This window comes from Ziziphus jujuba, chromosome 8, assembly GCF_031755915.1.
Source record: "Ziziphus jujuba cultivar Dongzao chromosome 8, ASM3175591v1".
Lineage (NCBI taxonomy): Eukaryota > Viridiplantae > Streptophyta > Magnoliopsida > Rosales > Rhamnaceae > Ziziphus > Ziziphus jujuba.
Genome location: NC_083386.1, coordinates 29,255,218 through 29,309,621, shown reverse-complemented (window position 1 = coordinate 29,309,621; position 54,404 = coordinate 29,255,218). Strand labels below are relative to the sequence as shown.

Below are 54,404 nucleotides of genomic sequence, written 5' to 3'. Positions count from 1 at the left end.
AAACGCTCCGATCCCGGCGCGTCGGTGGTCCGATGGCCGTGATTTTTGGTGGGTAGGCCGGACTTGAGGAGAGGATGCTGGGTGTATGGCGCGTGTACTGTTTATCGGCCGGAATAGTGCCGATTCGCGGTGGCCGGCGGTGGAGGGGAAAAATCGCCGCCAAACTTCGGACGTCCGATCCGGGCGCGTCCGGCGGCCGTTCGCCGTGAAATTTGGAGGTTTTGCCGGAAATGAGGTGGGCAATCTGGCTGGCCGGCGCGTGTACAGTAACTAGGCCGGAAAAACATGAAAATGGCCGGCGGCCGGCGGGTCCTCTCTCTCTCTTTCTCTCTCCTCTCTCTCTTTCTCTCTCTTCTCTCTCTTTCTCTCTCTTCCCCGAGAGTTTTTCAAAATTAAAACCCTGCGTGACACTGTTCATGCCACGTGGACCAATCAGAAACTGACACGTGGCGTTTCACTGTTCACCGACCCCAAAAAATATTAAAATAATACGGTATCCGGTAAACTTCAAACGTCCATAACTTTTTAACCGGATGTCCGTTTTGAGCGTGCCGCTAGTCTGTGAACTCGTATCGACGAGCACTTCACAACCATGCATGAGTCAAAGCTCAATTCCCCATAAACAAAAAGTCAACTCCGGCACCCCTTGGACAGTTTGGACCGCAACTTGTTTCGTCCATAACTTTCAAACCGTAGCTCCGTTTTCGACGTGCTACCAGTCTACGAACTCGTGGCATCGTGCACTTCGCCACGGTGCCCTAGTCATCTCGAAATTCCCACCGAGTCAAAAAGTCAACTTTTGACCCCTTCGGTCAACGGTCAACGGTCAACGTGCACGGATTCTGGTGCGATTCGGGACGGGGTGTTACAGATGGGGGATACACAAAGAGAAGAAAAGAGAAGAGAAGAGAAAGAGGAGAGAAGAGATCGGCCGAGAATGGAGAAGTTTGAAGAGATGGCTGGCCGAGAAGAGAGAAGAGGGGAAAGAGAGGGCCGGCCGGAGGGGGGGAAGAGATGGGGGTTTCACAGAGAGAATAGACGAGAAGAGAAGAGAAGAGAGAGGCCGAAATTGGGAAATTGGGTTTTTTTTTTTTTTTTTGGTTGTTATTGGCTTAAAAAAAAAATTGAATGAGAGGGTGAGAGCCGAAATTGAAGAAATAAAACATGAATGAATGTGCCGAAATGATTGATTGTTTGATTTTTTTTTTTTTCAAAATATCAATCAAGTATGATACCGAAAGTATAAGAAAAAAATTTGAAATGAAAAAAATAATAAGTTTACTGTGAATTCACATGCTCTGAGCCTCTGAACCTCTGACTGAAAAAGTAAAAGTGACAGAAAAAAAAATCATCAAACAATTGCAGAAACAAATAATACAATGAGAGAATTGCGGAAAGAAATAATAAAATAAAGTTATTATAGGCAAGTTGGTGCTGTCATTTTTATTTTTTTTTTAAAGTACATTCACGAGACAGTTATAATTTTGAAGAGATAAGGAAATGAATATAGTATAAAAATGCATGTATAGCACCTCAGCCATATTTTGATGTTTTGAATCCGTCTGTTTCACTTTCAGCATAAATCATAGAGAGAGTAAACATAAAGCTTCATAAAAATGAAATTGAGTGCACGCGAAGTTTTCACTGAAGTAATTAGTTTTTAATCTTCTTTTCTTTTTTTATTCTACATTTATATTCATAAAAGGAAGAACTTTTGGAAGATCTACGTTAGAAAAAAAATCTCAATTCACAATTTCTAGATCCTCAAAAATAAGCATTTCAATAATAAATATTGTTAAAATTGTGTTTATTATTTAACAATTTATAATTATTATTGTTATTATTCTTATTAATATTCTTATTATTTATATTATTATTAATATTGTTATTATTATTATAATTAATATTATTATTATTGTTATTTTTTTCTAATTTATTATTGTTATTATATTTATTATCGTTATTAGTATTAATTTTGTTATTATTATTATTAATATTGTTATTATGGTTATTATTCTTCTTCTTATTATTGTTATTATTATTATTATCATGGTGTCATTATTTATATTATTTTTAATATTGTTATTATTGTTATTATTATCATGATTGTTATTAATATTGTTATTATTGTTGATGTTATTATTTTTATTAATGTAGTCATTATTATTTCTATTATTAATATTATTATTAATGTTGTTATTATTGTTGTTTATTATTATTATTATTAATATTATTATTATTGTTATTTTTCTTCTAATTATTATTCTTATTATATTTATTATCGTTATTAGTATTAATGTTGTTATTATTGTTATTAATATTGTTATTATGGTTATTATTATTCTTCTTACTATTGTTATTATTATTATTATCATGTTGTCATTATTTATATTATTATTAATATTGTTATTATTATCATGATTATTATTAATGTTGTTATTATTGTTGATGTTATTATTTTTATTAATGTGGTTATTATTATTTCTATTATTAATATTATTATTAATGTCGTTATTATTGTTGTTTATTATTATTATTAATAATATTATTATTGTTATTTTTCTTCTAATTATTATTATTATTATATTTATTATCGTTATTAGTATTAATGTTGTTATTATTGTTATTATTATCCTTCTTCTTATTATTGTTATTATTATTATTTTTATCAAGTTGTTATTATTTATATTATTATTAATATTGTTTTTATTATCATGATTGTTATTAATGTTGTTATTATTGTTGATGTTATTATTTTTATTAATGTAGTTATTATTATTTCTATTATTAATATTATTATTAATGTTGTTATTATTGTTGTTTATTATTATTATTATTATTATTATTATTATTGTAATTCTTCTTCTAATTATTATTGTTATTATACTTGTTATCGTTATTATTATTATTGTTTATTAATATTGTTATTATTGTTATTCTTATTATTATTGAAATTATTATTCCTTTTATTATTTTTTTACTTGTTATTATTATTATTATTATTATTGTTGTTGTTCTTAATATTATTATTAACTTAATAATTATGTATGATTATTAAAAGGAAAAATGGAAAGTAGTAGCGGAAAAGCAGATCCAGCTTGGTCACATTGTATTCCAATTGAAGGTAACAAGAATGGTACAATTTGCAAATATTGTAACCATAAAATGCAAAGTGGTGGAATAACAAGATTAAAGTATCATTTAGCACATTCTGATCCAAAAAGTAATGTCAAAAAGTGCCTCAATGTACCTCCAGAAGTGAAAAAAAAGATTTATCATTATTTGAGGAAGAAAGAACATGCAAAATAGAAGAAAAAAGACAATGGAGAAAAACATTCGTAATGAATTACGGGGTAAGTTAGCTCCATCTCGGAGTAATTATGATGATGGTGACGATGATGATGATGATAATGATGATATATGCATATATCCAGCAGATATGCATCTTGATGAAAGAGACTCATATAAAGCTGCAGTCCGTGCATCTAAACAAGATAGATGGGAAGAAGAACAAGGAAGGAACTTTGTTAACCCTAGAGGTTAAGGATCAGGATCTTCTCGAGAGGGTGGTAGTCAACCATGTGCTCAATTTCGTCGTGCAACAAGTGTGAGGGAGCCCATTCGTAGACAACAATCTCAACAATTTTCTCCAGTTACACTTGCACCTTCGTTGTATAAGTCATCCGGTGCAAAACAAAAAAATATAAAAGATGTGTTGACAAAAGGTGGTATGAAAAACACATTGGGAAGACTAGTAGCAAAGTTTTTTATTTATGATAATGTCCCACCTGCAAAGGCAAAATTGCACCATTTCAAAAACATGATCCTTGGTGCTCAACAATCAGGTATGGGAGTTCAAATTCCATCTCCATATGAAATTAAGGAAAAATATCTAGACATGGAATATAAATAGATGCAACAGCATATTGAAAAGTTTAAAGAAAGCTGGAAGACATATGGTTGTACAATTATGTGCGATGGATGGACAGGACCAACTAAGCTGTCCATATTGAATTTTATGGTCTATTGCAAAGGGTCATCAGTGTTTCTTAAGTCAGTTAATGCCTCAGATAAAATAAAAAACTATAAGTATATATACAAACTTTTGGAGAATGTTATCAATGAAGTGGGCAAGAATAATGTTGTGCATGTAGTCACGGATAATAGTTCTACATTCGTAAAGGCTGGTAAGAAATTGATGACACAGTACAACTTGTATTGGACACTATGTGCTGCGCATTGTATTGATCTTATATTTGAGGATATTGGAAAGCATGAAAGTATTGCAAGGATCATTCAGCGTGCAAGAATGATAACCAATTATATTTATAATCATAATTGGTTACTTTCTTTAATGCGAGATATATGCAAAGGAGACATCGTTTGACCAGGAGCAACAAGGTTTGCAACAAACTATATTGCTTTAAATAGTCTCCTTAAAAAGAAAGCTTCTCTAAAACAAGTCTTTACAAGCGATGCATGGGCTGAGCATCAATTGAGTCGAACAAAAGCAGGTAAAGAAGTGGAGAAATTTATCCTTGATAATCATTTTTGGGATTCTGTTACTCACGTTGTTAATTTGTATGGGCCATTATATAATACTTTGCGAATTGTTGATGTTGAGTTCATACATACGATGCCAATATTGTATGATTGTTTTCAAAAAATGAGATATGCATCAATAACCAAAGAGGAATTCAGTGGGTGATGGGCATCATAAATGCTTAATGGGACAATACACTTTCTCATCCTCTCCATATGGTTGGTAATTTTATGTCAATTACTTATTATTAATTAATATTTTGTCTTATAATTTATATATTAGATTTAATTTTTATTATTATTTTGTAGCATACTTTATGAATCCACGGTTCCAGTATAAAGAAGGAATTGGCACTGATTCAGATCTTGTACAAGCTGTTCATGATGTCTTTGCAGCATTATATCCAAATTTGGATCGTAAATCTCAATTTGGAAATGAAGTAAGATTTTGTTTATTATTATTTTTAACTAACATACTAATAACATTTTTTATAATTTTTATCATTTTTACATATAGATAATATGCTTTAGAGATGCGTGAAATGGGTTTGGTGATCGTGCAGCAATTGCCGTCCGGGCAGAAATGATATCTGGTATGTGCATTTCAATTACTTGTTATAAAAAAATGTGCTTAATATCAAAAATTTTATTAATAATTAAAATTTTTTTAAAATTTAATATATTTTGATTTATAATGTTGAAATATACAGCTGAATGGTGGACAATGCATGGTAATAGCACCCCAACACTCAGAAAATTGGCAATGCATATTTTGTCACAAACTGTATCATCATCCGCATGCGAGCGTAATTGGAACACCTTCGCTTTAATACACACAAAACAACGAAATAGATTCGCATATGAAAAACTTCATAAATTGGTTTTTTGCTACTATAATATGAAATTGTGGATACGTGATATGAAACTAACAAATCAACCGCAATTAGATTCTGATTATTTGGATCTTTTTGAAATCGGAGCTGATCCTGGTGAAGATGAAGATAATCCTATTATCCAATGGGTTAAAAATTCACACTTAGATGATGATGAAGGCAATCCAGATCCTCGAGTCGCAATGCATGTTTCACAATTAGGGATAAATGTTGAGAATGTTATTGCTGAAGAAGTTATGAGCAGTGATAGTGGAGGAAATTATTTGTTTGAAGTAGTGACAAGGCCTTCAACTAGACAATTTAGTCCTCGTGTAGAAACATTTGGTAGTGGTTATTCTCAACGAAATGAATATGAGGATGAAGATGATGATGATGTTGTTGATCTTGATGATGATGATGATGATGACGACGACGACGACAATGACGGTGGTGGTGGTGGTGGTGGTGGCAATAGAGGAGGAGGATATAATATAGGTGGAGGTGGGAGTGGAACATACTATCGAGAACCAAGCCAACAACCATTAAGCCCATTTACTGGTGAAGATCAATATACACATGCAACACAGGATTTCGATCATGGAGCTCGAACAGCAGGCACTGGTTCAAGAAGGCATTATGGCAATTCGATGATGAATCAATATGATGAAGATTATCTTTCTAACTCTTTGGATGCAATGAGTTTAAATACACAAGTTAATTCTCAATCTGGAAATTCTGATATTCTAATTGTGTATCCAATTGGTCAAATGAGCTCACATAATCCTCACAGAGATTACGATGTTGATATCTTCAATCATCCCATGTCTCAAAATGAATGTTACACTCCTCATTGGATAAATCCACACTATCCTCCACTTGGACAATTGGTTGGGATTGATAGAGAAAGATATACTTGGCACATCTACAATTACATGGAAAATTTCTCTAATATGATGAGTTGAAATGCCTATTGTTATACACATGAAATATCAAGATATGATCATCAATTTGAAGAACCAAGGAATTCTTTTTGGTATTAATAATGTATTAGGGATTATATTTGAGAATTTCTTGTATCTTACTATTATCTGTTAAATTTTCTATATTTTGGTATGAATTAACTTTATATTTTATTCACTTATAAATAATTTGTTATATTTATAGAATATTTTATGATTATTGTATTCTAATTATTGTATTGTTATATAATTTTATTATATTAATTATCTCATATATAAAAAATTATATTCTAAATTAAAAATTTACAGTTTCCGTAACTTTACCAATATTTTCATCGATATCGACATTTCTATCGATATTTCCGTAAAATCATAGCCTCGACATTTCTATCGACATCGATATTTTCTTCACTGGATAATCATTACCATCGAAACTTCAAAACTCTATTTTCTAAAAACTAAGGAGAAAAAAAATAAATAAATAAAACCACAAAAACAAAAACTGCATTTATTTTTTTAATACAAAACATACTTCAAATTGAATTGAAACAGAGCGATCAATTTGAAACTAATTGTGGCTCTGCTATCAAAAAGTGACCACAAAAATGGTATTACGCCAGGTCAGCCTAGTGGCTTAAAGTCAGTCTTCCAAAATAATTCCCTCCAAAAAAAATTAATATATATATATATATATATATATTCATCTGATAAGAAGAATCCCTTCAGACTTCACTTTCAGCACCCGATTCCTCTGCATCACACTATGAAAGACTACCATTATAGTTGCTGCAGCAATCTTCATCATCGAGCCACCGCTTGCTGTTTCTTCAAAACCCTTTGGTTGTCCCAGTAGCCATTGTTTTTCAAAGCATGACAATGTGATTGCTCTTTCCAATACTGGCATGGAGCAGCTGAATCGCAGACATAGCAGTAGCACTGCAATCAACCCAAAAAAAAAATATATATATATATATATATATCTATATATATAATTCAAACTTTATATACATCTAAAAAATGGTGTAAATTTTGTGATAATTGATTAACATAAATTTTGGGAAGTCAAAATCTTAGTGTACCAGCTCACAGCAGCTTTCATGGGGTGTTGTTTCAAAGGGAAATTTCTGACAAAGATGCCTTGGATGTGGGTAATCTCTACAAGCCACCACCACCTGAATAAACATCAATTTCAAAATCTAAACTAAGAAAGCTTTCCAAGATTGACATCAGGAGAAATTTAACCAAACCCTTTTCTAAAGTTTGAAACTTTGAAATGCAGATTAATTTAAAAATTGAATTCACTGCCACCCAGTAACTCAATAAAACATTACAATAAAAGGAAATCAACAATATTTTGAACCAAGGCATAAAATAGAATAAAATAAAATTTTAAACTTTATACCTAAATATTAATAAATTTGTTTTGAGTTTTCTCCCAAACAAACAAATTTTCTTAGGGTTTACCACGAATCTTAAAAAACAGTTACACACATTTTTCACAGCACAGAAAAAATTTAAAAAAAAAAAAAAAAAAAAAAGAGAGAGCATTTTGGTATTTGGGTAAAGTAAGGTACGGACCTGTCCTTTTACAGCAACAATGGCGAGGTCAGCATCAACATCAACACCATCGTGAGTGGGGCTTGAGACAGAGACCTTGGAAATATCAGGCGGCTCGAAGGGATCGAAATCTAAGATGAAACAATCCTCGGTTTCCTCGAAACGTTTCAAATCGTCGTTTCTCTTGAGACAGAGTATGTGTCTGATCGGACTCCCTTCTTCTTCTTCTTCCTCCGACGAACAACTTTTCCTAATCACACTTCTCTCCTTCTCGGTCGACGACGACCTCGATATCTCAATCGTCCCCGACTCGTTGTTTTTCGCCATTGCGCTCTCTCTTTTTCTGCTGTCTTTTCCCGATCTGTTACCCCCAGTAATTTGAATCGCTTCTCGTTTCCTTTTACCCGGATTTCCATAACATGTTTTTTGGTCATGTTTTCTCTTTTCAATCCCCCAAAAAAATAAAATAATAATAAATGCAATCAAATCATTTATCCTTTTCTACTTTATTTTATTTTACATATATATTTTTACAGTTTTTATTTAAATTTTTTAAATACATTTTTTTAAAAAAAACCAAAAAAATTCTAATACATTCTAAACTCCAAAAATTCAAATTTCTAGTACGGGCCATTCATTTTTTCTTTTCTAGTGAATGATAGTGCGTGCGGGCCCCTCATATGAATTAAGAGAGGTACAAAAAGCACTAGCAAAATAGAGAGGTACAAAAAGCACTGGCTTTGATAGAAAATACACCAATAGAAAATCCTTCTCAATAATAAATAAATAAAGTTAGAGAAAAATAAAATTATATTGAATTGTACTGCCTCTAGATTGTTATTTAATTGTTCGTTCTCATCAAAACCTATTCCTAATAAAATTATAAAACTAATCCTATCTAATTAATAAAAATCCTATTAATCATTACAATAATAATAATTCTATTAAAAAAAATTATATTTCTACAATTTCACCTTAAAGAATTTGCTACTTTTTCCCATTTTTATTTTTATTCGCTAATGGTGTTGTGTTTGGTTGGTGCTGGTGTTTTAATGGACCTCGGAACATAAGGCTGGCGACATAGCCCATCCTGAAACCATTCACGCATGGATCTAATAAGTACATTAGGCCCATCATTGAGGTTAGAAGTTTTCTTTGAGCCCGGCCTCATATTGATTCATTCCGTTGGGGCTTCTATTGGGTTTGTTCTGAGATCCATTATGCAACACCATAGCAAGTTTATTTGTGGCCCATCTCAATTTTTTTTTTTTTTTTTTGAGAATTTATGTATATAAGAATTTATTTTTATTTATTTGGTTAAAATTAAATTACGAAAAAAAAAAATGACAGTTAATGGTTGGATTAGAGGAGGTTTGGGGTTTGATAATAGGGAACCACGTCCATGTCATGATAATTATTGAGATATTACCCACTTCAACCATTGGAACATAAATTGAGATTTAATCAGTTCTAAATTTAAAATTAATTACTTCATTCATGATTAGCCTATAGAATGATTACTTCATTGAAAAAGGCTCTTTCGATGATGTTATCTTTGATTGTTACTTCCTATTCTGCTTTAAATAATTTCTTTTTTTTTATTATTATTATTTTATAGAGTTGAAAGATCATCATACTTCTAGCTTAAAACATAAGTTTGTGGCCTTTCACTGTCAATGTGGAGAGAAAAAAAAATATATAAAAGAAACAAAAATAATAACACTTGGAATAATGTTGCAAGGCTCATAATTTAATGAAAAGGGAATGTAAATTACAATAATAGCGTCACTATTCCAACGTGAAAAAAATAATCCGTACCTTTTTTTTTTCAATAAAACAATCCTTACCATTGAAAATTGGAAAACTATATATATAATATAAATTGATAATTCTGATTCTACAATAAATTGCAAAATTTCAATCTGTCTGGTCGGACCAAGTTTAGGGGGTGGTTGATGCAGAAAGTGTAGAGCCTTGGGCTTAAAATAATACCAATACCAAACTTGCGGACAATTCCTAATTGCAAAATTTTCTATTACTAAATACTGCAATTGAAAGATTAACACTATCTTATAATTTTAATGCAGATTTTATATTTGTTTGGTAGCACGTCTTGCTTTTTACCTAAACAATAAAATAAAAAACCGCCTTTGCTGGTTGTGCAAACCAATAGGTATCTATAGGACGTTTATTTTTCCTTGGTAATAATTTATGTAGGACATTGAATTATATAATTTTGTATAATAAAATTAATGTATAAACATCCCAAGCGTATATACAAGACCAAAATGATTGATTGGAGGCATATTCAGAGAGTTGACAAATCCAGAGCGATTCTGATTTGATCAATTTTCCAGGAAAAAAATAAAGCATAGATGGGTTGGTGAGTCTTTTCCCTTTTTTTTTTTTTTTTTTTTTTTGTGGCTAAAAAAGAAAAAGGTTGGTGAGTCTTCTCGGATGTGTGTGGGCATTCTGAAATTTCTTCGAGATTTACAATTTGGAGAAGCCAACAACTGTAGTCATTCTTCGACAAGAATTAGGTGGTGTTGACTTGTTTTGGCTTGAACTATTCAAAATAAATTTTTTTTTTCTCACTGTTTTATATATATAAAAAGGATATGGTATGGATATCCGCCAACAGCATGTAAAGAGGACAAATTGTCTTAATTTAAATGAATCTTTTTTAAATTATTTTTTTAGCTTATGGATTTTTATGTGTGAAGTTTAAAATTTGGAGATGTCCATACTCATTTATATATATATATATATATATGTGTGTGTTCCCACATTAAGGTCAATAAACGTAGTGGCAATATTGTCTGTATACATGAATGAAATTAGGGTTAGGTGAGATGTTACCCCACTAGCTGCTTGATTTGTCAGCGCCCAACCCTCATACACACTCCAATCCTATTACTTTCTTTGTCCAACTTAATACCTAATGAAGTTTTTTTATTTTTCCTTTATGAAATTAATACCTAATCAAGGTTGGTTAGTTGTGATGTGGCTTTTTGAATTAAAATAATAATAATAATAATAATAATAATCTATCATGGTTTTATGTATTTGATAAGATGTTTCTTTTTTTTCAAAGAAACAAAAACAAAATAGGAAAACAGAAGCATTTAGACAGTACTCGAAATATTTTTACAAATAATTTTCCTAAATAATACCTTTACTTTTGTAGGTTTAACAAAATGACTGCATTTTTTTTTTTCTCATCCAAATTATTTTTATCTAAGTATAAAAATCACTGTCATAATTTTGAAACATGAAAGTGAAGATAAAAAAACGAGGCGGTGAAAATTCGTCCTCCAAAATGGACGTTTTCTTACTGTGGAAATGAGTAGACTTTGTGTGTTTATTGGACTGGCATTTCAGATCATTTATATGAGAACGACCTCACCAACTCCCAATTGTTTGAACAATATTTCCGTACAATTCCAAAGACTGTGAGAGTGAAATAGTACCAGCTAGAGCATAAATCAAGATTAATTAATTGCTGTATAAATCTTACTCGTTATGATCACTAATGAGGATATCGTAAAAGTGAAGTGCAAGAAATTTATATATACATGCCAATTTTATGATTCGTGGTGAAAAACAGGCATAATTGTTGTTTGACATTTAAGAAATACCATATTTATAATTTATAGGTTCCATATCAAATAGAATTTGGCACTGACCCCACTGGTTTGATCTCTAATCATAACTTTAATCAAACGTATTCACACATATGCACTACTTTTTCTCATGCACTTTTACTCACCAAAATCATTCAATCCACTACTAATCCCAGGTTTTGATCTTTTTTTTAAAAAAAAAATATTTAAATTTATTTTTCTTGCTGAGTTTATTTCTTAGGGATAATCATATTAATTTCTCTTCTATATTATTGAAATTTCAACATTGCATTTACTCATTAGTCTTTAATGTATTTTAAAACTCTGACTTCACTGTAACAATATTTGAACATCAGGTTCATCGAAGATTTAATTTTAATTGAAAAAATGACGTGTCATTAATACCCAAAGTGGGTTGACAGGTCGATTAAGTTTTGGAATATATATAAATCTTAAGAAAAGTTCTATAAATGAAAATGATAATTTGTTAGCAGTTGATTGGTCGAGATCAATACTGCTTGTCAGCTTAGACTCATACTCATATATAGATGGAATGGAAGTACAAACAATCAAACATTGAATGGGTTCTGAGAGTCACTATCGAGGCTCATGTATGACAGCAACCACTTTTTCAATTTTCCTCTTTCTTCTAGTGGCTCTGCAATTCCAAGATTTTCTCGTTTATTTAATTTTTTTTCTTGATTTTTGTTTTTGTTTTTTGTTTATTGCTTTTAAACATGTCTAACAAGAAATGGTAAAAAAAGCCAAGCAATAAAGAAAAGAAAATCGAAGCTTCTAGTGGTTAAATTTCTAAATCAATCCTAATATTGATGATCCTAATTAGTAATTGAGGACAAACTGTATGTCAGAATTTAAATCAAACTACGGTCCAGACTGTATCAGAATTAGTAAATATATAAATTGAAGTCAAAGTGGTTAATTTTTTGGTTTGAATTTAATGTCTTATAGTCAGATAACTCTTAGCCATAAGCCAATAGCTGTCTACCAAAACTCTTTGTAGATGACTGTAGTCTTTATATAAGTAGCCTTTAAGGTCCAACAATAAATATTACAAAACTTTTTTAACTTGAGGAAGAAAACTAATTAAATTAATAACATAGGGTAAGAACGAACATGAATTTGAAAATAGGAAGGACAAAACATAAATAAAATAATAATAATAATCATTCATGTTCAATTTTCATCTCTCTTGTTTGGTATTGAAAGTATAATCTAGGAACTAAAACTTTTAATTATTATAAATTGCCATTTTATTATTCATTAACAATTTTTTCTTTTTGGCTGAAATAGTATTCATTAACAATTATAAATTATCAATATGCTCAATTACATTTTATCAATAAGGAAAATAAAAATGAAAAAAAACAATATAATCCTTATTTACGTGATATTATTTCTTTTTTTTTTTTTTTTTCTTGTATCTATCTTTCATGAATCTTATCTAAAACACTGTCCCTATTACTTTTTCCTTCTTAGCAAACTAACTTTCTTTAAAGTTCAAGATATCAAAGAAAGAAGAGATTATTCACAATAATAATCTTTAGGCCAAAAAAATAAATAAATAATAATAATAATAATAATAGTTTTTTTATGAAAAAAAGAAAGAAAAAAATAATAAAAAAGAAGGCAGAGTGTCTGTGTCATGCACTGGTGTAGGACACTTTTCTGTTGGCAACATCAAAAGGTAGGTGAACAAGAACACCAATATATACAGCCACCGAGCCATTCTCTTCTCCTCAAAACTTTCCTCTTTCTATTTTATCTTCATCTTCATCTTCTTCACCTTCTAATTATTCTCAACTTTCCAACTGAAGAATGGGTTCAACAGGTGAGACCCAGATGACTCCAACCCAAGTCTCAGATGAAGAAGCAAATCTCTTTGCCATGCAATTGGCCAGTGCCTCTGTTTTGCCTATGGTTCTCAAATCAGCCATAGAGCTTGACCTCCTGGAAATCATCGCCAAAGCTGGTCCTGGTGCTTTTGTTTCACCTTCTGATATTGCCTCCCAGCTCCCCACAAAGAATCCTGATGCCTCTGTCGTTTTGGACCGTATTCTGCGTCTCTTGGCTAGCTACTCCATTCTCACCTACTCTCTGCGCACACTTCCTGATGGCAAAGTTGAGAGGCTTTATGGTTTAGGCCCTGTTTGCAAGTTCTTGACTAAGAATGAAGACGGTGTTTCTATTGCCCCTCTCTGCCTCATGAACCAGGACAAAGTACTCATGGAGAGCTGGTAAGCAAATTTTTTTTATTTTTTATTTATTTTTAACTTCTTTCTTGACTTCAAATTTTATGTGGTAATTAAAGAATTATAAATTCATTAAACTTGGTGAATTCTTTGTTTTTCACTTAATATCTAAATTTATTAAAATTGAACTTGCTGGTTTCTATAGCTCTATTGGCATGGAGTTTCTAATGCATGAAGGACACAAATTAGCTCAACTTTTGTCTTTGCTTGAATTGTTACCTGTGGATGAGGTTCAACCAAAAAAAAAAAAATTCTTAATAATCCTTTGTATGCACTTGGTATGCATGATCTTAATTAATTATGACTTTGTAGTGGGGATGTTTTAATCTTTGTTCATCTAATTTCCTCATCCCTTGGTAATTTTTTTTGTTGGTAAAAAAAAATAATAATAATAATAAGGAAAGGAAAAAAAAAAAAAAAAAGAGACGAAGAAGAAGAAGAAGAAGAAGATAATCTGTGTGTGTAAAACCTCACTAGTCAGAGTCCACCATGGCAAACAGTCGCCACAAACATGATTCACGCTCAAACATGTTTATATGGACCACCCACTTTGGGGATTGAAAGCCCACCACTAATTTTGCATTTTTTTGGAACTTATATATGTAATGTTAAAATTGTTTTCCAGTCAAGGAAAAATAGTTGGGTTCACCGACCACCAAAGGAATAGGGGTTGTTTGGCTCGGAGCAAATTTCTTATGCTGTGGGACAAGATTAGACATATACTAAATTTTATTTTATTTTTTATTTATTATTTTTTTTAATCTGAAAGTGTTTCTCTTTGTTGGCAAAGCCAAACGGGTTCCGCGGGAAGAAGGAAAACGAATGGAAAGCTAATTTTGTTTGCTTCCTTAGGGTTGAAACACCAACCAGAATCATTTGGTTTAGTACTATTACATACCAAATATGATGTAGGAAGCAATACTTTATAATAAATGTGTGTGTAAATATATATATATATATATATATATATATTTTAAACATGGCGTAATAGATGTTCTACATGATAACAATTGACCAACCAACAACATATGATCCAGAGCTCCAGATCAGATTTTTCTAAATAGCATCAGCAGGACAAATTAAATTTTCTCATGGCATTATATATATATATATATATATCAGATTATCTGCAATGATTGAATATCATCTATATTATATAACACAACGATGTTCAGGGACCCCCGAAAATGAGATTGAAGACTTTAAAGAGCCATAAAAGTTGAAAAATTGGTAGGAATTTGATGATATTGCAGTTCCACCCTTAGAAAAAATGGAAAAAGGAAATCCATTAGAGTCAGAAAATTTTGGTTTATTTCAATGCCATAATTGTGTGTTCTGTAGGTACTACTTGAAAGATGCAGTTCTGGAAGGCGGTATTCCATTCAACAAGGCATATGGAATGACTGCATTTGAATACCATGGCACAGATCCAAGATTCAACAAGATTTTTAACAAGGGAATGGCTGACCATTCTACCATTACTATGAAGAAGCTTCTCGAGACCTACAAAGGCTTCGAGGGCCTCAAGACAGTGGTTGATGTTGGTGGAGGTACTGGAGCAGTCCTTAGCATGATCCTCTCGAAGTACCCTTCGATAAAGGGAATCAACTTCGATTTGCCTCACGTTATTGAAGATGCTCCTGCATATCCTGGTACTGTCATTATTCAATATGAAGCTATGTGCCAAGCTATTAATTTGTCAAGAGGTTTCTCAAAACTTACTAAAGACCATTTCCTAACATTGTAATAAATTAACATTAAAAATGGCCTATCTAGAGGGCCCCATTTTGCTTTGCCTTGCTATTTGAATTTCATCCCATTGATTATAATGCAGGAGTGCAGCATGTTGGTGGAGACATGTTTGTCTCTGTTCCTAAAGGAGATGCAATTTTCATGAAGGTGAGGTTCAACTTACCCACACTGTTTCTTAGCTGTGAATCACTACCACTTTAAAATGATAACTATGACTAGGATTATGAGATTGAGAACCGTGGAAGTGGAAATGCACCACTAGAAGGTTCAAGTTGCTTGTGGTGGAGAAAACTATTTGAGCTAAAATGCATTATTAAAGCTATGCATGAATTAATGGTTTCTTTCCTTATTGATTTGAATGAATTGCTTAATTACAGTGGATCTGCCACGATTGGAGCGACGAGCACTGCTTGAAATTTTTGAAGAACTGCTATGATGCGCTACCAGAGAACGGGAAAGTGATCTTGGCTGAATGTATCCTCCCTGTAGCACCAGACAGCAGCCTTGCCGCAAAGGGAGTAATCCATATTGATGTGATCATGTTGGCTCACAACCCAGGTGGGAAAGAGAGGACTGAACAGGAGTTTGAAGCCTTGGCAAAGGGAGCTGGATTCCAAGGTTTCCGAGTTGCATGCAACGCTTTCAATACTTATGTCATCGAGTTTCTCAAAAAACCTTGAGTTCCTTGGAGCTTTGGCGTCCTAATTACCTATTGCTTTGTTGGGGTTTTTGAGAGTACGGTTTTCTCTATATATGTCAAAGGTGGATTTCCAATATATGCAGTTCTTTTCCCCAAAAAAAAAGTTATAGTCGCATATACTTGTCTATATATATATATATATATGTACTTGTAAGTTGCTTCTAATTAATAAAAGTTTTTGAGTTTTGGATTCAAATAAATTGAATTTTGATTCCATGAAAATCATAAAAGAGTTCATAAAATATTCAAAGAGTAGGCAAAAAGAAAGAAAGTTTCAAGAACTGTACAATTTCACTTGCATTCAAGTAGTCCAATTTGAAATGGAGAACAAGTGGAGATCTTTATGCTAATTATATATTTGCATTTGAATTTTAGTTTGAGAAGTCATATTCATAAGGTGAGAGCTCAAGAAGTGATATATAAATGGGTTGGAAAAAGTGATGGTGGGGGTGTTCATTTTTCTAAACCATCTTTTTCAGAAATGACTCAACACTCAAAACTAGTCATTATATTGATTGCAAATAAGGACTTGTAGTTTATAATCATCACCCAAAACATAAAGAACACCGATTCAAACCGGCCTTAATTGAAATATATACAGTGGAAAGGCATGTCAACTTCTCATTGCATATTGATATTTGTTTCTAAACATAGTCTGAAGTAACAGGAAAGTGAGAATCGCCGCAGAAAACACATTAAACTAAGCAAGAATGCTAATGAAAATGCAGAAAGAAAGAAGTAGAACATATGCAGATTTTGTTTGATAGCTTTGAAAGCCATACACTAATAATAGCCAACTCAAAATACTCCTAAATGAAATGCATAACAAGGTAGTTAAACTAACCTTTCTCACAACCTTGCTAGAAACCAATCTTTCATTAGGACCTTGGTCATCAGACTTTCGTAACTCCTTGAGTTCAAAAACCAGTATGGTGGATAAAAGTCTTCCTAGAAGGAATCCAGAGCTTCATTGAGAACCTCTAGTCCAATCAATGGGTGTAATTTGACATACTCTCAGCTTGTTCATTTCAAGAACAAGGGTCATCGTGTTTATGAATGAATCAGATTCTTTAGCGGCAGATCACCAATTTGTTTGTATTACATAAAAATTAAAATGGACAGAATTAAAGGTTCTGTTTCATACAATATTACCATTATTATGAACAAGGAGTAGCATTGTCTCATATATCACTACATGAGGGGAGGAAGTCCAAATCTTCCGCATAAGTCCATGAATCAGAGCCAACGAAACTAAAAAAGGTTCAGAACATGGATTACAAAATTAGAAAAATGGTTACAAATCGTAATAGCTAGCTGCAACAACCAAGCTGAGGAGAGTCATAAGTTGAAATAAAGAAAGCATCAGCTGCCTAGAACACTCCGTGGCAAGATCACAGCATTGTACCCATAAGTAATTATGAGCCATGATGGAAAATGGTGATAACCACGAAGTAAAACACATAGGAATTGTAGCTAAAGACCTCAAAAATTGTGTGTGTATGTGTGCGTGTGTATATATATTTATGGGGTCGGTTCCTGTACCAAGATGTTTGACAAGTGGATTTGATAAATTATCTTGATCATTAAAATGGTCTCACCCAATGTTGCATAATAGATTGGAAGTTTACATCTCATTTTCTTTGACTATTTCTAAGTTCCAATCTTTTATGCACAATTGCATGATGACATTTCAATGGCCAAGATGATTTTTCAAATTCACTTGTCAAAAATCTTGGTACACTGAACATTCCCCTAATATATACATAAATACACACACGTGAGGAAAGAGGCCTATTGGTTCTTGAAAAGTTCCAAACAATGCTCTTCGTCCAAGTTCCTGCTCCAAAACTTCTTGTAGTACTCTGTATATGTAAAATCCCTATAAACAGCTGCAGATCCATCTTCAGTTAGAGGTTTTGGCGGGCTGATCAAGGCGTCATCGGAAGGACAGAGGAAAGAAGCCACTGATAGCCTTGGCTTATCAACATTAGTAATGGCTCTGTGCCACACACTCTTATAAATCCCATTGCTTAGCGCCTGCAAATAATCAATTCAATGAAAACTCAATATTTTGCATCTTTGAGACTCTGTTTTTTGGCTGTTTGTAATATAGAAAAAAGTTGGTGATTTTTTATTTTTTATTTTTTCTTATTTTACCTGTAATTGATCACCAATGTTGATGACAAAAGCATTGGGGTGGGGTTTTACAGCAACCCATTTGCCATCCTTGAGGACTTGAAGACCAGATACTTGAAGGTCTTGGAGAAGAATTGTGAGGGCATTGGGGTCAGTATGTCCTGGCAAACCATATGTGAGCTCTGGTTCTGGACATGGTGGGTAAAAGTTAACAGCCATATGCTGTCCTTGTTCTCCCAACACATCTTTTATGTAATCTTTCTCCAACCCTAAGCTCTCTGCTATTAGTTCCTGTAATCTATACCCAAGTTGTCTAACTTCTATACAGTAATTCCTCACGATTTCCCTATCAAAATGCAAACAAAAATTGGCATTAGTTTTTATATTTTTGGTCCAATTTCCAAAGTTATATATGTAAAAACACAATAGACACATTGCAAAGCCACATCTTATATCCTCTCTGTTTCTTTGCTAGACCATTACCATGATAATAAAAACATAATATAAGAAAGGTTAATGGATTTTTTCCAACTTGGGCCACGTTGCTTTGGATAAAGGGCTTGGACTGAAAGCCAGAAACACTGCATAAGTTCAACTCGGCTTGGAAACCAAGCCTCGGAGTTGAACAAGATGACCCATTACAATAGCAAAGAGCCCAGAAACAAGACACATGAGGTTTTGGTAAGGAAATTAATCAGCAATCAATACTTAAGGAAATTAATCAGGAAACCCACCAATCTTCTTCAATCAATACTTAAGGAAATTAATCATGAAACCGACCAATCTTCTTCAATCAATATTATCTAAAAAAATATTCAAATTAAGACGAAAATTGATGTATTCTATGGTTCTTTTGGCAGTGTTTGCATATATTCTTCTCTTTGGTTGCATAACTTATATCGTTGTAGTAGATTCGGTGTCACCCCAACTTAAAGACAAATCTCAAACAACATGATATTTGACCTTAGACCTATCTAATACCAAATACATAAACAAAAGCTCTCCAATGTTTACGTTCTTATATATTAAAAATGAAAAATCAATTCCACGGTCATTTTATATCATATCTCGCATACATGATACATGCTTTTCATGGCCATGTTTCGCATATGCAATTTGATCAATTATGGCATATCCATATCATATTTTAATTATATTATATGTCACATTCCTAATCTTATATTTTGTCTCTAACAAGGCATGTGGCTTAGTAATTCCAAATTTTGTATTATTTCCTCTTCCTATTTCTTAATTATTAATATATAAATTTTGTGCCCATTCCTCCAAGATAAAATTATTGAAATTATCAAAGTCTTGTTTCAAACTGAGAAGACCAACCAATCTTGTCAATCCCTAAGGACACCTAGGCATCCATATCCCTTAAATTTAAAAATATGATGAATTATGAAAAACAAACATAAATTACACAACAAAAAGGATACGTAAGAAGATTTTCTTCTTCTTCCTACATAAATAAATTATAAAGAAACATAATAAATTTTATAAAAATGTTGGAACAATAATCAACAGCAACAAATATAAATATACTTTCAATATAAAAAATCATAAAGATGACGTGGAAAGCACTGTGTGGTCATATGCAACTTGAGGTTTGGTATATAATTATTATTATATTGGAAGCGTGCGGCGGTGGTGGTGTAGATTTTTATTTATTTATTTATTCATTTATCTTCGGAATAGTCGTGGTGCAGTGTAGATCTACACTCTGTAGTTAACAGATATTAATTCAATCATCAACCACACGATATATCGATGATGACGTCAACACGGAATCTCATTGTGACGTCAGCGCTCCGGCAAGCTAACACTGGGAGTAGTCTTGTCAATGGCCCTGATCTCAGCCGACTACGCGGAGAATGGCGTCATCACCGTCCGATCGGGAGGATAAAAAGGACAGCCCAAGATTATGAGGCTTTATTATGGGGCCCCACACCAACCCACGGCAAAATTCAAAAATCTTCACGTCTACCAAAAATAGAAAATTCTGTATTTACAATTTTGCCCTCCTCTGACAAAGTCAACCATCAGACTTCGGTCCCCACCATGTTGTCCGTACTCGCTTTTGTTTTCTAATGAGATTTTTTACTCACAAACTTTTTTTTCGCTTTTCAAAAACTTTCAAAATATCTTTTTCCTGTCTGCTTAGATTTTTATTTATTTATTTTTTTAAAAAAAAACTTATTCTTACATATCGTATTTGAATTTTGAGCAGGTTTGATTAAAAGATAAAATTAGAAATAACCCCTTTTTGTTTCTTTTAAATTCACTCTCTATCTTTTCCCTACTGAAACCTTTCTTTATGTGGATACTAATACCACGCTAAAACACTTAACAAAATCAAACAGAGAAGTACACTTAACAAAATCAAACAGAGAAGTACAACTTTTAGATTGAATCCAATGGCCAAAATCACGTTTCTACCAAAAAAAAAAAAAAAAAAAAAGATCAGAATAACATGAAATTTGTTAGGTATAAAAAGTTTTGTATATATTGTTTTCTCAATCAAATTCACTTTATTTCTTCAACAAAAACCATCCAAAAGTGGACATTACAACATTCAAAACACTTGCACAAAAAACCAAAACAAGCATATGTATATATATAGAAGGATTTTTTAATTTTTTTCTGTTTAAGACTTATATGGTTGTGTGCATGTGATAATGCACATATTGTGCCATTAAAGCCAGGAAATGAAGCATCTCTTCACATGGGAAAGTCACTAGCTGTGACCACATCATTGCCTTATTAAAAGATGAGAAGGAAGACTTTCTTCCCTCTTTATTATAGAGACTTGGGGTGATTTAGTTGGCAAATGAAATGGCTTCCATATTAATTTCTCTATGTTTGGATTTAATTCCAAAACAATTTGTCAACGAGGTTAGTAATGTATTAACAAAAGATAGAGCTGTTAAGCCCCAAAAAAAAAAAAAAAAAAAAAAGGATAGAGTTGAAATTTTAAACATGACAAAAGGCAATATACCAATGAAAATGGTAATGAGGTTCTTTTTTCAATCTAAAACCAGGAAGATAAGGAAAAGAAAAGAAAAAGGGCTCCAAAGGAGATTATGAAAATCAAGCACACACGATCTTCACATATGTAAAAGGTGGAATATCAAGGAAACGAATACATAAACAAAATAACAAGCCTTAGCATACATATGTTACGACTAAAACCCTAATTTTTAACTATGCATCTCTTAAATCATTTTGGTAAAATCTAAATTTAGAAGCAATTTTTTTTTTTTGGCTTTTTTCAATCCTTAATATTTTATCTATTGGTACGAGGAATGTTTAGAACAATCATACATAAAGGTAGTAGGTCAAACAGTTTCAGTTATTCTGATTCTCTGTTCAGTTGTAATCGTTTTCTATGGTCCCCACTTTAAAATATGGTATCTTATAAATTTTCTATCCATTTTATAAGTACATCACATGACATGAAAATGAAAATAGATACAAAAATAGATACGTAATGAAATAAAAAAAAATAATTAAATGAAATACTACATATTACTCGATGTAATTTAATTTCCCCAATGCAACAGCTAAAATGCTAAGAAAAAAGGAAAAAACAAAAAAGTCATTAGCTATATTAGTAAGATAGATTTACTTACTTGAAGGAAGAGGGATTAGAGGGCCATTCGGGCACATACTTGTCAAGGGGATAACAATGAAGTCTAAGATAGTCTCTCCAATTATGCACGGTCTCTTTGTTAACATTAAAACTCGTGGACAGTCTCATAGTCTTTGATGGATCATCTGAGTATAGTTTCATCTTCTCCTCCACAGGAAGCTCAAAAAACTCACGAGCTACACACATCATTTTCTCCACAGCTTCGGTTGAAACCCCATGATTGGTAACCTATATAACACAAAGTACTCAAATTAAAAGAAACCCTTTTACCAAAAACCACTAAAAATTAATCCACTATATAGGTGTGTGTGTGTGTGCGCGCGTGTGCGTTCGTGCCTGTGTGTGTAAATCAATATATATGTACCTGGAAAAAGCCATAGTTCTTGCAGGCATCACCAATCTGCTGCGCAACAAGCTGTCTATCTTGAAGACTCAAATCGATAATCGGAAGGTTTTCACAGTCAGACACTTCAGACAGCCGGGGCCGCTCTGATTCTGGTCTGACATAACTTTCCGGCAAGTTTGAGTGGCGGACACCGGAGGATAGGACTTTTATGTCCATTTAATAAAAGGTGGGGGTTAAAAAAATGAACTAAATGTTTTTTCAGGAGCTATAGCTTACAAGGCTTTGAAGTACGTTCCAGGAAAGTGAGAAGTAGCAAGTGACATTTCATACAGATTTATACTATTACGCTTTGGCACCGTCTTACCCCTACTCAATGTCACAGCTTGATCATAAGTGAATGCGTAAGCTTGAATTTTTTATTTTTGTTATATATATATATATATATATATATACACATAATTAATTAGATTTGAAATATTTAAAGTGGGCTCAATTTTTTTTATTTTTTTTAGTGCGACAATAACTTTTTTAAAAGAAGACTCCAATTTTGCCAAGTCAATGTTTATTAGTTTTAATAATCAATGTACGGTTGAAACATCGATGATTTTTTTGAATTATTATTTTACATTAACTACACTTTGATATATTTGATTTGTAAAATTTTACAATTTAATTTTTAATTTTTAAAAATAATTATTAAAATTTTTTATTTTTTAATTTATTAAAATTTATTCAATTTTTAATTTCACCAAACTAATTTATACTCAAAAACTTATAAGTGAAAATAGTAGAGTCTACTATGAAAAGATTATGATTTTTTTTTAATTCACCAAAAAAAAAAGATTATGATTTTTTTAAAAGAGAAAAAAGTTATTATATGGATAAAATTATTATCAATTCGTTAACTAAATTAACAAATAAACTAATCTGTAATAAATTATAAAATTAAAAATTTAAATTATTATTTTTAAACATTGAAATTTTAAGTTGTAAAAATTTTAAAATGAAAAAATATTAAAATGTAATTAACTTTTTCATTTTATATTTTGTAATCGTCTATGTTTTTCCTATTAAATTTTTGTGGGATGGTGTTGGTACTAATTTTGAGGCAGCGTATGATAAACCAAACGCAAGGACAAAGAAGAAAATGGTGATGTGCTGCGTAGGAGAAGACGTATGATGGGGATGAATCAGAGGCAGAGTCTTCTTTTTATCGAAATAAAAATACTGAATCAGAAAACAGAAACACATGGTTATTTTCGAAGAATCAGAGCCTATGATTTTTGAGGTGATTAAAGAATATTGCAATATCAGGCAGGAATATTTTAGTCTCAATTCAATGGAAGAAAAAGGAAGAGGAAGCCAAAAATTTTAAAACCAACCATATGGAAAGAATTTTACCCAAAAAAAAAAACAAAAAAAAAAAAGGAAGAAGAAGAAATCAGTAAATGCGACTTCACTTCCCAGATTCCCCCTTTGTGTAGATCTATAATTTACAGTACTTTTAACTTTTTCAACATCTTTACATTTTATTCACCAAAAAAAATAATAATAATAAAAAATCTCTACATTTTTTGGCCTTTTGGAATCAAATCAGTACACAAATAAAATTTAAAAAAAAAAAAAAAAAAAGCATAGTGAGCGGGATGCATGTGAAACATTTTATCAACATGGGAAATCATGTGGTGATAAGATGCTATATATATATATATATATATGTATATATTCCCCCAGCTAACTATGAAATGATTCACCAAAAAATAAAAAAACAAAAAAATCTATGAAATGAATCATGCCTTGCTAAGAATATATAATTAATGGGACCCTATATATTGGTCTAGCTAACTTCTCCAAAAACCCTCATGTTATGTATGATAAATAGATTATCTGTTACTATGTATAGAATAATTCCTCAACAGTTTTTCAAATTATCTTTATCTTTTGTTACATTGTGGTTGAGAGTAGTGTTTGCTAATATGTGGCTGACATAGTAAGCATTTAACCAAGGAGATAACAATATTCTCAGCTTTTTCTCATGGTGTATTGGCATGGAGAAATCTGGGATAAAGACAAACTATATAGATATAAATAAATATTCCATTTAAAATCTAATCAAATCATAATTTTAATCCTGATGTCACGAAGTTAACCTTAATTTATCTCTTTATCAATTTTTTATCTGTCAAATTCATATAATTAATTAATATATTTTTAAATCTCAACTATTAAAAATAATTTAAAAATTAGTGATGAAGATCTTGGTTATTTAATCGGTTATGATAATAAAATTGACAGTACATGTTTATACATTACTTTTGAAAAGTCAATAAAACTTATGGCCGGGTTTGGTGCAGTGATTTCTTCTCAATCAACCACGCTGGTTATGTCTCTCCCACCCATTTTCTCTGCTCTCACTGCGCACACAGATATGTGCTCAAGGCATGTAGTACTTTTCCTGGGGCCTTATCCGTGTAGAAAACGCGGGTATTTTTTTTTTTTGTTTTTTTGTTTTTTTGTTCTCATTGTATGATTGGAAATTGTCAATCTAACAAAAAATTTATTGTAAAAACGATATGTCCTTATATTATCCTTCATCAACTTGTAATTTGGTTCAGCTATGATATATATGTTTTTCAGCGACAGCCACTGCTAATTAATGTCTGTTTCACATGGTGTGCCTTTATGATGGATGGTTTTGATGCAAATGTGACCCCTGCCTTTTAAGTTTTATTATATCTTAGGATTTAGTCATAAATTGTGCAAGTTTTTTTTTCCACCTTTAAAATTAATTTTGGCAATTACTATAAAATTCATCACAAGTTTGTTTTATCTTTCTTCAAAAGAAAAAAAAAAAAAAGTTTATAGCCAAGAAACTTTATTGCAAATGAGGTTAAGCGACAACAATCTAATATATGGTGATAAAAGGACCTATAATATTCATCGACACGATTTTGTTATAATGGCAGAGAAAAATCAAAGTATGTTTGATTGGTTAATTTTTCTCTACTATACAGTGTAAAATCTAATCCAAATATATATTGGTATTTTTTAATGGATGAATATGCAATTATATAATGGTTGATGATGGTATGGAATCATGAACAAGGAAAGAGTTGTCACTTTAAAATGGTGGGTTTGACTGTTGGTTAGCGTATGTTTTATGGCATGGACTTGACTGATTTAATGCACCTACAATAGCGAAGAAGGAGATCAGGGACGGTGCATGTGGGGTTGTGATTGGGTGGTTCCTGTTTAGAAGACGGCAGGGTCTGGTGCATTGCATTTACTCTGCTCCTAGAGTTTATCCATGTGCTAATTTTTTGTTTTTTGGGTCCACAGTTTTTTATCACTTTTTTTTCATGAATATTCTACACTAGAAATTTTAAAAAAAAAAAAATATATATATATATATATATATATATAAATGTTATCCTTTTCCAATGGTGAATATTTGTACATGGTTCTATACAAATTTTACTTTACAAAAGACATTATAAGAATTATCCAACTCAACAGTAAATTATACATATTTTGAAAATGTGATTAATATAATTAAACCATAACATAAAAACATTCCAACTCTTATTTGCCTTTTTATGTTGCAGGTGCTTTAGTGAAAATGCGAGTGAACTTATATTGGAGAATTTGATTCGGTCTTTTCAAAAAGGGCCAAAAATAAGTTTATAAGGTTTGTTCCAGATACCGACCTGATTGAATGGACAAAACCTGAAAAAGGCCCTCTTAGACTAAGTCATTGGTAATGTTTAGAGAAATTGATTGCGTCCCAACAGTTGCAACTTTTGAAAAGGGCAAAAAAAAAAAAAATAAAAAAAAAATAGTTGTGTCATCTAACAGTAGTTGATATCACAAAGATAAGAAAGAATGAGTCAAGACGTAAATTGTGCTTTCTCTAAGCGTAAGGGAATGATTAGGTGCATTATTGAATACATAGTCAAACTTTTGTTGGGAGACTCAGATAAATCTAATTCGTAAGAATGGCTCAAGATAGTCAATCACAATTTTTGAACGAAAATGGGAAAAAACTAAATAAGAGAGTTCAAGAGAGTTCCAAAACCAAGGCTCACAACCCACCGGCTTACTACTTACTTCCTGATATGGGGTGAAATGAAATCAAACCTGCTTTTATTTTTTATTTTAGTTTATTTCTGGAATGTCATTGAACCTACCAATATTGGGTTTTCTCGGTCGGCTTTTTTTAACTTTTACTTTCCTTGTCAAATCATTAACTGTTGGTGCATAAATCTTCTTCTTTATAATCAATTTGCCTTCCAAAAGCAGCCATGTGGCAAGTGTGCCGGTTTTGTGGACTATTGTTATCTTACATTTTATGGTTACTACTGTTGTGTGTGTGATTTCCTCTGTTTTAATTGTGAGTAGTCTGCGTCCCATTAATTGTTAAAAGAATTTCATGGGTTTGGCAGAAAGACAATAAACTTGCCGGCAATCCTGAAACTTATCAAAAAAATTTTCCACACGTTTATTTCGAAATTTTGAGTCACTTTTTAAGTGGTCACCAGACCAACAAACCCACCTGCTTCATCTTCTAGAAATTTATATCACATTTATTCATCAGAAAAAAAAAAAAAAATTTCTAGTACTCTCGAATATCCATTTACTCAGATCTCTTTCGATTCATTTTATAGAATGTGAATTATTTTTTTGTTGGATTTATACTCATGGTTGAATCCATTTAACTTGTTATTAAGATGTGAGAAGGAATTCATTAATTGAATTCAAAATGTAATAAAATTTTAAAAAGCTAATTTTAACAATTTATAAATATATTATTTTTTAAATTCTGCTTTTTACATATTATTTTTTAAATATTAAAGATTTCAATAGAAAAATTAAATATTTTAAAAGAAAAATAAAAATTATAAAGTTTCAGTGATAATAAGGTATACCCACCCGTAAAGATCCTCTGGATTAAAAAAAAAAAAAAATGTTTTCTGCATTACTATTATAAATTAATAATAAATAATAAGAACATATCTACTAGATATTTGATTTAAGTGTATAATTCCTACTTCCGCTGTATCATACAACGCTTTCCACATCAGCATTTTCTCCTGTTTGACAACCGGTTCTTTCTGTCTCCTTCCACAAAGGGGCTTTGATTCTCCTCTTTCTCGCTCTTTCGTCACAAAACAAATCTCATACCACTCAAACAAAATTTTTTGTTTGTTTGTTTGTTTAAAAGATCGCAGTGATGACTCAATCAAATTCAAACTCAACAGACCAGAATGCAGGGTTATAGTCTTGTCTTGGGAGATAGCTCTGTCTGTCAATCAAAACGCTATCTTGAGTGATTTCTTGCTTTCCTTTTTTCTTTTTAATTTTTTTTTTCCAAACTTTCTATTTGTTTCCCTAGAAAATGTTAGAAAATCAAGAGGAATTTTTCAAAGAACTAATTGGACTTGGGTTTTGGTGAAACTGAGAGTTACAATGAAGAGTAAAAAGCTCCTCTCATGGAATAAAGCTGAGGAAGATCGCTGGCAGAATCGGACCTAAAAATCTGTTTTTTTTTTTTTTTTTGGGTATTTTTAAAAATCTGATTCTTTTTCATGGTAATTTAAAAAATATAATAATAATCCGGCTCTTGACTTTGGTTTTTTTGTGCAAGAGAGAGAGAGAGAGAGTCCGGTTGTGATAAAAGAAGAACAGAGAGAATATGGCTAATATATATATATATATATATATTTTTTTTTTCCCGCTTGGATGAAGACAGCTAATTGTGAGAGAGAGGAGAAAATGTTGATATGTACAATTGATGTGGAAAATAGCTGAAGGTGGCATAAAATGAATGGAAGGAGTTATGAGTGGGTGAGTATTCGAGAGTACTAGAATTTTTTTTCTTATTCAACAAAGCCACATCCTACGTATTTTTCCAATTTCTAACCATAAGAGTTTTTGCTATTTATCAATAAAATTTATCATTGACACTACAATTGATAATTAAATACATTTTTTTTCTTTTTAAAATTAAAAATTTAATATGAAAAAAATTAAATTTATAAAACTAACCGATTAAGTTGTAATTTGATATTGGATTAACAAATAGCATTTTTCTCATTTATTGTTCACGTGGCATTTGAGTCTATCATTAGTAGTTAGTAACAAATATCATTTTTCTATTCAACCACAAGAAAAGAAAGGTATCATTTTTCTCATCAATTGTCCATGGAGTCGACTATTAGCCTCTCTAATATGCAACTTTCAACGTATTTCTTTTAAGCTTGAAGCACGTTTTCACACCATTACTAGCTGCTACATAGCTTGTTTGATACCAAATATAAAATTTTTGGAGTACCGATTAAAGACACTAACTTTTGAAGTACCTATTAAATCTGTTTCAAGATTTAAGTTAGATAATTGTATTTTAAATGGCAAAATATTATTAAGGTGATACCTTATGATAGAGGCATAATATGATATTTATAGTCTTTACGCATGTAGTTTCTTTATTTCCCAAAGAATTGGCTCCCAACCTTAACAGGCTGGAGCACACAGCCACATGCTAGGAAACTAAGGTTTCTAACATACATTTATTTGAGAACGACAACTGCATGTTAATTTCACGAAGTGATGTCGATTTGTTTTAGTATTGATCTCAAAAAATATGTAGGAAGTATAACCTCAAATACTCTTAAGACAGGATTACCCCTCGGACTTCTACACGAAATTGTAATTGGCCCTTGGGTCTATCGGTCGTCCTAAGAGATCTCGGAGTGACCAAGCTGAAGTAACCCTAAACTATGCTCAAACGCATCCTTTCTGAAGACCGTTATTCCTATCCGTTGATTAATGATATCTCAGCTCATTACTTCAAACCAATGGCATAGGTGATTTACATCAAGGTATGGAGCAAATGATAGAAACTTATTATCTATTATATCTATTTACAGAAATTGTAGATTGAATTTTCAATATTCTTATTCTGCGTTTTAGTATGGATTCCATATGAAAACACTATAGAAAAAAAAAATGGGATAACTAGATAATAACGGGTTATACAGTTCATAAACTCTCATTTAATTGAAAATATACTACTACTAATAATCTATAGTTTTTAATTATTCTGGACTGGTGATACCCAACAAAAAATTCATTTTTCATTAAAAAAAATAAAATTTGACACAGGTGATTTTTTTTTTCTTTTAAGGTCGAAAAAGATTTATCATCGAAATAAAATCTTCCCACATATAAGCAAATTTCAAATGATCTGGGATTATTTAATCCCCCTTTCACAAAAATCTATTTTATTATGTGAATTTTACATGTGGATTCCACGTAGATTTGTTAGAGGGAATTATATAATCTCAAAGAGTACTATATTCATTAATATTATTATTATTATTATTTATTTTGCTTTCCCAAAGACTTTTCACTAATCTATTGCCAGAAAAAAAAACTTTTCACTAATTTGTGCTGCTCTTTCAATGCTTTCCATGGTTTCATTTCGCGGCTTTCAATGCCATTGGAACCCTACCTTTTTTTCTCTTCTGGCTTAGAAGGGATTCGATAGCATTTAATACTTGTAGCAGAAGTGGGGTCGCAACATTAATTACATAATTTCCAAGAAACTTTTTTGCCCTTTCTCTTTTTTTTTTTAATTTTTTTAATTTTTATTTTCTGCAGAATTAATTAGTAGTACCATCTCTATGTCTCCTCTAATGGATTTTATTTTTTATTTTTTACAACTTATGATGGAAGAAAATTTTCTGTGCATCGATGGTATCAGTACAATTAAAATCACTTTCAATACATTATTGATATGTATTAAAAAAAAATTTATTATTATTTTTCATATTTTATATATATTTAATATTTTAAATAATAATAAAAAATAATAATGAAACTTTTTTTAATACGTATCAACAATATATTAAAAATGATATCCGATGAGCTGGTACCACGGATGCATCGGAGATTTTCTCCCCTAACGGAGCTGTTGCTGAGTCAAATTGATGAACCCAATGCAAGTTCCTATTTCAAATAAAAACTACATCATCTTTGAACGTCATCAATATGACGATTCGGTGACGTTTTCTGTGAGAAAGAAAGACTAACTTGCTGTAAATATTTGAAAAAAGAGTTTGGCCTGAAAGTATGTGCAAGCAAGGCAGAGAGCAAAGCTCAAGGACTGCTAGCTCCAAAAGTAGGCCACGGCTATCATGGTCTTGTTTCCTAATCTACTATGAACATTTTATATGAGAAATTGAAGAAGACTTACAAATCACAACACTTTTTAGCTCATCAAATTTCATATGTTTCTAACTGAGTATCCCAACATTTTTTTAGATAAATTTAAATGGTCTTAATGCTATTGTTTATAATGTGATTTCCCCATAATTAGTTGGTCTTCCATTATCAATCAAAATCAATCTCAGCGTTGTTTAATTGGTCTCACTTTTGAAATCAATATTAACATCTTCTTTAGTAATTGTATAATAGTCATTGTCATAGGTTAGGTGCAAATAAATTATGGACGAACATAGTTTCGATGTTAAATGATTCTGGACTTGAATCAAATAATATATTCTGCCTTGGAGATTTGAGTGGATTGCATTAGGCTATCCCTTTTAGATAGCAACACAATTGATGTTTGCTATAACTAATCTTGATGCCAATCATTCATGCTCAGACTTTGATTGTAATTGTAATTGAAGTAAAACAATTATTAGAGAACTGAAATAAAACAAAATACTGGAAAAATTCAATAACAATAAAAATAAAACATAAATAAAAAAAAAAAAGAAAATTCAAACTCAAGGACGACAATAAGATTCAAATTTTTTTTGATAAAAAAAATAGACTAGGTTATTTTGAAAGTCTTTGTTTAATGCATGTGCCGAACTACAGACCGTGGTTGGAAGAAGGGACAACACCTGTGCACTTTTTGTGTTTTGTCACAGCTTAAAACAAGGGATGGGTGATGTCTGGTTTTTGATGTCGGGAAAGAAACCATTGTTCCCTAGGAACTCAATGCTATTTAAAAAGTGGAATCTTTTTGGTTATATATATATATATATATATATATATGTATATAAAGTGGTGAATACAATAATTGACAAATAAAAACATAAAAAAAAAAAGGAAAAAAGATGCAAGCTCGGTAAAAAGGCATAAAGTATTCGATCTTTGGCAAACAATTCAAATCTAGCGTAATGGCGTGGCGAATAAAATGTTAAAAACTAGATCTAATTTTTTAATTGAAAAACAAAGGCACTCTATAACTTCAAACTATATCTAATTATATTTTAATTTGACAATTTCTTACTTTGTATTACTACTACATTTGATTTTAATTATTTGTCAATAATGAATTGGAGGCAAAATTTGGTGTTGCTTTTTCAATGCTTCGATAAGTAATTGAAGAAAATTATAGGTGGAAAGAGAAATACTTCTCGATTGACTAATTTTTTAATGATTGGAAAATGAATAAGCTTGTTGAAATTTCAGAATTTCAGTAGAAGTATACCTGTCGGCAGGTACAATAATTCAAAGATTGGAGCAGAACGATTCAATCGAGCAAAACATAATTTACTCATAATGGATTTGCGTTATACATTCAATGGAGCAAACAATATTTTACTCCTTCTCTAAAGGTTAGGTAATGGGCCAGATATAAACATATTTTAAAAAAGAAAAAAATAGAAAAAAACAAAACTTTGTCGTTTTTTTTTTTTTTTTTTTCCTTTCATTTGTTGCATGAAGAACATGGTATGGTTGTGAACCAAAAACCTTTTTCTTATTAATTTACCTTGGAAGTCAAATAAAATTTATTAGCCATTAAAATTGTTTTCAACAGCTTCAGTGAGGAATTTGTGTTGCTTATTTTACCAAAAAATAAAAAATAAAAAACGGAATTTGTGTTGCATGGTGGATTGTGAAAGATCCAATCTCATTGCCTTTTTTTTTTTCTTTTTTTTTTTGGTGGCTTTCAAAGGCTAACAAACTTTTTAGATAAAGAGAATATTCCAAACGCTGAAAAATGGTCATTATTATTCCAAGTATTGTCAAAAGTTCAAAAAGAGCTATTTGGATTGTCATGAATTTCGTTCATCTGCTAGAAAGGAGAGCTCATTACCATCAATAAGCTTCTTACTTTTTTTTTTTTTTCCAATTATTTTCTGGAATTTAGAGATGGGATTGTATAAACTCATTCTTTATGTAGGGAAGCCAAAAAGTGTTTGTCCTTTCCATGTACCACTCTTCCTCTTAATTTTTGAGATGATATATATATATATTTGTTAATGTCTACAAATTCATAGCAAATGGAGCCATTTAAGCAAGTGGTCTGAAGGTTAATGCCCAGGCAACAATAAACTTTTTCTGAAAAAATTAAGGTAAACCTAAGGGGAAAAAAAAAAATTATCAAATTTCTCATTAGATAATCAAGTGCTTATAAAGTAACTTTAATTTTTACGACTTAAAAAGAGTAATGAGTTTTCAGGGGACATACGAGTATGGTGATTTCAGGCCGAAACGATTCGATTGTGAGCCATAGACCCAACAAAACCCAATTGGTCGAAGCCCAACCAAGTTGAAGAATTTGGATCTTGTGAGTTGTGACGATCAGATACTGGGCAGCTACATGAGGGCCGAAACTTATACACAATAATTGTTCTACGAATAAACAAACCATTATAAACGTTTGGAAAAACCAACATGGTTTCTTTTATCATATCCTATTACGATGCTACTCTACCCATGAATCGTGATTGCATTGCACATACTGAAAATAGTATGAAATGACATGGAACGTCATACCATTATTGTAAGTTAGCTTTTCTTCAACAAAAACGAAGAAAGGGAGGTGTTCGCAACCGAAGAGCGAGCAAGTGACGAAGACCCCAGAAAAGGTAAATTACTTAACTAGGAGCTGAACACATTTTTCTATGTTTTAATTAATAATCTTAAAACAAAATATTTGGTTAAAGGAACCCAAATTTAAAAGGAAAATAATGAAAAACAAAAAAGCCCTTTATTTTTGCATAGAAAGGAAGAGCGAGAGAGAGAGAGAGAGAGAGAGAGAGAGAGTTTATATTATGTGTCTTGACAGAACGATCCCAGCATCGTTTCTTTTTGCATATCAATTAAGCCTTTCATCCAAAACTGAAATAGAGGCATGTTGCGCACGCCACCTCCCCAATTCAAAGGAACACAACAGGAATTCCAATCCCTTAAATAAATAAAACTTCTCACATTCATCAACTTAACTGGAATAATGAGTGTACTAAGATTTGAAGTCAAAACAAACAAGTTCAGTAACCAGGGTCAAAAAACAAAAAGTGCAAAAATTTGCCAAAACAAAATACAAATGAGAATACACCTAGGATCATCATATCACTATTTCTTGTCTTCCTTCGCCTCTGCAGCTCTCTTTGTTCTCACACCAATATGGCGTTCATTCACCCTCTCCACACGGAGTTTGTTATACGCCTTGAATGATTTCAGCTCATCTGTGATCTTGACAAGCTCAACAGATGGCTTCTCACGAACTACAGGTAGGTATGGACCCTGGACTTGGGTGGCATTGGCCAATTCCTCTGGAGCTGAATCACCAGCCTGGAGCAAATTTACAAAATATTAGATATAATGAATTCCATTTAAACAGAACCAGTTGCCGAATTAATTCAAGTTGACAATTTAATGTTACCTTGAACTTGCGGGCACGTCTTGGGAACACAACCAGTCTAGCCTTGTAAGTTTTGAGCCTCTGCACATTTGCTTGAAGACCCTCCAAAGAACGGTTCTTACGCCTATGATCCACTGAAATTCCAATGGTTGGTGCAAGCTTCTTTGGTATGCCAGCAACCTAGTTATTTACAAAAGAGAAACAAAGTAGTTGTTAGACCATCATACATCACATAAGAAATATAATTAAACAGTATCTATAAGAACTTGTGACTAGCATGAGGTAAGTTAACCTACCTTCAACTCCTCAAGAGAAAAGCCCCTACCAGCCCTAACTTTCATGTTATACTTCAATGTCTGCCCATGAACAATTGGACGGAGAGGTCCAGCAGTGGGTCGTGGAAAAATCTTTACAGCCTTCTTCTGCCGAGCTGGTAAACATTTTAGAGAATAAAATTATAAGTCATCCAAATTGATTCATCCAGTAAGGTGTGTAAAGCTACCAAAAAGTGACAATCAACGACCAAAGGCCAAGACAGGAGGGGAAAGCTAAAAACTTAAAAAGTTGGAACACCACCCACCGATTCTTCTTCTGGTTTTTCGGGCTGGTTGGTTGAACCAAGTCTTGACATAATTCTGCCAGTGCTTCTTAAAGTGCCCATTAGGGATAACATTGTTGTGCTTAACCATGGTTCACCTGTAAAATCATATAGCACAAATGACAACCGCTATCATTCAGCATCCATGCACCAACATTGAGAACCTTAACGTCATTGCACAAATTAGAAACAATCGCATTGTAACATTGTTTCAGATTCGATGCATCAAAATTGAGAACCTTCATGTCAATATATTAGAGTAAAAGAAATGGAAATTTAATCAGTGTAGTAGAGCAAAACATACACACCACATGCATATTAAAATCTCATTTCACTCACATGCATTCATCCCGAGTCAAAATAAGCATTAAGTGACTATATTTATGATCCAGTCAATGATGCAGATCATAAACCAGCAATTCAATCAAAATTTTGAAGGCAATAGTAAAACAAGTTTCAAAATAATTGCAAGCATGCAATATGGATATTTACCCAAGAGAACAAACGTTATATAAGACTACTAATGTACTAATTGCTACTTCATGCAATCCTTAGCACTCGAAAGCAAGTCCAGCGATCATTAAATTGTCGGGCAACAACAAAATAATGAGAATGATAGTACAAAACATGTACCATTTCATACAGTAAGTAAAACAAGCAGTATATCATTCGGAATGAAAAGTAGAAAAAATTTAAACTGTAATAAATTTGGGGTCAGAAAAATTGCAGTATAATCTCTTTTTCTTGAATCAGATACAGTCCATTATATTATTCCCCTTACTTTCAGCACTGATTTCTGGTATCCAAATGTTAAGAACAGGGAATAAAAAACAAAAAAAAGAAAAGAAAGAAACAATGATACAATCAATCAAGAATACAACAAGCCCATACAGATCTTAACTCCAAATGACCTACATCTGAAAGATCACAAAGACAACTGCTTGTTTAAATAGAAAATTACGCTGTAATTTACAAACACTCACAGTACAGAAAGGAGGAAAAAAAAAATAATCACCATTTGGCAAACAAAGATTGAAATATGAAAACCTTTATAACACTAACTGTTTGGAAACTGAGAAAGTGAACCTAAAATTAAATTCTGAAACTTTGCCTAACCACGAAATAATTTGAAAACTGGGAAAATGCAATCCAGGCAAGAAACGGAGATAGAGGGAAAAAGAAGCGAGAACGTACCAGCGCCGCCGAGAAAACGAAGCAAAACCCTACGAACCTTTTGCTTTGCTTTGTTTGTCTCTATAAATAGGAAGCTTATATTTTCATATTGGATTGGATGTAATTGGGTTAGAAATGTAAATGGGCCTCCAATAATCCAGTCTAAGATTACATGTGGGCTTTAGATTCATATTGGGCTTATCCGAAAGCCCAGTCAAAAAATGCATGTTTACTTGTTTTACTTTTATAGTCCTTACCACTATAGGTTTGACTTGAACGAAACGGCGTCGTCTTTACTCTCCTCTTTCTCTCTCTCTCCTCTTTAAAAAATCAAAACTTTCCCGAGAAAATCACCAATTTTCCTTCATTTTCTTTGTTCCCCTGAACAAAATAAAAAAAAAAAAATGGAAAATTCGACGCAGGAATCTCATCTCAGATCCGATAATTCGGTGACTTATGAATCCCCTTATCCTTTATACGCCATGGCCTTGTCCTCCTCCTCACCGGCACGAACGCGCCACCACCGAATCGCCGTCGGGAGCTTCATCGAAGAATTCTCGAACCGGGTCGACATCCTATCCTTCGACCCAGAAACCCTAGCCCTCAATTCCCACCCATCTCTCTCCTTCGACCATCCTTACCCACCCACCAAGCTCATGTTCCAACCCTCTTCCCTCAACAAGTCATCCGACCTCCTCGCCTCCTCTGGCGATTATCTCCGTCTCTGGGAAGTCCGAGACAATTCAATCGAACCCATTTCCGTCTTCAACAACAGCAAAACCAGCGAATTCTGCGCCCCTTTAACCTCTTTCGACTGGAACGACATCGAACCCAGAAGAATTGGCACCTCCAGCATCGACACGACGTGTACCATCTGGGATATTGACAAAGGGGCTGTCGAAACCCAGCTCATCGCGCACGATAAGGAGGTGTACGACATCGCTTGGGGTGAAGCTAGGGTTTTTGCTTCGGTTTCCGCAGATGGGTCGGTGAGAATTTTCGATTTGAGGGACAAAGAGCACTCCACGATCATCTATGAGAGTCCGCAGCCCGATACCCCTTTGCTTAGATTGGCTTGGAACAAGCAGGATTTAAGGTACATGGCCACCATTTTGATGGACAGCAATAAAGTTGTGATCTTGGACATTCGGTCGCCTACAATGCCTGTGGCAGAATTAGAGAGGCATAGAGCCAGCGTCAATGCCATAGCTTGGGCTCCTCAGAGTTACAGACATATTTGTTCTGCTGGGGATGATTCTCAGGCGCTGATTTGGGAGCTTCCCACGGTGGCTGGACCCAATGGGATTGATCCAATGTCTATGTACTCTGCTGGGTCGGAGATCAACCAGCTTCAGTGGTCGGCTGCACTGCCTGATTGGATTGCCATCGCATTCTCTTCAAAAATGCAGCTTTTGAAAGTTTGAGGTGTTGGTGGTGGAAATTCAGATAATTTGTGTAATGGATAGGAGTAGGATTGACGTTTTGCAATTGGGTTGGTGCTTAATTGCTACTCACTGAAGCTTGTTGTTTGTTTGTTATTTTTCTACCTGGATTATAAATTATTATTGTTGTGTTTTATGTGACTGCTTTCTGGGGTTTGCTTGTATGTTAATTCAAAACATGGATAAAAAGGGTCGAGAAGAAATTCAAAAGATTAGAGAGAAATTAAGTGTATTTTAGAAGGATTTCCTTAGGTTCACAGTTTGCTTATATGTTTGTTTATTAATATCATTACCATCATCAATCACCTTAGTTGAGCAACATCTATACCCCAAAAACTTCTAAAACAGATGAAATGAAAATTTGGAATGATCTATTTTTCTTCTTGCGGAGAGGCCAATATTGGTGGAAGGAGTGCTAGGCCTTGGAAAATGTGCCAAGATCGTCTTCATTCAAAATAGTTGTAGCTCAGGTCCTTGGTCCTCAGAATCTATTTCCCTTACCGATTAGTAGAACCACTTCATCAATTACCAAAAAGAAAGTACAACCATTTCTCATCTTTTTCTTTGCTACGGGCCATTTAACAGTAGAATTCCCCTCTCATGGAAACCCCCTCCATCATTCTTTGCCCAGCAACTTTTCTCAACTGTTGTTTTTGGGTGTAAGGATTTCATTTAAGCCACTTGCGTCTGCATATATGCTACAATTACAACACCAAGAACAGAGTTTTCTAAAGCCCAACATTAGATCTACCTGTTGAATTCCCTATTGGATAGGGGACTATCCCGTGACAAGTAAAAGAAATCCATATTAATACTCGAATATTATGCTTCTTTTTATTTTATTTTATTTTTCTTTATATATATGTATATTATATTAACAGATTGCACAATATCAATAATTTATGTTATTATTTATTAGATATTCGAATATCGTTCAATTTCAAATGCAGAAAAATCGGATCCCATTAAAGAATATATTATACCTTTGAACTCATGACAGAATCTCTTTCGTGCAGATCAAGTATTTAAAGCTTTGGTTTTTTCTATATACTCTCTGCATAGCTGGTTGGGCGGTTACATCTCGTTAAACTTATGGACTTCCTTTTTTATTAATTGATTAAGACCAACTTATTAAATAAAAAACTTCCTTAATTAATTATTTCTGTGTCTAACTGAACTAGTAGTTAGTTTGACAAAATTTGTAAAAAAAACTCCCACGATATCTGGTAGAGGATAATAATACACTTAAGACTTCTTTACCTCTCAACTACCCAAAACAAAAAGACTTCTTTACCTCTCTTTTACTCAAAAATTAAAAAAAAAAGACTTCTTTGCCTCTCAAACTATAATTAAATGTACTATATCCAATAAAAAGTACTATAATTAATGTATAAGCTAGTTGTAAAAGCAAATATGCATCCCTTAAGAAATCACACAAAAATGGGTAGCTTATCATATAAATTAATTGTTTGGATTATAACACAAAAGAACAAGAAAAAAACTTTTACTCTGCTGGGCTGGACCCAATGGGATTGATCCAATGTCTATGTACTCTGCTGGGTCGGAGATCAATCAGCCTCAGTGGTGGGCTGCGCGGCCTGATTGGATTGTCATCGCTTTCTATGTAAAGGAGTATGATTTGAGGTTTTGCAAGTGGGTTCGTGCTCAATTGCTACTCACTGAAGCTTGTTTTTGGTTTTTCTTGTTTTAGTTGGTTGATGAATTGTTATTGTTATTGTTTATGTGACTACTTTTTGGGGTTGCTTGTATGTTAATTCAAAACGTGGATAAAAAGTGTTTCGAAGAAAAACAGAAGCTAAAAAAAAAAAAAAAAAAGCAACAACATTTCAGAAAGATTTCCTTAGGTTCAAACCTCTTGCTGGTTTATTTTTATTTTTATTTTTACTATTATCATCATCAATTTTTATTTTTATTTTTATTATTATCATCATCAATCACCATAGTTGAGCAAAGCTCCTTAGCTCCACTCAGCAGAGACTTAAAACATAAATAAATAAATTAAAAAAGAAGAAGAAAAAGATGGGAGGTTATCAATCAGGCCCCCAATAAACAACTTTTGTCCTATCCGTGTGTGTGTGGAGATTTAAGCCATTTGCCTGTGAATATGTGGTACAACTACCGGAACAGAGTTTCTAAGTCCAAGATTGAGTGTTGCAGTGGACGATTTAACTGTTGGTTTTCCTATTGACCAGGAAAAGTATCCCGTGACAATTAAAAACAATTCTAATAAGACTTTAAGATTATGCTTTTTTATATTAAAACATTGCTCCATGTCAACACCAATACCAAACTCGAGCATATTAATTTTGTCACCATTAATTAAATATTCAAATATCTTCCTGTTGCTTTGCAGAAAAAGTGAATCCCATTATAGAATATACTATAACCTCATATCCATGAGTCACGGTCTCTCTCGCTGGAAAATGACAGAACTTCCATCAATTTTGGCTCTTTCTTGAAGATAAAATAAGTAATTAAACTTTGGTTTTTTCCATATAGTCTCTGCATAGCTTGTTGCGTGGCTAGCTCTCCTTAACCTTCTGGACTACCTTTTTCTTTTTTTTTCTTTTTTTCCCCCTAATTTAATTAGGACTAACTATTCACCAAAAATTAAAAAAAAATAGTTAAGATCTAACTTATTAAAAAAATCTTTTTTAATTAATTATTTTCTGTATACTTGGACTCATATCTAGTTGGACAAATAATTAATGCACACACGTTGCGATCGTACAGTAAATATTGTAAACCAAAGTTGAAAAAATAGCATGAATTTAACCTAGGTTATTTTATATTTTATTTTATTTTTGATTAATTAGGAATGAAATATTTCATCACTGGATTTAAAGTTATCATCAATAATTATTTTGCAGTTGAGCTGTTCCAATATTATATTTTTAGCCTAGTTCACTCAAGTAATATGTAGCTTTATGATCATATATAATAAGGACAAATTTAATTTATATACTTTTAATTTTGTGATTATTTCACTTAGATCCTATGCTTTTTAAAAATATTTATTATTATTTTTTTCAGTTATATATATATATATATATATATATATAACTGTTAAAATAGGATCATTTGTACCAACAAGTTCAGTTGGTTTTGCAACCCCAAGATTTCTATCTTGAGTAGCTCCAGTCGGATAAAAAAAAAACCTAATAATGTTCTAATTCTCTAATAGAATGTAAGCTCATACCCACTCAGATATGGAGATATGCAATGATTAAAGATAAAAAAATATATATATATAATGAAATAAAATAAAAATAGTTGTTTCGATCCTTTTTTTACCTCTTACTAGTTAAAGGTACAAAAAAAAATTAAAAACTTAATATTTTATAAATGAATATCATTATAAAAATATAATTTAATATTTAACTATTAAAATTAATTAAAAAATTAACAGAAACTAGCGTATTATTCTTTCTTGATAATTTTAAAAATTTGAAAACAAATAAATAATAATTTAAAAAAAATGTAAAATAATAATAAAATTAAAAAACTATAAATGAAATTTTCATATTCAATAAACCCAAATTATAATTTTGATTATGATACAAAAGAAAAAAGCTTTAATTTGTGGAAATTTCCTACACTAGTGTTGCTCAGATGCTTCTTATCCAACAATGCTACGTGTTGTGGAATCATTGCGGTAAGAAAATGCCGCCCATGAATAGACAACTATCATTTCATGATTTACACCCTATTTTTGGGAAAATTCTCTGTCATCTGCCACGTGTATATTGGCGTATAAAGTTTTTCTTTCTCTTCTGACGTTGCCTACAGTAAATAAAGAGCACCAATAAAACTCACAAACTGCCGGACGAGCTGTGACAAATGACATTGCCATGGCCATAAAAAAGCAAGTAAATTTTGTTTTTAGCAATTAGAAATCTTCATTAAAAAACAAGTAAATTTTGTTTTAACAATTAGAATTCTTCAATTTAGGTTCCACGTCACATCAAACTGATATCAAACCAAACATGATTGAATAATAAATTAATCAATTTGCTATTAAATTCCCTAGTGTACTGTAGTTTTTTGTGTTGCTGGGGCAAATATACAGTTCTATTACATATTACACTATAGCATGCACGGTACGGATTAGACAACTCATATGTCATGATTATGAATTAGCTAAGGTAGCTGGCTTGCATATATCTCTCTCTCTCAAAGTTCTTCAAACTCCATTTTCTATAAATTAATACCCCTCCAACCCAATTAGTTTTAGTTTCCTGTTTATCCCAATTCATTTTCCAAGCCATAGACAACCTTTAGTTCCTGGGTTTATCTTCTCCTTTCTACACCAACCATTTCATTAAGACATATCATGGGACTTTTGGAACTCATAGTTCAAAAACATCACCTTCTACACTACACAAAAGACTTCCTCATAATCATACTCTATCATCTCCAACTACTTATCAGTAAAGCATATAGTTCCTTTAAACGTCATGAAACCGCCGGTTCTGATCTACCAGAGCCTACGACTTTCCATGAACATCCTTCTTCTTACTTGTTGCCGGTCCCAGTAGTCTATCCTAGATCAGTTGAGTCCGTGGTTAAGCATCTTCCTGCAGTGACATATCGTGTGTTCCTTGAGAAAAGTGGCAAGCTTAATGAAGAGGAAGAAGAAGAAGAGTGTGTTTGCATAGTTTGCATGAATTGCATAGAGAGAAACCATGAAGTTAGAGTGCCTTCTGTTTGTTGTCATGTGTTTCACAAAGAGTGCTTAGATGGCTGGATTGGTCAAGGCCAAGGAATTACATGTCCTATTTGTAGATCAAACTTGTTACATGAACAGGATCAAGAAGATCAGGAGCTAAAAGGATCATTTCACGTGGAGGATCCATGGAGAGTGGAGAGGATGCTTTACCTGTTTGGAGATGATTTTCTCATGGGTCATTAATTATCTATACATCTATGCATATATATATATATATATATGGTTTGATCGATTTTCATGTCTTTTTTATATGAATTGATCGATTTTCATGTCTTTTTTATATGAACTATATTATTAAGTACCTAGTATTTGATGATTTCTCGAAAAGTAAAAATGAAATGATGAGCTTCATAGAGTTTCCGATTTTTCATGTACGATAACTTCAAATATTAACATTTATCATGTGTTTTTTGTTACTTGTAATGTCACCTCACATAAAACTATATCATTTTAACAATTTAATTTTATGATGCTGAGATCAAGATCAATCAAAAATTATATTGAAAAAATCAAGTGGTTATTATTTTTTCTTTATTATTATAACAATTTCTAATCTAAAAGAAGTAAACTGTTTCGAATCTATAACTTTATAAATATGGATGTGAGATTCATATCAACTAAGCTAGTTTCATTTGCTAGTTTCATTTGACATATCAAAATAAAATTAAAATTGTATTATATTTAAATATAGTAACATATCATACATTGACGATGTTATTTAAATTATCAATTAAAAGAAAAACAAATGTTAAACTTTTGCTTAATTTATCTAACAATTAGTTATAGGATTCATATATTGCGTACAAGCCATTTTGCTTTCTCATTCATCATGAAAGTTTATTATATTTATTTAAGTTTTATAAATATATAAGTGTGAATAATTGTTAAAAATGAATATAATTTCTAATTGAATATGTTATAGCTAGTTACATATAAAGCATCGAACTTTAATTAAAAAGATATTCTTAATTAATATTTTTCCTATATATATATATATATATATATATTTTTTTTTTTCTAAAAAAGATCTTAATTTCTATAATTGAAAACTCAGGTTAGCTTTAATAATGTTGCCCAAAAAAGTTTTTAAAAAAAGGTTTTTACTAATTTTTGTCAGTTAAAAATTCAAGTTTTAATTAGGAATATTTATCATTTTAATGGTAATAAAATGGCCGCAACGAGCAAAAAAACTCAAAAGCCGCGCACCAAAATCCCCAGATACACCAACCATCGGTTATGTAAAGTTACAAAGCGACCACGAAAGAGGAGAAAGAAAAATTAGGTTTATTTGAAATTTTACAATTTACTATCATGACTTATATATATATATATATATATATATAAGTGTTTGATCCATTCGAGGAGTACTAAAATTTGAAACTATATTTGTGGTTTATAATTTTCTTGATCTTTTAAGGTTTATTTTGCTTTAAAAAACTTTTAATATATTAATAAATTTATATTTGGTCAATAATTAATTTTTAAATCTTAGCTTTTGATGTGATTATAAATTCAATAAATAATTTTCTTCCATTATTTTTTATTGCCCTAGAAGTTAAACTATCAAGCACTTTAAGTTTCAGAGTTTAAAAATTCTTAACTTTCAAAAGTAGTAATTTTGATTTTAAATTTTAAATTTTCGTTGATTGGTCTATTCTCAATTTGACAATTTGATGGATAATTATTGTTCCATCCACATTGGTTTTATATGACCTTATCCCTCAATCCAACTATGAAGAAGGAAAAAAAAAAAAAAATCCTTGTCTATATGGGCAAACTATAATCCTTTTGTTTATCAAATTCAAAATTAAACTAATTTGGAATAAATTGAAAAAACAAAATTGAGAGTTTAAATCACTTTTAAAAATTGAAGACCTTAATCGTGAAACAATTTAGAAAGTCGGAACCATTTTTTTTAGTTATTTAGTAATTTATTGTCATAGAATAGAAGGTAAGGTAGTAGAAGGAAGGGGGAATGTTTGTAGTGTTGTTTGTTACTATTCTGCTACATTTGGCATTGATTTAGTTATATGGATAGTAAAAACTTGAAAAAATGTGACATTATAACAACAGTATAAATGTAATATTTGATTTTGTTCTTCAAAGATATTTGTTAATCTTTTATCTTTCCCCCCAAAAAAAAAAAGAAATAAAAATAAAATACAAAAAGTATATTTTTTATCCTCAAATTCAGTTTTCTTATTTATATGACATTTGGCATATACTTAAAAAAAAAAAAAAAAAAGCACACAATAAGAAGGGAATTGTGATACATTGGTATTGTACATGGGATATGCTTTGTCTTGATCTTCTCATGATTGCTGATGTTCTTTGAAAGTATTTAATCGAACATATATAGAGAGGCAACCCTTTTATTTATTTATTTTTTTAGTAATTTAAAATGGTCAATATTTGGAAGGCCTTTTACGTTTTAGTCAGTTTATATTAGAGAGAAAAATTATGAATAAAAATTATACTGATGATTTTTTGCTCTACTATGTTGTTTACAATGTAAATTGTATCCTAGTAATTGTTAATGGTTTGGCCTTTTATTTTAAAGGTCTTTGGTAAAAAAATTTAATGGTCTTAATAAGTACGTTCCTCCAAAGAAAGCAAAAGAAAAAGGGAGTCATTGGCTTTGGGAAGATGAAAGCTACACATACTAATATTAATTGTTTTTTTTTTTCTCATAATATTTTATAAAAAAAACTTAATAATAAAAAAAAATCATAGCCAATAACAAAATGATGGTAAGCTTCAAAACAATTTTTAGTGCCACAATGGTGTATCTTCAAAAAAGAGTTTTAGCATGATAGTTGGCTTCAACCATAACAAGTTACCATAGTAGGATGACCACAAGCAGCAATAAATACGGTTAAAATGGTAGCCTCTAAAAGCATTGCCATGGCCACAAACAATAGTATACACAATTAAATTAAAGAAAAATCAACAAACAAGATTTATAACATATTGAATATTTTCTTCTCATAATATTTTATAAATATTTAAATTATAAATAAAGCTTAAACAGTGTAGGCAACAAGAAAATAATGATGGTTAGTTTCTCAAAACAGATTGTGGTATTACATCTATATCTTCAAAACAAAGTTCCACCATGATGGTCTACTTTAACATGAATATTTTCTCCACATAATATTTCATAAAAGAAATAAAAACTAATTGCAAAGTAAAGCTTAAACAATGTAGCCAGCAACAAAATGATGGTAAACCTCAAAACTAATTCTGGTGTCATATAAACCTATCTTCAAATAAAAAAATTAAAAATAAAAGTTCCAGCATGATGAGCAACGGTATACACTATCAAAATGGGTAGCCTCTAAAAGAAAGATAGACATAATCTCAAATCTTTCTTTATATATGTTGGAGTTAACCTATGGAAAAATATATATTTTAAATAACTGTCACTAAAAAAAAAAAAATGAATATTTATGTATAGATGAAGCTATACCTTTAGATGAAAAATTATCAGCGTCAGACTCAAAGAAATTGTCTATTTGTTTACCGTCCAAAGAAGAGTTCCTGCCCAAAAAAAAAAAAAAAAAAAAAATAATAATAAAATAATGATAACAATAAAACAATTATATTAATTACTGATAGATCTAAAATATGGAAATGACTAAACAAACTAAATAGCCGTACCCTTTATCGAGCACCAGGCAATTTTTTTATCATGTGATTGTTCAACTTTCCCGCATCCATTATAATGCCTCACTTTATTTTTTAGCTTTTTCTTTTTTTCCTTTCAATCATTTTTGATACCCTTTGGCTTTAACATGGACAGGATCTTTAAAACTACAATTATTAGGATTGCTATCCTTTATAGAATCTCCCTTTTCATAAACTTTTTCATGTTTACATTAATTTGGTATCCGATAATTTTTTATGTCCCCTGCTTGCAATCCAAGAATATCTATTTGTTTATGTGTTGGTACGTTTACAACGAATAATTGTTGGATAAGATCTTTTTAGTTTTTGAAACACTCTGACGCGATCTAAACATATGCACTCTCCTAGGGGTGGCCAAAGGATGGTTATGGTAATCAACAAATAATTGAAAAGGTAGCTCCGGACTTCGATTTCACAACTGACAGTTTTGCTTTACAACACTCTTGTGTTGCCCCCACATTGCTTTTTTTTGGCACTATTATCATCCTTATAAATTCCTTTTATAGAGCACACATATTCCTTTCTTATGGTTCTTTAGACTCTTTGTGTTTTTTGCTAGAATTAGTACGAACACTAAAGCATCCTTCTTTCGCATATTTGTTGCATCATTTAGTGATTCAAATTCTTAACCTATCTTTGGCTTGTAATCTTGTGCCACTTGAGGGATATATTTATATTGAACATAATCTCCTATATCTTCCATGACATTCAGAACCAAAACTAAAATTAAAAAGAAAAAAAGAATATCATTAAATTTTTTTTAAAAAAAAAAACAAATAAGCCACTGAACATTAGCTTTATTATATTTGAAGGGGACAAAAAAATCTATATATATGTACACAATAAGATTTCATCTAAACCAGTAGACACAAATAAAAGAAAAGAAAATCAATGCAATGTATGTAGTTCAACATTTTTCAAAGTCGAGCCTCCGTTATATGTTATATACACAGAGGGAAAAAAATTTATGTACATATCAATTGTTCATTTAAACTACCCACACACCAAAAAAAATAAAAATAAAAATAAAACACAATTCAATGAATTATAGAAATTCCAGAATTGAGACCTATTACAACACCATATGCACTAATTAAACATGTGAGAATATGTGGATTTGCTCAGTATATATAATATACATTGGAAATAAAAACATTGAAAAATGTTAGAACTGGAGTAGGTCTAAATCAATGTACCATATATATAAAGAAAAAAACAAAATAAATGCATTATAATTAAGAAAAAAACAAAGGAGGGGAACCTATTAAAAAACAAAGAAAGAGGGGAACCTTCGCTATATATCTAGAGATTCTATCGTGTGCTTCTACAGAGGTACAACGTTTTGCAATCTTGAGGTTTTATTTTGACTTTGTAAATTGGGGGAAAGAGGGGAACGCGGGAGGGGAATATAGAAGATGTCTACATTGGAGGCGAAGGGATGTTTGGGTTTTGGAGGTGGAAGCGAGAAAGAACCACCACCCCCAAAAAAAAAAAAAAAAAAAAAAGGGGGTCAGGTGAGAGGTTCTTTGATAGATTGTAATGTTAACCGTTAGTGACATTTAATTATCAAAAATAAATTCGTGGATTTATTTCAGTGTAGGAATCCTATAGGAGGGCATTATTGTTCTATAAAAACCACTCATTTGGTGCTTTCTCTTTGTTGTCCTTGATGTTATCCTCTCTCCCATTTTTAATTAATTTGCTTCATGGGTTTGTCCCTGTTTAGCTTTATGGTATTTATATCCAGACTCTTGAAGCCAACTACTTTTTCAAAATTTCAAGCTAGAACATGCAAAAGACAACATCCTCATCTTCATCTCTATGCTCTACCATCATCTCCATCTACTCATCAAATCATGTACAGATTATTATTATTATTCCTCTGTACTTGAAAGTACTACCCATTTTTATGATGGCCTACCTGGTCAGGGGCAAGTTCCTCTTTCTACTCTGTGGCTGCTGCCACTTCCTGTTGACCCCAAGAAAATCGAGTCCTCGGAGTTGGAGGAGAAAATCCCGGCGAATAAGTTAGAATGCTCTGTAATTGTAGCTATGCATTTCATAGGGAGTGTATAGATGGTTGGATTGGTGAGGTCAAAAGAAAATGTTCTCTTTGTAGATAAAACTTGTTGCTCCATGGAGAAGAAGAAGAAGATGATCATGGATTTGGAGGCGATTTATGAAGAGTGGAGGAAATGCTTTCCTTGTTGGGTGATGATTTTCTCATGGGTCATTGAACTAACAAACTATAGTAAATTCATATATGCATGAATTTCTCTATATGCTACTTGGTGGCAGCTGATCAATATATAAATTTTTATTTGATATATCATTCTCAAAAATTTCTCCAATTACGTATAAGTTGTGAACTTCAAATGTCATATGCATGGTTGTGAAATTACATTTTATATATGATCGTCGTATGAAAGTACATTTTAGGTGCTCAACAGTTGTTCCTAGGTATATATTGTTAGAATTTTAAGGATCTTAATACGCATAATAAATTCCAATCAAGTATAAAATACTAACCTCCGAAAGCAGCCATTGATAAACTATCAATCTACTATCTGCAAAACAGAAAACAATGTAAAGTAGTACCTACGGACACATTACTCTCAAACCACTCTCAGATCTCTGATAATCCTAATCTCAATAATAAAATACAGTCTATGTTGTTTGCTTGTCCTAGTCCTTTTTATAGTCTGTGCAAGTCAATGGGCTTATAATGAGAGTTGGTCCTCCAGTCCAATGGGCCAACTAAAGTCTTATAGAGAGTGTGTAACCAATGACCCTACTACAAATAATAAAATAAGCCAGTCCCATTAATGGCATAAATGGGCCTTGTAAGTGAGAAATTGATTATGCAAAGTCCACATTTAATTAATTTATTTAACATTCTCCCACTTGGACTGCATAATCATTACATATATAATCCAAACTTACTTACTATATAATCTCCTGAACTATGATACCATTTCATCTAAATATATAGTATGCCGACAGGACATAACAATACACCAGACTAGGTGATAAAGATTCTCTCAGTAAATCTCCCAAAACGTGATACCATTTCAACTGAGCATTTTGCATGCCATAAACTCAGTTTAGGTAGTAGAGATTTACCTAACCATGTGTAATCCCAAAACACATACAATACCATTTCATTCGAGCACATCGTGTATCGACAGGATACAACAATATACCCAAACTAGATAGTAGCGATTTACCATGGCACCTATGGATCAACATACACATATATACATGGACTAAAAGTCTCAAACAGGCCTGTAAATATTAGGAGCAATAATATGTGTAATAAATCATCTCATGAATAAATAATGATCCACATACATCAATGTATTAAAAATACTCAAAGAAATAAAAAAAAAATGCTCAACATGGATATTACTGGAGAATACATAATAAACTCCCACTGACCCACAGCAGTCTCAACTGCCTAACAATCCCATACGGGACACATGCTCCTCAAATATGCCTACCGATAAAGCCTTGGTCAGTGAATCTGCCACCATGCTATAAGTCGGCGTGTGAACAACAGTAATGAGGCCCTCTTCAACTTTCTCCTTTACCACAAAATATTTCACATCAACGTACTTCGCACCAGGAATACCTTTTAAATTATTGGAGAAAGACACCGTTGCAGTATTATCACAATACATCATAATAGGCCTCTCAATGGAGTCAACTACTCCTAAATCACGGATAAAATTCCATAGCCAAACTGCATGACGGGTAGCCTCATAACACGCCATATATTCTGCCTCCATAGTCGAAAATGCTGTCACTGACTGCTTGGCACTCCGCCAAGACACAGCACCTCCCGCAATGATAAATATATAACCAGTGGTAGATTTCTTATCATCCACACAACTTTTATAGTCTGCATCACTATAACCAACTACTTCAAGAGAGTTGGTGCGACGATATGTCAACATATGATCTTTAGTACCCTGAAGATATCTAAAGACCTTTTTAACTGCTTGGTAATGAAGAGGACCGGGATTGCTCATAAATCTACCAAGCACACCCACAGCAAAATCTATATCAAGCCGTGTACAAACTTGAGCATACATCAAACTACCCACTGCTGAAGAACAGCGAACATTCTTCATTGCCATCCTTTCTCTATCATTCTTGGGACACTGATCCTTAGAAAACATTTTACCCTTTGTGGCTGGCACACTTCTAGGAGAACTATTGTGCATATCAAACCTCTTAAGGATTCTATCAATATAGGCTCTCTGAGACAACTGCAACACATAATTAGTCTTATTTCACACAATCTTAATGCCTAAAACAAAAGAAACTTCACCAAGATCTTTCATATCAAAATGGTTGCACAACATCTGCTTTGTCTTAGACAATAGGTCAGTATCATTAGTAGCCAAAAGTATGTCATCAACATACAACACCAGAAATATAAAATTACTCCCACTGACCTTCGTATATGTGCACCTATCAACCACATTCTCCTTAAAGCCATTTCCGATGACAACCTCATCAAACTTGAGATACAATTGTCTCGAAGCTTGCTTAAGACCATAAATTGACTTCTTAAGCTTACAAACCAAATTACCATTCCCTGTTTGCTGGAAGCCAACTGGTTGAACCATATACACATCCTCATACAAATCACCATTCACAAAAGCAGTTCTGACATTCATTTGGTGCAACTCCAAGTCATAATGTATCACTATCGCCATAATGATTCTAAAAGAATCCTTTGTGGATACAGGAGAGAAAGTCTCTGTATAATCAATTCCTTCCTTCTGGCTAAACCCTTTAGCTACAAGTCTAGCTTTATACCTCTCCACTTGACCATTGGAGTCCTTTTCAGCTTAAAAACCCATTTGCACCCAATAGGCTTGCTACCCTATGGTAACTCAACCAAATCCCAAACTTCATTTGATGCCATGGATTTTATTTCATCTTCCATTGCATCCAACCAAAAATTTGAGTTTGAACTGCTTATGGTCTCCTCATAAGTGACTGGATCTGAATCCTCACTTATGTCAAACTCATACTTCTGCAAGTAAACCTCATAGTTATCAGGACTAGCTGATCTCCTAGTCCTTTGTGACCTCCTCAAAGGTACATCAGCATTTGCAACAGCTGGAATATCCTGCTCTTCAACAATGAGTTCATTTTGACCAACTACTGGTTCATAAACTACTAGATCAACAATATCTCTATCAGGAACAACTATACTGCGAATGAAAACACTTTCTTCTCTAAATTGAAGCACCCTTGTTCCAAATAAATGGCCCTGTCTGATTCCACGATCCTGGTGGTGTGAGAAGGACAAAAAAATCTTGAATCCCTAGACCCTATACAATAGCTAACAAAATACCCACTTATAGTTTTAAGATCCAACTTCGTAACTTGGGGATTATAAATCCTTACTTCAGCTTTGCAATCCCATACTCGAAAATGATGCAAATTAGGGTTTCTCCTTGACCACAACTCAAAAGGAGTCTTAGGAACAGATTTACTTGGAACTTGATTCAAAATATAAGCCGCCGTCCTTAAAGCCTCTCCCCACAAATAATCTGGCAAACTAGAATTTGCCAACATAGACCGTACCATATCCAACAAAGTCCTATTCCCTCTCTCAGCTATGCTATTTTGCTGAGGTGTACCAGGCATCGTATATTGCGCATCAATGCCACACTCAAGCAAATAAATAGCAAAAGGCCCTGGATTCTTTCCAGTCTCATCATATTTACCATAAAACTCACCACCTCTATTAGATCTTACAGCTTTTATTTTCTTATTCTTTTGAAGCTCCATCTTTACCTTAAACTCTTTAAAAAGCAACTAAAGAATCTGACTTCTTATGAATAAGCTCAACATGTTCATAACCAGAGTAATCATCAATGAAGGTAATAAAATATCTATAACCACCCAAAGCAGTTGGTGTAAAAGGTCCACATATGTCAGTGTGGATTAACTCCAAAACGTCTCCACACCTAGCTAACTTATCCTTTATTACCTTGGCAGTTAACTTCCCTTTCACACATTCAACACAAGTCAACAAATCAGAGAAACCAAGATTAGGAAGTATCCCATCCTTCACTAACCTTTCCATTCTGTGCTTGGAAATATGTCCCAAACGTTTATGCCATAACATTGAGGAATTCTCATTAACTCTTGGGCGTTTGGAAGCAACAATAGGAGCAACAATAAAATTAACAGAGAAATTGAGACCATTATTAAATAAATCAAGCTTATATAAATTGCCACATAAAGTTCCAAAACCAACAACTTTACCATCCTTAAATAATTCAACTTTGTTATTTCCAAACAAAAAACTATAACCTTGGCTATCCAAAATAGAAATAGATAACAAGTTGCTTCTTATTGAAGGTACATAAGAAACTTCTTGCAACTCCAAAACATATCTAGTGGCAAGCTTCAACTTGATTGTTCCCACAATGTCCACCTTCACTCTTAAGCTATCTCCCATATAAATATGCTGCTCAAGATTGGTTGGGCCCCTTTGGCTTATCATCCCTTGCAATGAATTAGTAGCATGAATTGTTGCTCTAGTATCTAACCACCAAGAATTCATAGGCACATCAATAATATTGGTCTCAATCATTAAAATATTACCTTTCTTCTCTTGCTTTCCCTTTAAGGTCCAACACTCTATCTTGTTATGTCCAACTTTATTCCAGTAACCACACCGTCCATTGAAATACTTTTTCATTTCTCCTATCTGATAAGCATCATCATACTTAGTATTATTCAAAATGTCCAAATAATGATGTTTCTCATTCATATTAAACTTGATAAATTTATTTCCTATCTCCTCAAGAAGTTCCTCTGCAGTATCAACCTTAGGAATACTAGCATACATTGATTCGTCCATATAATTCTCCATCATCATCATGCAACACTTATTAGAATGCCTCCAATCCTTATAAAGTTTCATATCTGCTGCACTACTCTCATCAGTTGGTATCTCCGGTAGATCTATCTCCAAAGCCAAATCCAATTTCATAAAGGTTAAATTCATAACCAAAGTTTTTTTTTTTTTTTTCACTTCTGATAATTTGTCTCATCCAATTTCATCATGGCAGTCATGGGCAGAAGGTTTTGGGGTGATACTAGCTGTAAAAATAGTAAACAACAAGACATTCAAAAATATAAGACAATTCAATTACTATTTTCCAGCCCCTCAACACAAAAACACAAACATAAATATCGCTTAGGATTTTTGTAGCACTAAAGATACCCTTACGCGGGCCAGGGACAGTCAACCAAATAACCACAATCAAATGCATTGAACTGAATAACTGACAGGGTAACCCCAGAACCTGCGATTCATGGTATTCAATCAACTTCCACTACCATTCCAGGCGTCATACAAAGCAACTAAAACCACCGACAGGGTAGCCTAGTTACCTGTATAGACCCTGATTAATAAGTGTGAGATAATTAACAAATTGGCAATTTCATGATATAGGTAAATAAAAGATAATCCATCCACTATGCCAACACACATTACATTGGTACACATAATGTAGACAAAATAAGTCTCATGACAGGTGAGTACCTAAAATCCCATACTACTATATCAACTAGGCACAAAGCCTCTTTGGGTAAGCTCACACAATCCAATTTTCCAATCACAAATATTTAATTTAATTTAATAAAATTGGAATGTGATAATTAAACAAATAAATAAACAACAAATAAATAAATTGAACAATTGAATCATTAAATTAATTAATAAATAAACAATATCAATAAAACAATAAAAAAATAAATGAGAATAAAAATAAATAAGTTTTTTTTTTGGCCTGCTGACGTCATCTGCTGGCGTCAGCAAACGACGTGTCGTGATGACATCAGCAGATGAAGTCAGCAGTCAGCCCAAAACGGCACGTCGTTCGCGCCTTCTTCCTCAGCTAGCCGGGTCGGGTCTGACCCGATTCCAAACCTGTATGGGTCCCGCGACCCAATTTCTTACCCGGCTCTATCTCACCGTTCTGGACTCCGTTTTCGGTAATACCGGCGGTGATAGTTTCGTCTTCCCTTGGGCAACGTTTCCCACAAATCAATTTGATTCAAAATCAACCCAAACTAAACACCCAAGCAAGGTTTATATTCGGCCATGGAAGGTTCAAAATCAACAGATTTTTACAAGTTTTTGAACCAAATTGATTAGTCTAAACTACTACATGCAATCCATAAACACCAATAAAACATAGCCCAGTTTTCAAATAGCATCAATAACCATTATTCGGATTTTAACGGTTTGATTTTTTTTATTTTTTATTTTTTATGAAAAAATAGCAATCGGGTTATATATAGATATGCATACATAATCGAAAGTATTATCGCACAGATTCCAGCAAATATATAAACATCACAAACACAATCGGGCACGAATCTTATATATTCACAAGATATGTAATTTTGATTCTCTTAATCTACACATGTATTCAAATCGGAGAAGAAGGAAAAATAAACAAAAAACATGTATAGATTATTCAATGGCCAAACATACAGTAATAATCCGAATAATCACATGAAATTTATTATACATATTAACCATGCTCTGATACCAATTATTAGAATTTTAAGGATCTTAATATGCATAATAAATTCCAATCAAGTATAAAATACTAACCTTCGAAGGCAGCCATTGATA

The 54,404-nt window shown here is 32.2% G+C and overlaps 6 protein-coding genes and 1 non-coding gene across 8 annotated transcripts; 4 read left to right on the top strand and 3 right to left on the bottom strand.

The window, feature by feature from the left end:
* Positions 1-6,849: 6,849 nt before the first annotated feature.
* Positions 6,850-8,392, bottom strand: LOC107414955 (RPM1 interacting protein 13). 2 transcript variants are annotated; one of them, XM_048470306.2, is made up of 3 exons: positions 7,952-8,392; positions 7,453-7,545; positions 6,850-7,284 (listed from the first exon to the last, which is right to left on the bottom strand). In XM_048470306.2, the coding sequence occupies exons 1-3, from the start codon at positions 8,255-8,257 to the stop codon at positions 7,237-7,239; spliced, it is 447 nt and encodes a 148-aa protein (XP_048326263.1). In that variant the 5' UTR covers positions 8,258-8,392; the 3' UTR covers positions 6,850-7,236. The 2 variants fall into 2 exon arrangements, with proteins under 2 accessions (XP_048326263.1, XP_048326262.1); XM_048470305.2 differs by having other exon boundaries at positions 6,850-7,309; positions 7,952-8,391.
* Positions 8,393-13,287: 4,895 nt separating this feature from the next.
* On the top strand, positions 13,288-16,475 carry LOC107414981 (caffeic acid 3-O-methyltransferase). Its single transcript, XM_016023211.4, has 4 exons — positions 13,288-13,808; positions 15,165-15,475; positions 15,658-15,722; positions 15,953-16,475. The coding sequence occupies exons 1-4, from the start codon at positions 13,390-13,392 to the stop codon at positions 16,253-16,255; spliced, it is 1,098 nt and encodes a 365-aa protein (XP_015878697.1). The 5' UTR covers positions 13,288-13,389; the 3' UTR covers positions 16,256-16,475.
* A 909-nt stretch (positions 16,476-17,384) lies between these two features.
* On the bottom strand, positions 17,385-22,809 carry LOC107414987 (protein DOWNY MILDEW RESISTANCE 6). Its single transcript, XM_016023217.3, has 4 exons — positions 22,431-22,809; positions 22,047-22,294; positions 18,433-18,757; positions 17,385-18,312 (listed from the first exon to the last, which is right to left on the bottom strand). The coding sequence occupies exons 1-4, from the start codon at positions 22,626-22,628 to the stop codon at positions 18,067-18,069; spliced, it is 1,017 nt and encodes a 338-aa protein (XP_015878703.1). The 5' UTR covers positions 22,629-22,809; the 3' UTR covers positions 17,385-18,066.
* A 4,823-nt stretch (positions 22,810-27,632) lies between these two features.
* On the top strand, positions 27,633-27,744 carry LOC112491140 (small nucleolar RNA Z107/R87). The gene has a single exon (XR_003055446.1). It is a non-coding gene; the product is annotated as a small nucleolar RNA Z107/R87 (small nucleolar RNA).
* Positions 27,745-33,619: 5,875 nt separating this feature from the next.
* LOC107407645 (large ribosomal subunit protein eL13z) lies at positions 33,620-36,011 on the bottom strand. The gene is made up of 5 exons (XM_016014942.4): positions 35,867-36,011; positions 34,655-34,770; positions 34,371-34,504; positions 34,096-34,254; positions 33,620-34,004 (listed from the first exon to the last, which is right to left on the bottom strand). The coding sequence occupies exons 2-5, from the start codon at positions 34,761-34,763 to the stop codon at positions 33,786-33,788; spliced, it is 621 nt and encodes a 206-aa protein (XP_015870428.2). The 5' UTR covers positions 34,764-34,770; positions 35,867-36,011; the 3' UTR covers positions 33,620-33,785.
* A 140-nt stretch (positions 36,012-36,151) lies between these two features.
* Positions 36,152-37,423, top strand: LOC107409549 (protein TRANSPARENT TESTA GLABRA 1). The gene has a single exon (XM_016016980.4). It carries the CDS (start codon positions 36,250-36,252, stop codon positions 37,267-37,269), a length of 1,020 nt encoding a protein of 339 aa, XP_015872466.2. The 5' UTR covers positions 36,152-36,249; the 3' UTR covers positions 37,270-37,423.
* A 4,218-nt stretch (positions 37,424-41,641) lies between these two features.
* LOC125421635 (putative RING-H2 finger protein ATL50) lies at positions 41,642-42,220 on the top strand. The gene has a single exon (XM_048470877.1). It carries the CDS (start codon positions 41,642-41,644, stop codon positions 42,218-42,220), a length of 579 nt encoding a protein of 192 aa, XP_048326834.1.
* The last annotated feature ends 12,184 nt before the right edge of the window (positions 42,221-54,404 follow it).

Bases quoted from the DNA above. Each gene is read 5' to 3' on its own strand.
- LOC125421635 (XM_048470877.1), top strand. From the start codon at position 41,642: ATGGGACTTTTGGAACTCATAGTTCAAAAACATCACCTTCTACACTAC.
- LOC107409549 (XM_016016980.4), top strand. From the start codon at position 36,250: ATGGAAAATTCGACGCAGGAATCTCATCTCAGATCCGATAATTCGGTG.
- LOC107414955 (XM_048470305.2), bottom strand. From the start codon at position 8,257: ATGGCGAAAAACAACGAGTCGGGGACGATTGAGATATCGAGGTCGTCG. The intron at 7,546-7,951 runs GTCCGTACCTTA...ATGTTTATTCAG, and splicing joins TTGTTGCTGTAAAAGGACAG to GTGGTGGTGGCTTGTAGAGA. The intron at 7,310-7,452 runs GTACACTAAGAT...GGTTGATTGCAG, and splicing joins ATGAAAGCTGCTGTGAGCTG to TGCTACTGCTATGTCTGCGA.
- LOC107414981 (XM_016023211.4), top strand. From the start codon at position 13,390: ATGGGTTCAACAGGTGAGACCCAGATGACTCCAACCCAAGTCTCAGAT. The intron at 13,809-15,164 runs GTAAGCAAATTT...TGTGTTCTGTAG, and splicing joins AAAGTACTCATGGAGAGCTG to GTACTACTTGAAAGATGCAG. The intron at 15,723-15,952 runs GTGAGGTTCAAC...GCTTAATTACAG, and splicing joins GAGATGCAATTTTCATGAAG to TGGATCTGCCACGATTGGAG.
- LOC107414987 (XM_016023217.3), bottom strand. From the start codon at position 22,628: ATGGACATAAAAGTCCTATCCTCCGGTGTCCGCCACTCAAACTTGCCG. The intron at 22,295-22,430 runs GTACATATATAT...TGTGTTATATAG, and splicing joins AGAACTATGGCTTTTTCCAG to GTTACCAATCATGGGGTTTC. The intron at 18,758-22,046 runs GTAAGTAAATCT...GCATTTTGATAG, and splicing joins TCTAATCCCTCTTCCTTCAA to GGAAATCGTGAGGAATTACT.
- LOC107407645 (XM_016014942.4), bottom strand. From the start codon at position 34,763: ATGGTTAAGCACAACAATGTTATCCCTAATGGGCACTTTAAGAAGCAC. The intron at 34,255-34,370 runs GTAGGTTAACTT...GTAAATAACTAG, and splicing joins TTTCTCTTGAGGAGTTGAAG to GTTGCTGGCATACCAAAGAA. The intron at 34,005-34,095 runs GTAACATTAAAT...AATTTGCTCCAG, and splicing joins GACGTGCCCGCAAGTTCAAG to GCTGGTGATTCAGCTCCAGA.